Raw genomic sequence first — 72,089 nt, forward strand, 5'->3', positions numbered from 1 at the left:
AGAAAAAACTAGGGTTCTGAAAAACTGTAAAGTGCAGAATGAGGTCCGAGAGAAGAGAAGAGCCCGAAGGACTGATTCTTTTCCCTATTATATCTAATTCTAATTAATATAAAATATATTTTCTAAAACTAAATAATATCTTTTCCTATTTGTAAATAAAATAAAGTTTAATCAAAATTGAATGAAATCTTCGTGGCTTTCCTTTGATGGATGTGGGGACCATGTCTTTATGCTTGGTTGGCACCTAACTTGAAGATGCTGAAGTTGGACTTGAGCTTGGCCGAATAGAATGAGTGCTGATGGTTGTACCTGGTGCCTAACTTGGTGAAACCCAAGTTAGACACTACCTTGGCAGTGAGCTCTTGAAAGTTTCCTCTTGTCTGGGCGCTTAACTTTGGAAAAGCCAAGTTAGGCACCACCTATGCAGCGTACACTCAAAGTAAATCCTTCTTCTAGTGCCTAACTTGGGAATAGCCAAGTTAGGGGCTAGTATGACCAAGTTTTGGAGAAGAAGTGTGTACTATTAAACATCGTTGGAAAGTTCTGAAAGTTAGCTTTCCAATGCCACTAAAAGCACGTCAATTGGATCTCTATAGCTCAAATTATTCCTGTTGGAGTGTAGAGAGGTCAGGGTTGACAGCATCATTCAATTTCTTCTCTTCTTTTACAAAAACTCCATCAAATCCATCCAAATGCTACCTGAAATAAACAGAAATGCACACGACTCAAAGTAGCATTTATAACGTTTAAAAGATATTTAAATCTTGATTAAACTTAACAATTCAAATACAAATTCACTAGAAAAAGATAGAAAAGATGCTCACGCATCATAGCCATAGACTAAAAATGTTGTAGTGCATATTTGCATTCAACCTTCCTTTATTGCATGATCAATTGTGATGTCCTTCCTTAAAATATAGTTCGAGCCTAAACGCTCGATTTATATTTTGAAATTTTAAAAAGCTTTTTTCTAACTTTAAATTTAGCTGCAAAATATTTTAGAATTACTATAACAACAATAACTATTTTTACTTCAAACTATTCTTTAAATCAATTAAATACATAAATCAAACGATGTTATTGTGTCAGATCATATTTATATTGAGATCGTTTACACATAAAATTTTTTTATCATCTCATGTAGAGTCATTTTAGATTTTTCTTTACTTTTTGTCATTTGTTTATCTTTATCTGATCCATCATTTTAATCGATACTGTACTTATTTTCTTCCCACATACCCAAACTACGTAAGACGAGATTCTCTAATTTTTTTTAATAATAGGCATTACTCCAACTTTCTCTTTTATATTCTCCATTCTTTATTTTGTCAATACGTGTTTAGCTAATCATCTATCTTAGCTAAGCATCCACATCTCTATCACATTATATTTATGCTTATGCTAATTTTTTACTACTCAACACTTTGCTCCATATAAAATAGTTGGTTTAATGGTGGTACAATAAAATTTATTCTTAAATTTTAAAATTATTTTTTTATCATATATAAAATAAAGCACTAGGATTGTACATGGTTAAGGTTAACCAAAAAACCAAATCGGATTTTAATTAACTAGAAATTTGGTGTAATTAGCAAACCAAATTGGTTTTAAATGAAAAAAAAATAATTATAAAAATAATAAACCAATTTTAAACTGATTCTAAATATAAAAACAATTAAAAAAATCGATTTCAATGAAAAACGTGTTTTCATTTGAAAATCGATTTTATAAAAAAATCAATATTTAATTTATAAATTGATTTTTAAACTTCTAAAAAATCTAGTCTTTTTTCCATATTATAAAATCAATTTAAATCTATAAAACAATTATATTTAAAAAACTAATTTTAAAACTCCAAAAAATAAAACTGTTTTTGGTTTGCCTAACCGATTTACATATCAATTTTTACTAATTTGGTCAATCGTTTTTTTTTAAATTGGTTATCATTTATAAACCATTTCAAAAAAACCAGTTATTTATAATTTGGTTAAAATTTTTTAATCAGTTAATGAATTTATGTTTTTTTTAAAACACCTTTAGGGGGTGTGCATGACCCGACCCGGTTCGAAAATCTGGTCCGACCTCGATCATTTTAGAGACTAATTTGGTGTGATTTTACCGGGTTTAGGACCGGATCAAAAAATTGATCTGTCATTATTTCAGGTCAGGGTCCGGGTCATAGCTCGGGTCACCCGAACTCGTCCCGGTCATCATACACAATTAATATTTTGTGTTATTAGTGATGGATGATGGTTATTCTTATGTGAAATTTAAGTATTGTAAACTTTAATATTTTGCGTTATTAGTCGTTATAAGACTAGGTTAATGTTTCATGTTTTAAATGTATAAGACTTTAGACTAATGCATAATATTGTGTTATTTGTATTAATTTAAATATTTGGTGTTATTAAACAATATTAGTATTGATTGTGGTTATGCTTTAATTTTAGAGAAGGGTTGGTTCTTATTATATTTTTTCGAATGAATTTTACCATGTGAAATAATGGTTGGAGTTTTGAAAATTTGGATATTTTTACATGCTAGTTTACAAGAAAGTAATGTTAACGGCCCGGTTTTCACCCGATTTTTATCCGGTATAATCGTGGCCAAAAAGTGTGTAGGTTTCATCGGGTTTAGAGCTGGGTTCGAGTCTAACAAATAAGCCCGGTATATATTTTAGGTCGGGTCTGAGTCACATCAAACCCGATTTCACCCGACCCATGAAGACCCCTAAACACCTTTACTAATTACTCCGTACTCTATTCTTTGGCCAGTTTACTTGAATTCTCTATTATCTTGTGGAAGATACTTAAATCTCTTAACTTGTGGTAGTCTCTAATTTTCACTTTATGTTAGTGCTTCTCCTTCTGGTATCGAACTTATATTCCATATATTTTGTCTTACAATGGCTTATGTGAAACATGCAAAACAATTCTAAATCCAAGGTCAACCGTTATTTGCAACAAAATAACTTCAAATTCCACAAGATTCACACCTAATTTGAGCCTTCAGTTTATCCTTTGCATCAATTCTAGACAAATCAAATTCAGCCTCATAGTATTCTTCAATCAAATTCATTTCTAATCGCAAATGTTGTTTCGATCTCACTGCTAAGCGCCAGCATTGTCACCTGTGTTGATACTAGCACCAAATTGAACCAGTACAAAACAGAGATCAGAGATTTTGTGTTGAAAGATACGTTAAAATTTGGATTTGAGGATGAGGAAACGGAGAAGAAGAAAGAGTTGTATGGAGTGTGAATTTGTGTGTGTAAAAATAAGAACGGACTTGAATTGCATGTGTGATGGAAAGAAAGAAGAGATTTTTGTTTGCACAGGACGGGAGTATTGGATAGAAAGGTAAGTTGTTTTATGCGGAATATGAACTTAAAACTACTTTTTTAGTTGTGATGTTGAAATAACAATTCCCTTGTACAAAATGTGTAGAAGCACATACATATAATAGTCTCGTATGACTCAAATATTTGCCAATTTGGACAAAGAAGCTGTGACACAAAGTTTCAAAGTTTAATTTTGAATATACAGATAATGGATCACAAATGACAAATATATATGTCCAATCCACTTCAACAAGATTACAAGACCAGTACATGCAACAGCAACATTACAATACGTAGAAAAGGCCCCGTCGTAGAAAAGGCATTAGTAGAAGTCTTCAGTTTTAAAACTAACATTTTACAACACCACATGAAAACACAAAGTAGAAAGTAAAGTGACAGAGCCAAGGATGAGTTGCCTGACCGATGAAGCTCGATCGATCTTGCGTGGTCCAGTTCCACCTCTCACCAGACCACTGGAGCTCGGCCCATGTTTGCAGGGCCTGCCAGGAACAGCTGCGCTTCCGGCTGCCTGCTAACACTGTTGCTTGACAAGGACGTCCGATCCGAGCAGGTTGTGATTGAAGATGCATTGCCAGCTGTTCTCAAGAGATGACTTTCAACCTTGGATGCATCCTTGCTGGGGTCTGAGCTAGAATGCGCGCCAGTGGCAACATCAGCATTAGATTGTTCAAACTGCTTGGTGCTCAGGAATCGTCCCCCGGAACCCCTGACCCTATTCAAAGCATGGCGATGGCGAGACTCGTGTAGATATGGCTGAAAAGAAAGAGAATCAATATATTTTGCAGAATTCTTTCATTTCGTGCATACAAGATTACTGAACAAAAGCAAAGCTACCATCACCATGTTATAGAGCATACCTTACGATTTTTTATTAGTTTGTTCTGAGCCTCAAGCTTTGCTCGCGACTGACGCCTTCTCAGTATACCGTGGTATTGTTTTGCATTGACATAAACGGGGCCTTCCTCGGCAAGATCAAGTGGTAAAGCAACTCTAGTGGATTGCAATCCTAGCATCTGGGGCAACATTTGGGGTTGATTCTATAATATTTTAAGCAAACAGTGAAATCATATTAAAACATGATACTGGACAAAAAAAAGTAATGGGAATTACAATCACCAAAATCCGAAATCCCAAGTGCACTTACAATACCCTGTGGTCCATAAGCAACAAATGAACCGGCGAAAAGGGGATCTTCGTAAGGATAGGAACTATGAGCCTATAATTGAAAGACCAAAAACTACTTAGCTTCTAAAAGGGTAAAGCGTGACAAATCGAAAAGGGTAAGTTTCACATACCATCGAGTAATCGCATTCAATTTGTGCACAATCGAATGCTGTATCCGGATAATTGAGCGAGAGAAACGGTTTCATCTAATCTTCAACATCAAAGCCACTAGTCAAAATTCGTAAGTTGACTTGAGAAAATGGTTTCAATGTTAATACACAAAGATAAGTTCACCCCAGTCAATATACACAGTTGTTCACAAAATAAATCCATTAACAGACCTCAAATACAATAACAAATAGAATCAGCTTAGATGCTTTAAAATTAGAAAGAAAGTTATGGAAAAGAATTATCTAGATGAATCTACTCCCACTTCCTAAACAAGAGAATCTACTACTCCCATAATTGTACGGCTTGACTGCGACGTAGTGAAATAGTGAAAGAACAAAAAGAATAACAAAAGCAATGTTTTATCTCACTAGACAATAACAAAAGATAAAGTCTTATCTTGTCATAGACCATCTCAGAATGCATCTATCACAAATATAGCATGCCGTCAGCAGTGAAAAAGGGAACAAAGAATGCATGCAATTTTAGCTAAGTTTTAAGTTCACGTGATTAAATTTTCTCAGTCCTCAAATCCTTATATGTACCTCTTATTTGTCTAGTCCTTTCAGTTTTGCATTTTATTAGTCACTTAATTTACTACTAATCGCAAATGATTGTCCTTTCAGTGATCCTAAACAATAACAAAATGCATTGAGATTTTGCCAAGTAGCGTTAAATCAATTGGCTAATTAAGATTGGGAATAGAAATGATGGGAAATAACTATTATAATGACAAACTATTAATAATATGTATTCTACATAATCTTTTCACCTTGCATTAAAAAGAGGAATATTTTAATGGAAATTTTCAAATTACTCATTCATGTACGGCTCATCATTATAGCCTCCATTCTCCAAATATTCACCTTGGAAAGACCATCTTAAAATCAACACCCAATGAGAAATTACCAAAAAACAAAAATCTTCCAAAGAGTAAATTATTCATTATTGTAAATACGACAACAATCACCGAATGGAAGAATTTGCGAATCCTTTCATTTGTCTTTCATTAGATTGATTATCTGGCATGTTCTTATGATTTTTCACTTTGTTCTTATGCCATTTGTTTTCTTGTTGTATTTCTTTATGACCATAGAAGTCATCATCTTGGAGTTTCTAGACAAATATGGCACTTGGAAATTGGGATTATATTATATTGTAAAAGATAAGAGAAGAGATTGCTTTGATGTTTTGGTTTATTTTTTGAGTGACATTTTTTGGTATTGACTATGCTTTTTTATTTATCATATATACTCTTTCCTTATTACTTTATTTCGACGATCAAAGAATATAAAGATTAAAGAAGAAAAAAAGAATAAAGAAACCTCCCAAAATATGCAAACCTTTTTTCCCTGCCCAAAACACAGAAGGAGAAAGAACATAGGAAAGAGATATGACACAGCAATTTAAAATTAAGAGAAAAAAAGAAAAAGAAAAAGCTTTTACTACCTCAGAAGCAATTCTTCCAAATCTTAAGTGAGTAATGACCTAAACAGCAAGACATAGTTGACCTCAAACTCCACATGCAAATGGGAAACATGTTAAAGCACCTAGACCATACTAACACTTGGATCCCACATACATAAAATCAAATCACAAAACAAGGCAAAGGCAAAGGCAAAGGAAAGAAACGCATCCAAAAATAGAGGAAAACGAAAAGAAGGCACACCGATAAAAGAACAAAAAAGCAAATAATAAATAAATAAATAAATAAAGAATAAAGGCAGCTCATAGAGGGGAATGAAAAATAAAAGAAAAGGATGAGTATGTAGTGGAGAGACAAAGAGGATAAGTGAAGTGAAGTAAAGTGAAGGGAAGTACCGTTTGGGAAGTGGGAAAGTAGGAATGAAGAAGGAGAAAGTGCAAGTACAATGACTACTGTTGTTGGGTTCAAGTTGGGCATGTCTCCTCTCCTGAAACCCCTCTTTCTCTCTCTCACTCACCCACCCTTCAAGTGTACTGTCATTCTCTCCCCTGTTTCTCACTCTCTAGAGTCTAGAATGCTCTCTTCTCTCTCTCTTCCTAATTGACTGTTGGGGACGGATATTTTGGCATAAATGCAAATTTTCAAATAATAATACTTACATATTCGTCTCAGGGTTTGTTCTGTTGTTCTTTTTTACTCTCTTCTTTTTACTTCTATTATTCCATAAGCTTTAAAATCCAATCGGTTATTGAATGAGTACCATTAAAAATTTAGTAATTCAAAATTTCTATCAAAATTCAACTATCAATAAATTAAAATAATAAAATATATATTTATATATAAAAAAAATATTTTTTTAAAAAAATTATTATTTTAAATTGATTATATAAAACTCTAATAATTATTATTAATAAATTAATTATAAGTAAAGAGGATTAGAAAATTAGAAATTTATAATTTGGAGAATTATTAGTGAAAAAAACGCGTACGGATGTTAAAATCGACTATACCGTTTTAAGTTTGTCTGATATTGCAAGTGAAGAAAATTGAAATTATAAAAATGATAAGGAAAAATATTTAAAACGAAAGCTCAAATACTTATTTTAAAAGTTTTGGCTCAAAATTAGGTCAAATGGCTAAAACGGTTAAACTAGACCCATGTTATAGGCCCAAGCTCACACATATATAAGCTTATGACTTAGCCATTTCAACACACAATACCAAATTTATTCACATACATTCAGCCTTGGAAGGAAGAGAAGAGACAAGGAGAGAAACTCTTATTTCACTATTCATCATCTTCTTCCATCTTCCAAAATTTTTGCTCTGAAACTCCGATTGACGAGTCATTTGCAGCCATGGGTTCGTCTCGGATCCCTCTTCAATTATGTTTAAGTATTGTGGTAAGTAACCTTAAAATCCTCATCTAGTTTCCTATGTTCTTCATTTTTGTATTTTGTTCGGGTATATAGTGTTGAGATATTGTGATTTTAGTTCTTTAGGGGTACTTTAATATGGATTCCAAGTGAGTTCCATCCCAATTTCAAGTGGGTTAAGGTAAAGAAGCCTAATCCCTTCATTATCCATATTCTTAAGTAAAATCCTAGTTTGAAATGTGAATTTAATTAGTGTAATTTGTAAAAACCTCGGATAATTAGTAACTAATTAACTAATAAATTAATTTAAATTTAAAAAAATTAAAAAATTAAATTTTATAATTTAATAAAATAAAAATAATTAAAATATGAATTTTGATACTAATTTTAAAGGTTTTGGCCAAAGTTGGGCCAAACGGGCCGAATCGAATAAATCGAGCCCATAATGGGCCCAAGACCCAACCCAACCCCCATATATGAAGAGCATCAGCTCTTCTCCTTCCTCAAAACAATAAAACACATTGCTGATTGCATGAGGAGAAGGAAGAAAATTCCATAACCCTAACCTCTCTTTCAAATCCATATAACTTCCAATCCGGAGCTACGATCACCGCACCATTTGCGGCCACGCGTCTACTGCGTCGAGCTCTACAAATCCTACTAACTAATATGGTAAGAAATCTTGATCTCACTCTTAGCCTCTTCTTCTCCTAATTTTCAAAAATTTGCGCCATTGAATATTGAAATTGTCATGTCTTAATGTTTAGGATCAAACTAGTTTGAGAAAATTAGTGAGTTTTGCTCAATTGATGCATAAGTAAGGTAAGAACTCTCAAACCTTAGTGAATTCCTTGATTATATGTGGATGGATATTGAGTTTGTGTGTATAAATGTAATGATGTGAATTAAGTAATATATATGTGAGTTAGAGCATATTTGAGGAATTTGGAAGCTTGATTGTGCTTTGCGTGCTGGAATCTTAGTGCTGGAGGCTGAGACTTTGCTAAATTGAGGTGTCTTTGGCATAGGGAGGAATCAGCCAAGGTATGATTTTGGTTTCTCATAGATAATATATAATGTCACGTGAAAACGTAGGCTAGTTGACCGTAGGATAAGTTGAACTATATGCATATGTGGAGGCTTAGTGATTTCTGTAACACCCTACCACACAGAATCTTATGCTTAAGTCATAAAATAGAGGTGGTTAGGTATTACGACCTCTAAAAACAATATATATATATATATATATATATATATATATAAGTTTTACAAAAAGATGTTAAAAACCTTGCATCAAAATAAATTTTTGCCAGATGGCAAGCCATCTTAACCATTTTTGATTTTGATATTGAGCACATCAATGGTAACTCAAATTCTCTCCCTGACTTTCTCACACGTGAATATTTGTAGGGAGACAAGCAAGGAAAAGATGCCTAAAAAGGCAACATTAGCCTCTGTCAGAGGTAGAGGCGTTCGCCTAGCCCTACCAGGGCCAAGCAAAAAATCAGGGTCAAGCACCCCAACTAGGTCATCTACCCAACAACCTTCTAAAAATCCAGCCCAACAATCCATTGAACTAGTAATCAATCAAGCCAAATAGACTAAGGCAGACTACGCCTTCCAAATCGAAACCCTCTTGGCCTTACAAGACCAAGGTCTCACTAAAATTAACAAAAAATCTTGGGCTGACATTTGCAGTGAGTCAGATGAAGAAATTGACTTAAGTCAGCTGATATCCCAAGGAGCCAACCAAAAAATAGTCGCACAGAAACCAAGAGAAAATGCCATAGTCCTAACACCACAAACATCCACAATCACTACCAAACACAAAAAACCCAAGCCAATTACATATCCACAAACAAATACTCAAATATTATCCAAATGGAGCCTGAATTTTTGGATAACTCGCCAAACAAAGTCATCCCAAAAATCTTTCCTACTGGATTCCATTTCAAGCCATTTACACCCAATAAAACTCGCCAATTTTATGAATTCATTTTAATAGATAACGACTCATATATAATATAGTTGAAAAAGTTTTATATCTAGGAGCCTTTGAAGAAATAGGTAAAGCAAAGTCGTGAAACCGAAAAGTGCAACGCTCGTGAATAACGTTTACTTGCATTCGAAGAAAAGATTAAGTGCAATTAAATACATATATAGTATCAGAGTAGAGGATCAAGGATACAAAGTAGTCAAGCTCCAAGCTCAGCTTGCGAAGCTAAGGCTGGTCAGAGAATATTTACATACACACATACATATAATCCCATATCTAAAGTTCTCAAAATAAACCCTAGTTCTCCAACAAAAACCTCTATGAGACACCAAGGTATAATATATAAAAGGAGAAGTCTAAGCATTTATATATACATAACAAAATATAAAAGCCCAAACTCCCATCTTCGCTGCAATAGAACTTCAGACGCCTAGCAAGGCGCATCTTGACCTGCATTTGAAAACCACAAAATTTGCATGGGTGAGAACCGGAGGTTCTCAGCATGGTAACAGTACCCACATATCTAACATATAATGTCTTGGGAAAGCCGAAGGCAATCCTAGAACTTCCGACAAACAAACATGTACGATCATAAAATAAGGTAAGGTATCTAAAGAGTTCTAACTTATCTCAATTCTAACTTAACCCTTAAAATCATTGGCTTTCCTCCAATCTTTCGAAATTATGATAGAACCACATAGACAAAAAAAATAGACAAAAGCAAACACAAGTAAAAGGCAGGTACAGCAAGAAAATCATATACCAAGTAAGTATAGTAATTTCACAAAGACAATCCCAAATAATACAAACTCAAACAAAACAAACAGATGCATATGATGCATGCCTTTCCTACTGACCATGAGCTCACGTGTTGGTTATCTTGCCAGAACCCGACACACTCGGTAGCTAACCCATATATCATCTCCCTATGCCTCCACACTCTTAGGATATAGTGCCTGTCGCATTTCTTGGGACAAAGTGCTCCCACACTCTTGGGATATAGCGCCCAACATGCCACGCTCTTGGGATATAGTGCCCGTCACACTCATGGGATATAGTTCCCGACACACCTTGCAACAGAGAAAAACTTACATATTCTCATCATGAAAGAAGTATCAATCATCACATTCATTCACCTTCATGCATGATCATTTCACAACCATTCATCATTGCTATGGCATCACATATACTTCATGTATTCACATTTTCCATATATAAGTCATCACTTTTTGGTGCACGAAATTGTGATCTCTAATAATGGCATTCAACTTGATATGCGCATCTACTAACTCAGCACTTTCTTCACAACTTCGCACAACTAACCAGCAAGTGCACTGGGTCGTCCAAGTAATAAACCTTATGTGAGTAAGGGTCGATCCCACGGAGATTGTTGGCATGAAGCAAGCTATGGTCATCTTGTAAATCTTAGTTAGGCGGATAATAAATGGTTATGGAGTTTTCGAATAATAATAATAATAAATAAACAGAAAATAAAGATAGAAATACTTATGTAAATCATTAGTGGGAATTTCAGATAGGCGTATGAAGATGCTGTGCTCCTTCTGAATCTCTGTTTTCCTACTGCCTTCATCCAATCCTTCTTACTCCTTTCCATGGCAAGCTGTATATAGGGCATCACCGTTGTCAATGGCTACATCACATCCTCTCAGTGAAAATGGTCCAAATGCTCTGTCACAGCACGGCTAATCATCTGTCGGTTCTCGATCATGTCGGAATAGAATCTATTGATTCTTTTGCGTTTGTCAGCATGCCCAACAATCGCGAGTTTTAAGCTCATCACAGTCATTCAATCCCTGAATCCTACTCGGAATACCACAGAGAAGGTTTAGACTTTTCGGATTCTCATGAATGCCACCATCAATTCTAGCTTATACCATGAAGATTCTGATTAAGAAATCCAAGAGATATGCGTTCGGTCTAAGGTAGAACGGAAGTGGTTGTCAGTCACGCGTTCATAGGTGAGAATGATGATGAGTGTCATGGATCATCACATTCGTCATGGTGAAGTGCAACGAATATCTTAGAACAGGAATAAACTGAATTGAATAGAAAATAGTAGTAATTGCATTGAAACTCGAGGTACAGCAAAGCTCCACACCCTTAATCTATGGTGTGCAGAAACTCCACCATTGAAAATACATAAGTGATGAAGTTCCAGGCATGGCCGAATGGCCAGCCCCCATGAATGATCAAAAGACCGAATGGTCAAGAGACTATACTGTCAAAGACACCTAGTACAATAATAAAAAGTTCTATTTATACTAAACTAGCTACTAGGGTTTACAGAAATAAGTAATTGATGCAGAAATCCACTTCCGGGGCCCACTTTGTGTGTGCTTGGGCTGAGCTTGAGCTTTACACGTGCAGAGGCTTCTTTTGGAGTTGAACGCCAAGTTGTAACGTATTTTTGGCGTTAAACTCTGGTTCGTGATGTGTTCCTGGTGTTTGACTCCAGAATGCAACATGGAACTGGCGTTGAGCGCCAGTTTACGTCATCTAATCTTGAATAAAGTATGGACTATTATATATTACTGGAAAGCTCTGGATGTCTAATTTCCAACGCCGTTGAGAGCGCGCCATTTGGAGTTCTGTAGCTCCAGAAAATCTATTTCGAGTGCAGGGAGGTCAGAATCCAACAGCATAAGCACTCCTTTGACAGCCTTTTATCAGAGTTTTGCTCAGGTCCCTCAATTTCAGCCAGAAAATACCTGAAATCATAGAAAAACACACAAACTCACAGTAAAGTCTAGAAATGTGAATTTAGCATAAAAACTAATGAAAACATCCCTAAAAGTAGCTAGATCCTACTAAAAACTACCTAAAAATAATGCCAAAAAGCGTATAAATTATCCGCTCATCACAACACCAAACTTAAATTGTTGCTTGTCCCCAAGCAACTGAAAATCAAATAGGATAAAAAGAAGAGAACATACTATAAATCCCAAAATATCAATGAATATTAGTTCTAATTAGATGAGCGGGACTTGTAGCTTTTTGCTTCTGAATAGTTTTGGCATCTCACTTCATCCCTTGAAGTTTAGAATGATTGGTATCTCTAGGAACTTAGAATTTCAGATAGTGTTATTGATTCTCCTAGTTAAGTTTGTTGATTCTTGAACACAGCTACTTTTATGAGTCTTGGTCGTGGCCCTAAGCACTTTGTTTTCCAGTATTACCACCGGATACATAAATACCACAGACATATGACTGGGTGAACCTTTTCAAATTGTGACTCAGCTTTGCTAAAGTCCCCAGTTAGAGGTGTCCAGAGCTCTTAAGCACACTCTTTTTGCTTTGGATCATGACTTTAACCACTCAGTCTCAAGCTTTTCACTTGGACCTGCATGCCATAAGCACATGGTTAGGGATAGCTTGATTTAGCCGCTTAGGCCTAGATTTTATTTCTTTGGACCCTCCTATCCATTGATGCTCAAAGCCTTGGATCCTTTTTACCCTTGCCTTTTGGTTTTAAGGGCTATTGGCTCTTTCTACTTGCTTTTTCTTTTTCTTTCTATTTTTTTTCGCCAATTTTTTCTTTTTTTTTCGCAAGCTTTTTCTATTCACTGCTTTTTCTTGCTTCAAGAATCAATTTCATGATTTTTCAGATTATCAATAACATTTCTCTTTGTTCATCATTCTTTCAAGAGCCAACAATTTTAACATTCATAAACAATCAAGATAAAAAAAAATATGCACTGTTCAAGCATTCATTCAGAAAACAAAAAGTATTGTCACCACATCAATATAATTAAACTAAATTCAAGGATAAATTCGAAACTCATGTACTTCTTGTTCTTTTTGTATTAAAACATTTTTTCATTTAAGAGAGGTGAAGGATTTATAGAATTATTCATAGCCTTAAGACATAGTTACTAAATACTAATGATCATGTAGGAAAGACACAAATATAGATAAACATTAAGCATAAAAACCGAAAAACAGAGAAATAAGAACAAGGAATGAGTCCACCTCAGTGATGGTGGCGCTTTTTTCTTGAAGAACCAATGATGTCCTTGAACTCTTCTATGTCTCTTCCTTGCCTTTGTTGCTCCTCCCTCACTGCTCTTTGATCTTCTCTAATTTCATGGAGAATGATGGAGTGCTCTTGATGTTCCACCCTTAATTGATCCATATTGTAACTCAAGTCTTCTAGAAAAGTGTTGAGTTGTTCCCAATAATTGTTGAGAGGAAAGTGCATCCCTTGAGGCATCTCCGAGATTTCTTGGTGATGAGCTTCCTCATGCATCTCTTGGGATCCATGAGTGGGCTCTCTTGTTGACTCCATCCTCTTCTTAGTGATGGGCTTATCCTCCTCAATGGAGATGTCTCCTTCTATGATAACTCCAGCTGAGTAACATAGATGGCAAATAAGATGAGGAAAAGCTAGCCTTGCCATGGTGGAAGGCTTTTTGGCTATTTTGTAGAATTCAAGGGAGATGACTTCATGAACTTCTACTTCCTCTCCATTCATGATGCTATGAATCATGATGGCCCGATCCACAGTAACTTTGGATCGGTTGCTAGTAGGGATGATGGAGCGTTGGATGAACTCCAACCATCCTCTAGCTACAGGCTTGAGGTCCAGTCTTCTTAATTGAACCGGCTTGCCTTTGGAGTCTCTTTTCCATTGAGCTCCTTCCACACATATGTCCATAAAGACTTGGTCCAACCTTTGATCAAAGTTGACCCTTCTAGTGTAGGGGCGTGCATCTCCTTGCATCATGGGCAAGTTGAACACCAACCTCACATTTTCCGGACTAAAATCTAAGCATTTTCCCCGAACCATTGTAAGATAGTTCTTTGGATTCGGGTTCACACTTTGATCATGGTTCCTAGTGATCCATGCATTGGCATAGAACTCTTGAACCATTAAGATTCTGACTTGTTGAATGGGGTTGGTCAGAACTTCCCAACCTCTTCTTTGGATCTCATGTCGGATCTCCGAATACTCATTTTTCTTGAGTTTAAAAGGGACCTCGGGGATCACCTTCTTCTTGGCCACAACTTCATAGAAGTGGTCTTGATGGGCTTTGGAGATGAATCTCTCCATCTCCCATGACTCGGAGGTGGAAGCTTTTGTCTTCCCTTTCCCTTTTCTAGAGGTTTCTCCGGCCTTAGGTGCCATCAATGGTTATGGAAAAGCAAAAAAGCTATGCTTTTACCACACCAAACTTAGAATATTGCTCGCCCTCGAGCAAGAGAAGAAATAATAGACGAAGAAGAAGAAGATATGGAGGAGAGGGAGAGAAGTTAGTGTTTCGGCCAAGGAGGAGAAGAGAGGGTTGTGTTGTGTGAAAGTGAAGAAGAATGGAGGGGTTTATATAGTGGAGGGAGAGGGGTTAAGGTTCGGCCATATTGGGTGGGTTGGGTGGAAAAAGGGATTTTGAATTTTAAAGGTAAGTGGGGTTTATGGGGAAGAGTGGATGGATGTGAGTGGTGAAGAGGTGATGGGGAAGAGAAATTGAGGTGATTGGTGAAGGGTTTTGGAGAAGAGTATTATTGGATTGTGTGAAGAGGAGAGAAGGTGAGTTGAGGTAGGTGGGGATCTTGTGGGGTCCACAGATCCTGATATGATCCTGTGGGATCCACAGATCCTGAGGTGTCAAGGATTATCATTCCTGCACCAATGAGGCGTGTAAAATGCCCTCTGCATGTGATCCTGGCGTTCAACGCCAGATTGATGCTTGTTTCTGGCGTTGAACGCTAGCTTCATGCTTGTTTTGGATGTTCAACGCCCATTTGCAGTATGTTTCTGGCGTTGAACGCCAGTTCCATGCTTGTTTCTGGCATTCAGTGCCAGCTTTTCTCAAGGTGTATTCCTGGCATTTAAACGCCAGGATGTTGCTTGTTTCTGGCGTTCAACGCCAGATCCATGCTTTGTTCTGGCATTGAACGCCAGTCAGATGCTCCTTACTGGCGTTTAAACGCCAGTAAGACCTTCCTCCAGGGTGTGCTTTTTCTTCTGCTGTTTTTTATTCTGTTTTTAATTTTATTTTTTATTTTGTGACTCCACATGATCATGAACCTAATAAAACATAAAAGAACAATAAAAGAAAAATAAAATTAGATGAATAATTGGGTTGCCTCCCAATAAGCGCTTCTTTAATGTCAATAGCTTGACAGTGGGCTCTCATAGAGCCTCACAGGTGATCAGGTCAATGTTGTAGACTCCTGATGAGCGGATAATTTATACGCTTTTTGGCATCGTTTTTACATAGTTTTTAATAAGTTTAAGCTACTTTTAGGGATGTTTTCATTAGTTTTTATGCTAAATTCACATTTCTGGACTTTACTATGAGTTTGTGTGTTTTTCTGTGATTTCAGGTAGATTCTGACTGAAATTGAGGGATTTGAGCAAAACTCTGAAAAAGGCTGACAAAAGGACTGCTGATGCTGTTGGATTCTGACCTCCCTGCACTCGAAATGGATTTTCTGGAGCTACAGAACTCTAAATGGCGCGCTCTCAACGGCGTTGGAAAGTAGACATCTAGGGCTTTCCAGCAATATATAATAGTCCATACTTTATTCGAAGAATAACGACGCAAACTGGCGTTGAACGCCAAGTACACGCTCCTTTCTGGAGTTAAACGCCAGAAAAACGTCATAATCCGGAGTTGAACGCCCAAAGCACATCACAACTCGAAATTCAACTCCAAGAGAAGCCTCAGCTCGTGGATAGATCAAGCTCAGCCCAAGCATACACCAAGTGGGCCCCGGAAGTGGATTTATGCATCAATTACTTACTCATGTAAACCCTAGTAGCTAGTCTAGTATATAGGACCTCTTACTATTGTATTAGACATCCTGGATGGTATTTTCTATCCTGTGATCACGTTTAGGGGGCTGGCCATTCGGCCATGCCTGAACCTTTTGCTTATGTATTTTCAACGGTGGAGTTTCTGCACACCATAGATTAAGGGTGTGGAGCTCTGCTGTACCTCAAAGATTAATGAAGTTCTATTTTCTTTTATTCAATTCTCTATCTTATTCTTATTCCAAGATATTCATTCGTACTCAAGAACATGATGAATGATGATGAGTTAGATAACCCTCATTATTATTCTCACTGATGAGCGCACGTGACTGACAACCACTTACGTTCTACATGCAACAAAGCTTGAATGTGTATCTCTTAGATTCCCCAACAGAATCTTCGTGGTATAAGCTAGATAGATGGCGGCATTCATCTGGATCCGGAAAGTCCAACCTTGTCTGTGGTGTTCCGAGTAGGGTCCTGGGAATCCGGAAAGTCTCACCTTGTCTGTGGTATTCCGAGTAGGATTCCGTTCATGAATGACTGTGACGTGCTTCAAACTTTAACCTGCTGGGCGTTAGTGACAAACGCAAAAGAGGGATTCTATTCCAGTAGGAGCGGGAACCAACCGGTGATTGGCCGTACTGTGACAGAGTGCGTGCATTAGCTTTCACTGCGAGGATGGGATGTAGCTATCAACCATGGGTGATGCCTCCAGACTGGTTAGCTGTGCGAGTGACAGCCGTACAGGTTATTTCCCCGAGAGGAATGAAAGTAGCCACAGCTGATAGTGAACCCCTATACAAAGCTTGCCATGGAGAGGAGTAAGAAGGATTGAGTAGAAGCAATGGGATAGCAGGCGTCCGAGAGCTCTACAGCATCTCCATTCCGCTTATCTGAAATTCCTACCAATGAATCTGCATAAGTATCTCTATCCCTTTTATTATTCCTTTTTATTAGAACAATCCAATTATCACTATTACAAATGTTCAATCCGCCTAACTGAGATTTGCAAGGTGACCATAGCTTGCTTCATACCAACAATCTCTGTGGATTCGACCCTTACTCACGTAAGGTTATTACTTGGACGACCCAGTACACTTGCTGGTTAGTTGAACGGAGTTGTGAATTCCACCAGAGCCATAATTAGAACATTGATCACAAATGATACAAGAATTTGAATCACAATTTCGTCCACCAAGTTTTTGGCGCCGTTGCCGGGGATTGTTCGAGTATGGACAACTGACGGTTCATCTTGTTGCTCAGATTAGGTAATTTTCTTTTCAAAAATCTTTTTCAAAATTTTTCTTTTAAATTTTCGTTTTTCTTCACATTATTTTCGAAAATATTAAATAAAAATCCAAAAAAAAATTAGAAAATCATAAAAATCAAAATATTTTGTGTTTCTTGTTTGAGTCTTGAGTCAATTTTTAAGTTTGGTGTCAATTGCATGCTTTAAAAATTTTTCTTGCATTTTTTCGAAAATTTCATGCATTCATAGTGTTCTTCATGATCTTCAAGGTGTTCTTGACAAGTCTTCTTGTTTGATCTTGATGATTTCTTGTTTTGTGTCTTTTCTTGTTTTTCATGTGCATTTTTGCATTCATATTTTTCATGCATTAAAAATTTCTAAGTTTGGTGTCTTGCATGTTTTCTTTGCATCAAAAATTTTTTCCAAATTATGTTCTTAATGTTCATCATGATCTTCAAAGTGTTCTTGGTGTTCATCTTGACATTCATAGCATTCTTGCATGCATCCATTGTTTTGATCTAAAAATTTCATGCATTGAGTATTTTTGTTGTTTTTCTCTCTCATAATTAAAAATTCAAAAATCAAAAAAATATCTTTTCCTTATTTCTCTCCAAAATTTCGAAATTTTGGGTTGACTTGGTCAAAAATTTTCAAAATTAGTTGTTTCTTACAAGTCAAGTCAAAATTTCAATTTTAGAAATCTTATCTTTTCAAAATCTTTTTCAAAAATTATATCTTTCTCATTTTTTTTATTTATTTTCGAAAATTTCAAAAAATCTTTTTCAAATTATTTTCAAAATCTTTTTCTTATCTTTATATATAATTTTCGAAAATTAGCTAACAATTAATGTGATTGGTTCAAAAATTTGAAGTTTGTTACTTTCTTGTTAAGAAAGGTTCAATCTTTAAAGTTCTAGAATCTTATCTTGTAGTTTCTTGTTAGTTAAGTCATCTTAAAAATCAAATCTTTTTCAAAATATCTTTTCTTAAAAATCTTTTTATCTTTTATCTTATCTTTTTCAAAAAAAAAAATTTTTATCTTTTTCAAAATTTGATTTCAAAATATCTTATCTAACTTCTTATCTTCTTATCTTCTTATCTTTTTAAATTTTGATTTCAAATCTTTTTCAATCAACTAACTAACTTTTTGTTTGTTTCTTATCTTTTTCAAAACCACCTAACTACTTTTCTCTTTCCTATTTTCGAAAATATTTCTTCCCTTTTTCAAAAATTCTTTTTAATTAATTAATTGTTTTAAATTTTAATTTTAATTTTATTTTATCTCTAATTTTCGAAAATCACTAACTCCTTTTCAAAAATTGTCTTCGAATTCTCTCTTCTCTTTTCTTCCTCTAGTTAATTATTTAATTACTAACACTTCTCTTCACCCCTCTTCATCCAAATCCGAATCCATTCTTCATTCTTCTACCCCTTTCTTTTTCTACTAACATAAAGGAATCTCTATACTGTGACATAGAGGATTCCTTCTTTCTTTTTTGTGTTCCCTTTTCTTTCATATGAGCAGGAACAGGGACAAAGGCACTCTTGTTGAAGTTGATCCAGAACCTGAAAGGACTCTGAAGAGAAAATTAAAAGAAGCTAAATTACAACAATCCAGAAGCAACCTTTTAGAAAATTTCGAACAAGAGGGAGAGATGGCCGAAAATAATAATGATAATGCAAGGAGAATGCTTGGTGATTTCACAAAGCCAACATCCAAGTTTGATGGAAGAAGCATCTCCATTCCTGCCATTGGAGCCAATAACTTTGAGCTTAAGCCTCAAATAGTTGCATTAATGCAACAAAACTGCAAGTTTTATGGACTTCCATCTGAAGATCCTTATCAGTTTTTAACTGAGTTCTTGCAGATCTGTGACACTGTAAAGACAAATGGAGTTAATCCTGAAGTCTACAGACTCTTGCTTTTTCCTTTTGCTGTAAGAGACAGAGCTAGAGTATGGTTGGATTCACAACCCAAGGATAGCCTGGACTCATGGGATAAGCTTGTCACTGCATTCTTAGACAAGTTCTTTCCTCCTCAAAAGCTGAGCAAGCTGAGAGTGGATGTTCAAACCTTCAAACAAAAAGATGGTGAATCCCTCTATGAAGCTTGGGAAAGATACAAGCAGCTGACCAAGAGATGTCCATCTGACATGTTTTCAGAATGGACCATATTAGATATATTCTATTATGGTCTCTCTGAATTTTCGAAAATGTCACTGGATCATTCTGCAGGTGGATCTATTCACCTGAAGAAAACGCCTGAAGAGGCTCAAGAACTCATTGACATGGTTGCAAACAACCAGTTCATGTACACCTCTGAGAGGAATTCCGTGAACAATGGGGTACCTCAGAAGAAAGGAGTTCTTGAAATTGATGCTCTGAATGCCATATTGGCTCAGAACAAAGTGTTGACTCAACAGGTCAACATGATCTCTCAGAATCTGAATGGACTGCAACATGCATCCAATAGTACTAGAGAGGTAGCTTCTGAAGAAGCTTATGATCCTGAAAACCCTGCCATGGCAGAAGTTAATTACTTAGGTGAACCCTATGGAAACACCTATAATTCATCATGGAGAAATCATCCGAATTTCTCCTGGAAGGATCAACAAAAACCCCATCAAGGTTTTAACAATGGTGGACGTGCAAGGCTGAATAATAGTAAGCCATATCCATCATCTTCTCAGCAACAGACAGAGAACTCTGAACAAAACAATTCTAATTTAGCCAACATAGTCTCTGATCTGTCAAAGGCCACTTTCAGTTTCATGAATGAAACCAGATCTTCCATTAGAAATCTGGAAGCACAAGTGGGCCAGCTGAGTAAGAAAGTTATTGAAACTCCTCCCAGTATTCTCCCAAGCAATACAGAAGAGAATCCAAAAGGAGAGTGCAAGGCCATTGATTTAATCAGAGTGACCGAATGCACTAGGGAGGAGGAGGACGAAAATCCTAAGGAGAAAGACCTCCTGGGACGCCCTTCAAGCATGAAGGAGTTTCCTATTAAGGATCCAGAGGAATCTGAGGCTCATCTAGAGACCATAGAGATCCCATTAAATCTCCTTCTGCCATTCATGAGCTCTGAAGAATATTCATCCTCTGAAGAGGATGAAGATGTGATTGGAGAGCAAGCTGCTCTATATCTAGGAGCTATCATGAAGCTGAATGCCAAGCTGTTTGGTAATGAGACTTGGGAAAATAAACCTCCCTTGCTCATTAGTGAACTAGATACTTGGATTCAGAAAACCCTACCTCAAAAGAAACAAGATCCTGGCAAGTTCTTAATACCTTGTACCATTGGCACCATGAGCTTTGAAAAAACTCTATGTGATCTGGGGTCAGGGATAAATCTTATGCCACTCTCTGTAATGGAGAAGATGGGGATCATTGAGGTACAACCTGCTTTTACAACTGGCAGATAAGTCAGTAAGGCAAGCATATGGATTAGTAGAGGACGTGCTAGTAAAGGTTGAAGGCCTTTACATCCCTACTGATTTCATAATCCTAGATACTAGGAAGGAAGATGATGAATGCATCATCCTAGGAAGACCTTTCCTAGCCACAGCAGGAGCTGTGATAGATGTCAACAGAGGTGAATTAGTCCTTCAATTGAATGGAGACTACCTTGTGTTTTAAGCACATGGCCATCCCTCTATGACAAAAGAGAGTAAGCATGAAGAGCTTCTCTCAGTTCAGAGTCAAGAAGAGCCTCCACAGTCAAACTCTAAGTTTGGTGTTGTGAGGCCACAACCAAACTCTAAGTTTGGTGTTCAAACTCCATATCCAAACTCTAAGTTTGGTGTTGGGAATACCACACTTAAATTGACCTGATCACCTTGTGGTTCCATGAGAACCACTGTCAAGCTATTGACATTAAAGAAGCGCTTGTTGGGAGGCAACCCAATTTTATTTATCTAATTTTATTTTATTTTGTTTCTTTGTTATTTTTGTGTTTAATTAGGTACATGATCATGAGGAGTCACGAAAAAATAAAAAAAATTAAAAACAGAGTCAAAAACAGAAGAAAAAAATTTTTCACCCTGGGGACGCACGGGCTGGCGTTCAACGCCCAGAAGGTGCATATGGCCGGCGTTCAACGCCAGAACAGAGCACCATTCTGGCGTTGAACGCCCAAAACAAGCAACAACCTGGCGTTTAACGCCAGGATGCGCACACAGAGGACAATCTGGCGCTGAACGCCAGAAACAAGCATGAAACTGGCGTTCAACGCCAGAAACATGCATAACATGGGCGTTTAACGCCCAGAACGTGCATCAAGGGGCGTTTGAACGCCAGAATGATGCATCAAGGCATGTTACATGCCTATATGGTGAAAGAATGATATTTGTTTTCACCTCAGGATCTGTGGACCCCACAGGATCCCCACCTACCACATTTCTTTTAATCCTAATCACATTCTTCTAATCCAAATCTCATTCTCAATGTCACACTTCCCAAAAACCTTCACCTATCACCTCAATTCCTCTTCCCAATTTACCCATTCACCATTCACATCAACCTCCTCTTCCCCATACACCCCACCTACCCCCAATACTTTCAAATTCAATTTCCCACCCTTTCCCACCCAACATGGCCGAACCTATACCCTCCCCCCTCCCTATAAATACCATTCTTTTCTTTTACATTTTCACACAACACAAACCCACATTCTCCCACATAACCGAACCCTCTCTTCTCCCTCTCTCCATATTTTCTTCTTCTTCTTCTACTCTTCTTTTCTTTTTGCTTGGGGACAAGCAAATTTTAAGTTTGGTGTGGTAAAAAGCCTAAGCTTTTTATTTTTCATTCACCATAAATGGCACCCAAGGCCGGAGTTTCCTCAAGAAAAGGAAAAGGGAAGGCAAAAGCTTCCACTTCCGAGTCATGGGAGAAGGAGAGATTCATCTCCAAGAGCCACCAAGACCACTTCTATGATGTTGTGGCAAAGAAGAAAGTGATCCATGAGGTCCCTTTCAAACTCAAGAAGAATGAGTATCCGGAAATCCGACTTGAAATTCAAAGAAGAGGTTGGGAAGTCATAGCCAACCCCATACAACAAGTTGGAATTTTAATGGTTCAAGAGTTCTATGCCAATGCATGGATCACTAGAAACCATAACCAAGGTATGAACCCAAGTCCGAAAAACTATATCACCATGGTTAGGGGGAAATACTTGGATTTTAGTCCGGAAAATGTGAGGTTGGCATTTCATTTGCCTATAATGCAAGGTGATGAACACCCCTACACTAGAAGGGTCAACTTTAACCAAAGGTTGGACCAAGTCCTTATGGACATATGTGTGGAAGGCGCCCAATGGAGAGTAGACTCCAAAGGCAAGCCAGTCCAACTAAGAAGACTGGACCTCAAGCCTGTAGCTAGAGGATGGTTGGAGTTCATTCAAAGATCCATCATCCCTACAAGCAACCGATCTGAAGTTACTGTGGATCGGGCCATCATGGTTCATAGCATCATGATTGGTGAAGAAGTAGAGGTTCATGAAGTCATAGCCAACGAACCCTACAAAATAGCTGACAAAGCCTTCATACATGGCACGGCTAGCATTCCCTCACCTCATATGCCATCTATGTTATTCAGTTGGAGTTATCATAGATGGAGATGTCTCCATTGAAGAAGACAAGCCCATCACCAAGAAAAGGATGGAGCAAACAAGGGAAGTTCCTCACGGCCCTCAAGAAGAACATGAGGAAGTGCATCATCGACAAATGCCTCATGGAATGCACTTTCCTCCCAACAACTATTGGGAGCAACTTAGCACCTCCTTGGAAGATTTGAGCCATAATGTGGAACAACTAAGGGTGGAACACCATGAACACGCCCTCACTCTTCAAGAAATAAGAGAAGATCAAAGAGCAATGAGGGAGGAGCAACAAAGGCAAGGAAGGGACATAGAAGAGCTGAAGAACATCATTGGTCCTTCAAGAAGAAGACGCCACTAAGGTGGATTCATTCCTTGTTCTTTATCTCTTTCTGCTTTCGGTTTTTAATACTATGTTTATCTATGTTTTTGTGTCTCTATTTCATGATCATTAGTGTGTAACCATGCCTTAAAGCTATGAATAAAATCCATTAGTCCTTCACCTCTCTTAAAAGAAAAATGTTTTAATTCAAAAGAACAAGAAGTACATAATTTTCGAAATTATTATTGAATTTAGTTTAATTATATTGATGTGGTGACAATACTCTTTGTTTTCTGAATGAATGCTTGAACAGTGCATATGTCTTTGGATCTTGTTGTTTATGAATGTTAAAATTGTTGGCTCTTGAAAGAATGATGAACAAAGAGAAATGTTATTGAGGATCTGAAAAATCATGAAATTGATTCTTGAAGCAAGAAAAAGCAGTGAAAAAGAAAGCTTGCGAAAAAAAAATGGCGAAAAAAAAAAAAGGAGCAGTAGAAAAAGCCAATAGCCCTTAAAACCAAAAGGCAAGGGTAAAAAGGATCCAAGGCTTTGAGCATCAATGGATAGGAGGGCCCAAGGAAATTAAATCCAGGCCTAAGCGGCTAAACCAAGCTGTCCCTAACCATGTGCTTGTGTCATGAAGGTCCAAGTGAAAAGCTTGAGACTGAGTGGTTAAAGTCGTGATCCAAGGCAAAAGAGTGTGCTTAAGAGCTCTGGACACCACTAACTGGGGACTTTAGCAAAGCTGAGTCACAATCTGAAAGGGTTCACCCAGTTATGTGTCTGTGGCATTTATGTATCCGGTGGTAATACTGGAAAACAAAGTGCTTAGGGCCACGGCCAAGACTCAAAAGTAGCTGTGTTCAAGAATCAACATGCTTAACTAGGAAAGTCAATAACACTATCTGAAATTCTAAGTTCCTAAAGATGCCAATCACTCTGAACTTCAAAAGAAAAAGTGAGATGCCAAAACTGTTCAGAAGCAAAAAGCTACAAGTCCCGCTCATGTAATTAAATTAATATTCATTGATATTTTGGACTTTATAGTATATTCTCTTCTTTTTTATCCTATTTGATTTTCAGTTGCTTGGGGACAAGCAACAATTTAAGTTTGGTGTTGTGATGAGCGGATAATTTATACGCTTTTTGGCATCGTTTTTACATAGTTTTTAATAAGTTTAAGCTACTTTTAGGGATGTTTTCATTAGTTTTTATGCTAAATTCACATTTCTAGACTTTACTATGAGTTTGTGTGTTTTTCTGTGATTTCAGGTAGATTCTGACTGAAATTGAGGGATTTGAGCAAAACTCTGAAAAAGGCTGACAAAAGGACTGCTGATGCTGTTGGATTCTGACCTCTCTGCACTCGAAATGGATTTTCTGGAGCTACAGAACTCTAAATGGCGCGCTCTCAACGGCGTTGGAAAGTAGACATCTAGGGCTTTCCAGCAATATATAATAGTCCATACTTTATTCGAAGAATAACGACGCAAACTGGCGTTGAACGCCAAGTACACGCTCCTTTCTGGAGTTAAACGCCAGAAAAACGTCATAATCCGGAGTTGAACGCCCAAAGCACATCACAACTCGAAATTCAACTCCAAGAGAAGCCTCAGCTCGTGGATAGATCAAGCTCAGCCCAAGCATACACCAAGTGGGCCCCGGAAGTGGATTTATGCATCAATTACTTACTCATGTAAACCCTAGTAGCTAGTCTAGTATATATAGGACCTCTTACTATTGTATTAGACATCCTGGATGGTATTTTCTATCCTGTGATCACGTTTAGGGGGCTGGCCATTCGGCCATGCCTGAACCTTTTGCTTATGTATTTTCAACGGTGGAGTTTCTGCACACCATAGATTAAGGGTGTGGAGCTCTGCTGTACCTCAAAGATTAATGAAGTTCTATTTTCTTTTATTCAATTCTCTATCTTATTCTTATTCCAAGATATTCATTCGTACTCAAGAACATGATGAATGATGATGAGTTAGATAACCCTCATTATTATTCTCACTGATGAGCGCACGTGACTGACAACCACTTACGTTCTACATGCAACAAAGCTTGAATGTGTATCTCTTAGATTCCCCAACAGAATCTTCGTGGTATAAGCTAGATAGATGGCGGCATTCATCTGGATCCGGAAAGTCCAACCTTGTCGGTGGTGTTCTGAGTAGGGTCTTGGGAATCCGGAAAGTCTCACCTTGTCTGTGGTATTCCGAGTAGGATTCCGTTCATGAATGACTGTGACGTGCTTCAAACTTTAACCTGCTGGGCGTTAGTGACAAACGCAAAAGAGGGATTCTATTCCAGTAGGAGCGGGAACCAACCGGTGATTGGCCGTACTGTGACAGAGTGCGTGCATTAGCTTTCACTGCGAGGATGGGATGTAGCTATCAACCATGGGTGATGCCTCCAGACTGGTTAGCTGTGCGAGTGACAGCCGTACAGGTTATTTCCCTGAGAGGAATGAAAGTAGCCACAGCTGATAGTGAACCCCTATACAAAGCTTGCCATGGAGAGGAGTAAGAAGGATTGAGTAGAAGCAATGGGATAGCAGGCGTCCGAGAGCTCTACAGCATCTCCATTCCGCTTATCTGAAATTCCTACCAATGAATCTGCATAAGTATCTCTATCCCTTTTATTATTCCTTTTTATTAGAACAATCCAATTATCACTATTACAAATGTTCAATCCGCCTAACTGAGATTTGCAAGGTGACCATAGCTTGCTTCATACCAACAATCTCTGTGGATTCGACCCTTACTCACGTAAGGTTATTACTTGGACGACCCAGTACACTTGCTGGTTAGTTGAACGGAGTTGTGAATTCCACCAGAGCCATAATTAGAACATTGATCACAAATGATACAAGAATTTGAATCACAATTTCGTCCACCAACTCCCAACACCAAACTTAGAATTTGGATGTGGGGATTCAACACCAAACTTAAAATTTGGCTGTGGCCTCCGAAAACCAAACTTAGAGTTTGATTGTGGGGGCTCTGTTTGACTCTGTACTGAGAGAAGCTTTTTATGCTTCCTCTCCATGGTTGCAGAGGAACACCCTTGGGTTTAAACACAAGGTAGTCCCCATTCAATTGAAGGACTAATTCTCCTCTGTCAACATCAATCACAGCTCCTGCTGTGGTTAGGAAAGGTCTTCCAAGGATGATGCATTCATCCTCCTCCTTCCTAGTGTCTAAGATTATGAAATCAGCAGGGATGTAAAGGCCTTCAACCTTCACTAACACGTTCTCTACTAATCCATAAGCTTGTCTTATTGACTTGTCTGCCATCTGTAGTGAGAATATGGCAGGTTGTACCTCAATGATCCCTAGCTTCTCCATTACATAGAGTGGCATAAGATTTATGCTTGACCCCAGGTCACACAGAGCCTTTTCAAAGGTCATGGTGCCTATGGTACAGTGTATTAAGAATTTACCAGGAACTTGTCTCTTTTGAGGTAAGGTTTACTGAATCCATGTATCTAGTTCATTAATGAGCAAGGGAGGTTCACCTTCCCAAGTCTCATTACCAAACAATTTGGCATTCATCTTCATGATGGCTCCTAGATATTGAGCAACTTGCTCTCCAGTTACATCTTCATCCTCTTCAAAGGAAGAATAGTTTTCAGAGCTCATGAATGGCAGAAGGAGGTTTAATGGAATCTCTATGGTCTCTATGTGAGCCTCATATTTCTTTAGGTCCTCAATAGAGAACTCCTTCTTACTTGAGAGACGTCCCATGAGGTCTTCCTCATTGGGATTCACATCCTCTCCTTCCTCTCTAGGGTCGGCCATGTTGATTATGTCAATGGCCTTGCACTCTCTTTTTGGATTCTCTTCAGTATTGCTTGGGAGAGTACTAGGAGGAGTTTCAGTGATTTTCTTACTCAGCTGGCCCACTTGTGCCTCCAGATTTCTAATGGAGGACCTTGTTTCACTCATGAAACTTAAAGTGGTCTTAGACAGATCAGAGACTAAGTTTGCTAAGTTAGAGGTACTCTGCTCAGAATTCTCTGTCTGTTGCTGAGAAGATGATAGATAAGGCTTGCTATTGCTGAGCCTATTTCTTTCACCATTATTAAAGCCTTGTTGAGGCTTTTGTTGATTCTTCCATGAGAAATTTGGATGATTTCTCCATGATAAATTATAGGTGTTTCCATAAGGTTCACCCATGTAATTTACCTCTGCTATTACAGGGTTCTCAGGATCATAAGCTTCTTCTTCAGAAGATGCCTCTTTAGTACTGTTGGATGCATTTTGCCATCCATTCAGACTTTGAGAAATCATGTTGACTTGCTGAGTCAATATTTTGTTCTGAGCCAATATGGCATTCAGAGCATCAATTTCAAGAACTCTCTTCCTTTGAGTCGTTCCGTTATTCACAGAATTTCTCTCAGAAGTGTACATGAACTGGTTATTTACAACCATGTCAATAAGTTATTGAGCTTCTGCAGGCATTTTCTTTAGGTGAATGGATCCACCTGCAGAATGGTCCAGTGACATCTTAGAGAATTCAGAAAGGCCATAATAGAATATATCCAAAATGGTCCATTCAGAAAGCATGTCAGAAGGACACCTTTTGGTCATCTGCTTGTATCTTTCCCAAGCTTCATAGAGGGATTCACCATCTTTTTGTTTGAAGGTCTGAATATCCACTCTAAGTTTGCTAAGCTTTTGAGGAGGAAAGAACTTAGCCAAGAAGGCCGCGACCAGCTTATCCCATGAGTCCAGGCTATCTTTAGGTTGTGAATCCAACCATATTCTAGCTCTGTCTCTTACAGCAAAGGGGAAAAGCATGAGCCTGTAGACTTTAGGATCTACTCCATTAGTCTTAACAGTCTCACAGATCTGCAAGAACTCAGTTAAAAACTGGTAGGGATCTTCTGATGGAAGTCCATGGAACTTGCAGTTCTGTTGCAGAAGAGCAACTAGTTGAGGTTTCAGATCAAAGTTATTTGCTCTAATAGCAGGATTGAGATGCTTCTTCCATCAAACTTGGAAGTAGGTGTAGTATAATCACCAAGCATCCTCCTTGCATTATTATTTTCGGCTGCCATCTCCTCTTCTTTTTCGAAAATTTCTGTAAGGTTGTCTTTGGATTGTTGTAAATTAGCTTCTCTTAATTTCCTCTTCAGAGTCTTTTCAAGTTCAGGATCTGCCTCAACAAGAATATTCTTGTCATTGCTCCTGCTCATATGAAAAAGAAGGGAAAAGAAAATAATAATAGGGATCCTCTTTACCACAGTAGAGAGATTCTTTTATGTTAGTAGAAGAAGAAAAGAATAGAAGAAGGAAAAAGTAAGAATCCAAACACAAGGGTGAAGATAGGTTCAGATTCTTGAGATGAAGAGAAGTGTTAGCAAATAAATAAATAAATAAAAGAAGATGAGAGGGAGAGAATTCGAAAATAAATTTTGAAAAAGAGTTAGTGATTTTCGAAAATTAAAGAAAGAATTAAAATTAAGATTAAAATTTAAAACAATTAGTTAATTAGAAGAATTTTGAAAAAGAGGGAGGTAATTTTCGAAAATTAGAGAGAGGAAAGTAGTTAGGTAGTTTTGAAAAAGATAAGATATAGTTAAAACAAACAAAAAGTCAACTAGTTAGTTGAAAAATATTTGAAATTTAATTTTTGTAAAGATAAGAAGTTGGAAGATATTTTGAAATCAAATTTTTGAAAAAGATAAAATTTTGAAAAAGATATGATAGAAAAGATATGATTAAAAAGATATGGTTGAAAAAGATTTAATTTTTAAAATTAAAATTAATTACTTGACTAACAAAAAACTAAAAGATATGATTCTAGAATTTAAAGATTGAACCTTTCTTAACAAGAAAGTAACAAACTTCAAATTTTTTATTAATCACATTAATTGTTAGTAAAGTTTTTGAAAATCATGAAATAAAGATAAGAAAAAGATTTTAAAATTCAAATTAAAAATTTTCGAAAAATAGTAAGAAAAATGAAAAAGATTTGATTTTTGAAAAAGTTTTGAAAAGATAAGATTTTTAAAATTGAAAATTTGACTTGACTTATAAGAAATAGCTAAGTTTTAAAAATTTTTGACTAAGTCAACTCAAATTTTCGAAATTTATGAGAGAAAAAGAGGAAAAGATATTTTTTATTTTTGAATTTTGAATGATGAGAGGGAAAAACATAAAAATGACCCAAAACATGAAAATTTTTGGATCAAAACCAATGATGCATGCAAGAACACTATGAATGTCAAGATGAACACCAAGAACACTTTGAAGATCATGATGAACATCAAGAACATATTTTTGAAAAATTTTTTATGCAAAGAAAAACATGCAAGACACCAAACTTAGACATCTTTAATGCTTAGACACTATGAATGCAAAAATGCACATGAAAAACAACAAAAGACACAAAACAAGAAAACATCAAGATCAAACAAGAAGACTTACCAAGAATAACTTGAAGATCATGAAGAACACCATGCATGAATTTTCGAAAAATGCATAAATTTTTAAAACATGCAATTGACACCAAACTTAAAAATTGACACTAGACTCAAACAAGAAACACAAAATATTTTTTATTTTTATGATTTTATTACCTTTTTGTATATATTTTTCGAAATTTTATAGGAAAAAGAAAATAAGAAATTCAAAATTTTTAATAAGATTTCCAGGAATCTTTCAATGTTAGCCTAAAGCTCCAATCCAAGGGTTGGACATGGCTTACTAGCTAGCCAGCTTTAGGATATAAATCAGGCATGCAACAGCTGATACTTCATCCAACTCTATATACATGCCTTTTATGTTGACAAGTGGAAGTCTTAATCCAAAAGAATTTGAATATGGCTTTACAGCCAGCCAGGCTTCAACATGTTACTATGAAACTCTAGAATTCATTCTTAAAAATTTAGAATAATTTTCGAAAACAAAAGGAAAAATTTTTTGAAAGATTTTTGAAAAATTTTTGAAAATAAAACAAAAAGAAAATTACCTAATCTGAACAACAAGATGAACCGTCAGTTGCCCAAACTCGAACAATCCCCGACAACGGCGCCAAAAACTTGGTGCACGAAATTGTGATCTCTAATAATGGCATTCAACTTGATATGCGCATCTACTAACTCAGCACTTTCTTCACAACTTCGCACAACTAACCAGCAAGTGCACTGGGTCGTCCAAGTAATAAACCTTACGTGAGTAAGGGTCGATCCCACGGAGATTGTTGGCATAAAGCAAGCTATGGTCATCTTGTAAATCTCAGTTAGGCGGATAATAAATGGTTATGGAGTTTTCAAATAATAATAATAAATAAACAGAAAAAAAAGATAGAAATACTTATGTAAATCATCGGTGGGAATTTCAGATAGGCGTATGAAGATGCTGTGCTCCTTCTGAATCCCTGCTTTCCTACTGCCTTCATCCAATCCTTCTTACTCCTTTCCATGGCAAGCTGTATGTAGGGCATCACCGTTGTCAATGGCTACATCACATCCTCTCAGTGAAAATGGTCCAAATGCTCTGTCACAGCATGGCTAATCATCTGTCGGTTCTCGATCATGTCAGAATAGAATCCATTGATTCTTTTGCGTTTGTCATCACGCCCAACAATCGCGAGTTTTAAGCTCGTCACAGTCATTCAATCCCTGAATCCTACTTGGAATACCACAAACAAGGTTTAGACTTTCCAGATTCTCATGAATGCCGCCATCAATTCTAGCTTATACCACGAAGATTCTGATTAAGGAATCCAAGAGATATGCGTTCGGTGTAAGGTAGAACGGAAGTGGTTGTCAGTCACGCGTTCATAGGTGAGAATGATGATGAGTGTCACAGATCATTACATTCGTCATGGTAAAGTGCAACGAATATCTTAGAACAGGAATAAACTGAATTGAATAGAAAATAGTAGTAATTGCATTAAAACTCGAGGTATAGCAGAGCTCCACACCCTTAATCTATGGTGTGCAGAAACTCCACCGTTGAAAATACATAAGTGATAAGGTTTCAGGCATGGCCGAATGGCCAGCCCCCATGTATGATCAAAAGACCGAATGGTCAAGAGACTATACTGTCAAAAACACCTAGTACAATAGTAAAAAGTTATATTTATACTAAACTAATTACTAGGGTTTACATAAATAAGTAATTGATGCAGAAATCCACTTTCGGGGCCCACTTGGTGTGTGCTTGGGCTGAGCTTGAGCTTTACACGTGCAGAGGCTTCTTTTGGAGTTGAACACCTAGTTGTAACATGTTTTTGGCGTTCAACTCTGGTTCGTGACGTGTTTCTGGCGTTTGACTCTAGAATGCAATATAGAACTGGCGTTGAGCGCCAGTTTACGTCATCTAATCTTGAATAAAGTATGAACTATTATATATTTCTGGAAAGCTCTGGATGTCTACTTTCTAACGCCATTAAGAGCGCACCATTTGGAGTTCTGTAGCTGCAGAAAATCCATTTCAAGTGCAGGGAGGTCAGAATCTAACAGCATAAGCAGTCCTTTGACAGCCTTTTATCAGAGTTTTGGTCAGGTCCCTCAATTTTAGCCAGAAAATACCTGAAATCACAGAAAAACACACAAACTCATAGTAAAGTCCAGAAATGTGAATTTAGCATAAAAACTAATGAAAACATCCCTAAAAGTAGCTAGATCCTACTAAAAATTACCTAAAAACAATGCCAAAAAGCGTATAAATTATCCGCTCATCACTTTTCAATCTTACTTCACCCCCAAGATACCTTCTCTTCCCCAGTTTCATGTCATTACTAGGCCTACTATTAAGATCTAGGGTTAAAAGATTGAAAATAAAGGTTCAGAGGTTTAAAATCATGTTTAAAATACAAAAATCCCATTGGCTGAAAATGGGGGTCACGCCCATGCGTACGCGTGGGCCACGCACACGCATGGGAGTGCATTACTAAAATGTCACAGGTATGCACGGGCCATGCTCGCTAATGAGCGGATATTTTATACACTTTTTAATGATATTTTCTTAGTATTTTTAGTATATTTTGTTAAGTTTTATTATGTTTTAGTAGGTTTTAATGCAAAATTTACTTTTTGGATACTACTTTGAGCTTTTGTGTTTTTCCTATGATTTTAGGTGAATTTTGGGTGAATTTGGCAAGTTTTGGCAAAGTCTAATTCAGAGGTAAGGAAAGCATAGCAAATGTTGTCAGATTCTGGCCTTCATACACTCAAATGAGCATTTCTAGAGCTACAGAGATCAAAATGATGCATTCTTAACGGCATTGGAAAGCTAACTTCTAGAGCTTTCCAGAAATATATAACAGTTTATACTATTTCTTGGATTGGATAGCCCAAAACGGGTGTTGAACTCCCAAACTACCCCCTAGTGGGCGTTCAACGCCCCAAGAGGACCAAGGCCAACGTTGAACGCCCAAACCTGGCGTTCAACGCCACAAGGGGAGCAAGGAAGTAGCATATTCACTCCCTAGTGGGCGTCTAACTCCCACTCATTCAAGTTAAAAGCCAAGCTCAGCCCAAACACTCACCAAATGGGCCCAGAAGTGGATTTTCGTACCTTTAGCTTAGTTTATTTCATTTTTGTAGTTATTAATATCTTTTTAGGTTTAGTATTAGTATATATAGGTGAAGATCACCCATGTTTAAGATCTTTAGCCCCTCAGAACATTTCACACGTTATTCTCTATACAGTATGAGCAACTAAACCTCCTAGGTTAAGGTTAGGAGCTTTGTTGATTCCTATGGATTAATGCAATTACTTTTCTACTTCAATCTATGTTTGATTCTATTCTATGATCTATTGTTGTCCTTCGTCCTTATGAATATCGATTCTACATGAGTTTCTTACGAGTTCTGACCCGGATAGTTTTGAGTTATAGCTTGAGAATGCATCACGAGTTCCAACAAGTTATCTGGGCTAATTGGGGTATGTGACATAAAACCTCGTTAGTCAGGGGTAATTGAGGTTCATGTGGCTCTAAGGGCTAGAATCACAGAGCGTCATTCTATGATCCAGAAGATCCGACCTTGTTTGTGGTGTTTTGAGTAGGATCATCAAGAGATTGAATTGCGTGCACTTTACCCTCTCCCAGATTGATTTAGCCTATTTGGGTGTTTGGTTTGGACTTGAGGAGATTAATAACCACAACCAATGGATTAATCACTTATAGCCTTGCCATTGAAGGAATCATTCATCATTGGAGTAGTTAGTATGACGTGTTGATCCAGAAGAATAAGCATCTCCGAAGCCTTAACTGATCTTTCACTACTGTTCTACATTTTGTTATTATTGTTTTTTTATGCGCCTACAACAGACAACAACTATCTTTCTATTTGTCTAACTAAGATCTGTAGGATAACCACTGCTTGCTCAATCCGGCAATCCTCGTGGGATTCGACCCTCACTCACCTAAGGTATTACTTGGAAGACCCAATGTACTTGCCAGTTTAGTTGTGCGAGTAACAAATTTGCAGACCAAGTTTTTGGCACCATTGCCGGGGATTGTTCGAGATTGACAAACTACCAGTTGTCGTACTCCTTAGATCAGGTACTTTTACTGCTTTTCTTTTAATTGTGCTGCTCTTCAGAAATCTCCTTTTCAAAAACTTAGTGTGAGTGATAAACCACTATTTTATGCTTTATCTTGTGCTCAATTGAGTGGTTTTTATCTACTCTTTACCCACTTATTCATACTATTTGCATGGTTTTATATTTCCTTCCTGATTATGTGCTTTGATTGAAAACATGCTTCTTTGGACTTATATTTGCTTATTATTAATCCTCTCTTATCACCATTAGATGCCTTGATATGTGTGTTAAGTGATTTCAGAGATTACAGGGCAAGAATGGCTTGGAGGATGGAAAGGAAGCATGCAAAAGTGGAAGGAATACAAGAAGTTGGAGAAATTGCTAAGCTGTCCAGCCTGACCTCTTTGCACTCAAACGGCTATAACTTTAGCTACAGAGGTCCAAACGACGCGGTTTCAGTTGCATTGGAAAGCTAACGTCTGGGGCTTCGATTTGATATATAATTTACTATAGTTGCCCCGACGCCAAGTGACACGAACGCGTGGGTCACGCGGACGCGTAACCTGGCCAACACCCAATCCGCGCGGTCGCGTGGACGACGCGGCCGCGTCACTTTTCCGCGACCTGTACGGACCAGAAAGCGCTGGAAGTGATTTCTGGGCTGTTTCTGACACAGTTTTTGGCCCAGAGAACATAGATTAGAGGCTATAAAGTGAGGGAATGCATCCATTCATAAAGATGCCTCTCATAATTTACTTTTCATGTTTTAGATGTAGTTCTGGAGAGAGAGGTTCTCTCCTCTCTCTCTCTCTTAGGATTTAGGACTTCTCTTTCTAGAGTGACTCTCGATCCAGGTTCAATACTCCTTTTTCTATTTAAATCTCTCTTTTATATTTTGATTATTCTGAAGCTTTTATTATGTTTGATTGATGTTGCCCAATTGGCTGTTGATGACATTTTTATTTAATGATATTTGAGGTATTTCAGTTTACTATTGCTCTCTTTGATTTATGTTATTGATGCTTCCCATCTGAGGATATTTTCACTCTAGCAATTTTACTTTTTCCCCTTTTGGTTCTGATTAAGAATTTAGTAACTCAACAGTTATTAAACTCAACGTAATTAATAATCGTTATCTTGCTAATTGAGCTGAACCTGAATAATCCCAACCTTTTTTTAGGAAATAATTAGGATTCAAAGGTCAATTTAATTAGTCCCTTGACTTTCCTTTGCCCTGGTAAAGGTTGACCAAGTGGAGTTTAGATTCAACTTATATTATAGTTGAGAGAGATAACTAAGTTAGACCTCTAAATTCCCTTATCTTGCCAAAAGTTGTTTTACAGTTATTTATTTATTTTTAATTGCCATTTACTTTACTTGTCATTTAAATCACTTGCTTCTCACCTTCTAAACCCCGAATTCACAACCTTTATAGCCAATAATAAGAACATACTTCTTTGCAGTTCCTTGAGAAGACGACCCGATGTTTGAATACTCGGTTAATAATTTTTAAAGGGGTTTGTTACTTGTGACACCCAAAACGTTTGTATGAAAGGACTTTTGAAGGTTTAAAAACTATACTTGCAACGAGGATTTATCCGCAAATTTCTAGACCACGCAAAAGTCCTCTCATCAAAATGGCGCCGTTGCCGGGAAACTGCTAACGTGTGCCTTATTATTGGTTATTGTAAATATTTTTCTTTTGCTTGTTTATTTATTTTCGTTTTTCCTTTTTATCTTTATTTGCTACTATGAACTCTCACCCCTCTCGCTTTGAGTTTGGTTCTAATATTGTTAAAGGAAATAGAAGTTACAGCAAGAATGTGCATCAAGGTCAGACCAATCATGGATGGATGGAACCAAGAGGATGTAATCAACCCTTTTGGCAGCAACACCCTCCGAGATATCCTGGACAAAGACCATTCTACCGCGCATACCCAGCTGAAAGACATGGTGGACAACCTTGTAACTACCAACAAGCCCCACCCCGTGCATACGAACCGTCTTTTCAACATAACCTCGAACCACCACACTCACAAGCTTCTCTTCACCATTCGCCATCATATGATCCTTCCTTACCCCAATACCAATCCTATCGTTCCCAATCATCACCACTTCCCTATGTATCGTGTCTAAGTCCAGCAAACCGCGAAGCAGAGGATCGCCTAAAAGAAACAATAACTAAATTTCAAACAACCATTCAACAACTGGAGCACGCACTAATCCAATGGGCCACTAAACGCTCAAATATACAAGGATCAACCACAGCTCCATGTGGACAACCCGATGAAGAGCGTAGCACGAAAGAAATACTAGAGATTCCAGTGGACAAGGCAGAGAATGAATTTGTACTAGAACAATTAGAAGAGGCTGTCTTTGTTCAAGAAGAAGAGTTGGTTGAAGATCTAGGCGATGCTGAACTTCCTTGGGAATCCAGAATTGAGGAAAACTCCGTCCAGGATGCTATAATTGATGCTAAGGAAGATACTGTACAATCTCCAAGGCAAGTCGTTTACGAAGAATCAGACGGAGTAATCCAAGAAGCAATTTTTCTTGATGATGATGATCACGAGTCCTGTTCTCTCAGTGATGAACTTGCATCTACAAGTGAATTTCTTGAGACAGAAGAATCTTCCCCAAGTGAATACGAAAATGATGCAGAGGTAGATTTCTCTCAACCTCCAATCTATGACTCGAGTGATGAGGAAGACACAGAAGAATTTGACTCGGACACAGATACAATTGAGGACTCTTGCAAGGATGTGGAGGAATTCACAGAAGAGCATAAGGGAGTAAAACTTACAGAACCACCAGAAACACCTATCCCAAGGCCACTACCACCTAATACAAGCTTCAAGTGGGTACAATCCTTAACTTATGACTTTACTTATTCACTTGAATATGGTTTACTTGAAACAGATGGCCAGCTTAGAGCTCTCTGCAGGTTTAAGAGTAAGAGGGAAATGGCTCGTACTCAGAGCTGGTGCACAAGGTTCAATAAAATTCCACACTTCACCTCGAAGTACACAGATTGGTATCGTGCTCAATTGCATGGATCACGGAGAACGTTTGGTTACCATGGTGAGATTCTACTCTTTAAACTGCCCGGATAGAAACAAGTAGATCAAGACGGAGGCGGATTTAAAAGCAAGGCTTGGAATCCTGGACTTTATTCTGACATTTATCACCCCGGGAACCTAAAAATCTGTTTGAAGCTGCTCAGAAGCTTCACATGCCTAGTTTGGGAACCCGGAGGCTATTGGCATTCCAAGCACTTGTGGAGATTTTTGGACGAATTTAAACATAAGCCACCCTAATCGGAGCTCCTCCAATGTCCAACTTAAGGACTCTAACTAAAAGTGCTAGGTGGGAGACAACCCACCATGGTATGGTCGTTTCTTTTTCAGTTTATTTCATCATTATTTATTTTTATTTTTATTTCCTTTTCATTTTACTTTAGTAAACCTGGAATCATGCATAGCACTCATATTAATCACTGCATTCTGCATTGTTCATGCATTTAAAAAAAAAATCGCTACGCGACGCGATTGCATCAGCGACGCGTCCGCGTCGCTTGGAGAGAAAGGAAAATTAAAAGTGAATAGAGAGTCACGCTGGAGCGTGGCTGGAGGCGTGCTAATAGCACATATCGACCCACGCGACCGCGTCGCTGACGCGTCCGCGTCGAATGGGAAGTATGGCCTCCCACGCGACCGCGTGCCCCACGTGGCCGCGTGCCCTGGGTTTTCGACGTAAAAGGGTGCACAATGAAATATTGTGCAAGGGTGGTGCTGGAGACACAATCCTTATCACTCGACCGCGTGCCCCACGCGGCCGCGTCATCCATCTTCTGAAGCACACTCACGCGATCGCGTCACCCCAATTTTGACAAATAAATTAATTTGAACAGAGAGTTGTGCTGGCGCGAGGCTGCACTCGCGCCAGCAGCGCAACACGGGTCACGCGACCGCGTGACTGACGCGATCGCGTTGTCTTACCTGACGCGCACCCACGCGAACGCGTGCCTTCCGCGGCCGCGTCGCATGCCCCGCCCAGCTCACCCTAAAATTGCCACATATCTTATCTTTCTCTCCTCCAAATCCTAATTTTTCTTCTCCTTTCTTATTTACTTCCTCTTCCCTTATTTCCCTTCTCATTCTTCTTTTTCTTTTTATTTTATTTTTATTTATTTGCATATTTCATTCATTACATTTTAATTTTGTGCACATTTTTATTTTTCCATTGGTGTTAAAAATTTTTCTTATTCAACTGTTGCTTCTTTTCTTTAATTTATTTTGGTAACTTGTATTACACTGTGGAATGATATTAATTGTATGACAATGCCAATCTTTTATGATACTTCCACTACCCACACTCCTCCCCTATGTTACAAATTTTGTACCACTGGCATGCCATGGCTTCTATTATTTTCTCACGTACATGTTGAAGCTTCCATGTAAATGAGACCATTATCGTTTGGCATTACCCAACCCATATTTCATTTATTTTCTATCTTTATTACTGGGTTACTTTTTCTTCCCTTTTTCTTTCAGGATGGCCACCCGAAAAGGAATCGAAAGATGTTTACATGGGGAGACAGACAAGTCCATATGCAAAATCTTGAAGAAAGGCATCAGTTGGAACAACCCGTCCACCTGCACATCTCAGCATGCACCGAGGACGGTGCAATCTTTAAGTGTGGGGAGGTCGATACCGATCTCCATGGGTTAGTTACTTCTTGACTCAACACCAATATTTTATTTTATTTGTTTGTTCATTATTGCATTTGCATGTTTAATTACATATTTGTTTGATTTTATGCATTTAGCTACTACTTGGTTAAAATAATAAATTTCTTTTAAGACCCTATTTTTGAAAAATTTCACTAATTTAAATTGAAAATTTTTATTAAAAATTTGTTTGAAGTTGTAATTGAAACATAGTTTTTGAGCCAAAGAACACACAACCTGTGAGATTTGAGCTTATTTACATGGTTACATTATTTAACCATAAACATTTTATTCTTGTGTGTTTACTTCTCTATGATTGCAATCTTAGCTTTGTTTCATTCTATATATCCAATATTTAGTGTATTTAAATACTTGCATATGATTGAGGCCATTGTTAATTCTAGCTCACTTATCCAAAAATTAGCATACCTTTTACATCACCCTTGTTAGCCCCCTTGAGCTTTTAATCCCCTCTTGTTCTATAAACCACAATACTAGCCTTAAGCAGAAAAACAAAATAAAAATTCCAAGTTGAATCCTTGGTTAGCTTAAGATAGAAAATCATGAATATAGTTAAATGTGGGAAACCTTGTGGGAACATGAGTGATAGAAACAAAGGGTTAGGAAGATTAAAAAGAAATAAAAATAAATTTGGAAAGCATGCTCATAAGAAAATCAAAGTGATTCAATTACCATATGCATCCAAAAAAAAAAAAAATCAGCATCTGAATAAAAGGGGATACAAAAAGAAATTCCCCAATGAAAACAATGCACATGGGATAAAAATAAAAAGTGAAACATGAGCATGTAATACAAAAGTGGGAAAAATTATGGGTTGCTAGGTATGATTTTAAAGTTATATAGAGTGTATGTATGCTAGGTGAGATCTTAGACTAATCAAGGATTCACTTTATAAAGCTCACTTAGCCATATATATACCCTTACCCTTACCTTAGCCTCATTACAACCTTGAAAAGACCTCATGATGTTTGCATTGATGCATTAAATATTGTTGATTGGTTAGATGAAGAACAAAGTGTTAGAAAGCATGACTAGGGAAGAGTAGAGTGATTGACCCTAGACACTTGAGAGATTAGAAGTGCATATACATTTCCTGTGAGGGTTCAATGCTTGATTCTATGTTCCCTGCTTTCATGAGCTATCTTCTTACAAGTTTACTTATCTTTTATTGTGTAATTTGAATTAGTGGAATTTGGTTTATATTTATTCTTGGAGAATTTATTTACTTTTAAACCAAGTAGGTAGAAACATTTTGCATGTAGTTGCATTCATATACATAGGTTGCATTTCATAACATTTCACCTTTCCTCTTCATCTTTATAGCTTCTTTTGAGCTTAGCATGAGGACATGCTAATGTTTAAGTGTGGGGAGGTTGATAAACCACTATTTTATGGTTTATCTTGTGCTTAATTGAGTGGTTTTTATCTACTCTTTACCCACTTATTCATACTATTTGCATGGTTTTATATTTCCTTCCTGATTATGTGCTTTGATTGAAAACATGCTTCTTTGGACTTATATTTGCTTATTATTAATCCTCTCTTATCACCATTAGATGCCTTGATATGTGTGTTAAGTGATTTCAGAGATTACAGGGCAAGAATGGCTTGGAGGATGGAAAGGAAGCATGCAAAAGTGGAAGGAATACAAGAAGTTGGAGAAATTGCTAAGCTGTCCAGCCTGACCTCTTCGCACTCAAACGGCTATAACTTTAGCTACAGAGGTCCAAATGACGCGGTTCCAGTTGCGTTGGAAAGCTAACGTCTGGGACTTCGATTTGATATATAATTTGCCATAGTTGCCTCGACGCCAGGTGATGCAAACGCGTGGGTCACGCGGACGCGTGACCTGGCCAACACCCAATCCGCGCGGTCGCGTGGACGACGCGGCCGCGTCACTTTTCCGTGACCGGTACGGACCAGAAAGCGCTGGAAGTGATTTCTGGGTTTTTTCTGACACAGTTTTCGGCCCAGAGAACACAGATTAGAGGCTATAAAGTGGGAGAATGCATCCATTCATAAAGATGCCTCTCATAATTTACTTTTCATGTTTTAGATGTAGTTTTGGAGAGAGAGGTTCTCTCCTCTCTCTCTCTCTTAGGATTTAGGACTTCTCTTTCTAGAGTGACTCCTGATCCAGGTTCAATATTCCTTTTTCTATTTAAATCTCTCTTTTATATTTTGATTATTCTGAAGCTTTTATTATGTTTGATTGATATTGCCCAATTGACTGTTGATGACATTTTTATTTAATGATATTTGAGGTATTTCAGTTTACTATTGCTCTATTTGATTTATGTTATTGATGCTTCCCATCTGAGGATATTTTCACTCTAGCAATTTTACTTTTTCCCCTTTTGGTTCTGATTAAGAATTTAGTAACTCAACAGTTATTAAACTCAACGTAATTAATAATCGTTATCTTGCTAATTGAGCTGAACCTGAATAATCCCAACCTTTTTTTGGAAAATAATTAGGATTCAAAGGTCAATTTAATTAGTCCCTTGACTTTCCTTTGCCCTGGTAAAGGTTGACCAATGGAGTTTAGATTCAACTTTTATTATAGTTGAGAGAGATAACTAAGTTAGACTTCTAAATTCCCTTATCTTGCCAAAAGTTATTTTACAGTTATTTATTTATTTTTAATTGCCATTTACTTTACTTGTCATTTAAATCACTTGCTTCTCACCTTCTAAACCCCGAATTCACAACCTTTATAGCCAATAATAAGAACATACTTCTTTGCAGTTCCTTGAGAAGACGACCCGAGGTTTGAATACTCGGTTAACAATTTTTAAAGGGGTTTGTTACTTGTGACACCCAAAACGTTTGTATGAAAGGACTTTTGAAGGTTTAGAAACTATACTTGCAACGAGGATTTATCCGCAAATTTCTAGACCACGCAAAAGTCCTCTCATCAGTGAGTCATCTATTTTTTTTGTTTGAGTCTTGCGCCAAATTTTAAGTTTGGTGTCCTTTTGATTTTCGTTGATTTTTCTTGTTTTAAATTTTTCAAAATCTGTTCTTAGTTCTTTCTTATTGTTCGAATTATTCTTGCTATTTCTCTCTGCTTAATTTCAAAATCTCTACGTTTGGTGTCTTTTAGTGTTTTTCTCTCTCTATTTTCGAAAATTGTGTTTAGTTTCAAAAATTTTAAGTTTGGTGTCCAATCGGTTATTTCCCTTTTAAATTGAATTGAACTTTTGATATTAGATATTGAAATTGTACAAGTGAAAGCGCAAAATTGATATAGAAGCACAATAAACAATAACCAATGCAATAATAAATAGAAAACTCCTTATTCATGATGAAATATAATGAAAAAGTCACATGGTAAAGGTACTTGTTGCAAAAAGTGACAAGTTTGATAACAATCAAGTCAAGTCACTCAAACAAATGCAAGACATTAACAAGAAACAAGTACCGGTCATGTGATTAATTTGGTATGAAAATCATGATGAACAAGTAATCTAATTCAGTTCACTAAAGTAAAAGTGCACAATTCACGATTAAGATGCCAAACAAGGATATAGTCTAATGCATATGGTAGCTACAACATATGAATCAAACTCACAATTCATTTAGGCAATCAAATTAAGATGCAATGCTCGGTGCACATATTCATCAAATTTCAAACAAGAAGCAACCCAATCAACATCAATCAAACACTCACAATTTATTCAATTAACAACAATTAAACTAAAACTAATATAATGACTAAAATGAAAATGAGCTGCAATTAAAAGTAACTAGAATAAGTAGAAAGCATGGTAAAAGTAAGAGAAAAGAGGGGTGGAGGGGGTGGATGTAAAACCCGGTCAAATCGTAATTAATTAAATAATAAATTAAATAGGAGCAAATATAGTTATAAAATTTAGCAATCGAAATTTGATAATTTAAATATGATATTTGGACTCAGTGAATTTTTCTGAGTTGGAAAACACAGTTTTCTGAATAAAAATGCGCATTGGAAATTTAACCGAAAGTACTGGTTGCGATCTGTCTGGTATTGTGGCTGAGAAAATTAATTAGAAGTGAATAATTTTAAGAAATAAGAATTTATAATTTGGGAAGATAGAAGCATTTAAAATACGATTTAAAACTCTAATCTTAAAGGTTTTGGCCCAAAATTGGGCCAACAGGTTCACAACATATATAAATATTAGTTATGAGCATTTCAGCTCATTAACCCTAAAAAAAAGGGTGTGGGGGCGTAGCTATGGAGAAGAGAGGAAGAAGAGAGAAAATCCTAACTCCATCAAACTTCAAATCACCATAACTTTTGATCCGGAACTCCAATTGACGAGCCATTTGCGACCACGCATCTCTCTTCTCATCCTCTTCGATTCTATCAAAATATTGTGGTGAGTATTTTGTTCTTCTCTGCCCAGTTTCGATTTTTCCCTCTAAAAACATGATTAGTTATGGGTGTTGAGTAATTTTATGATTTTGGTTGTCTAGGAGTGCTCTAGTATAAGCCATGGGTGATATTCATCACAAACTTCAGTGGGTTAAAGTAAGAAACCCTCCAACCCTTGTGATTTATCATTTTTATGAACCCTAAGTTAATGTATATATGTGATATTGGTTATGTTAGTGTATTTGGTAATTTTGGTGCACAATGGGAAGGTTCAATTTGCTTGTGGAACTTTGGTGTGGATGTTTAAGTTTGAATTATGTAAATGATTAGTACCAATATGTATAGTTGATATGTAATATAAATTAAAGATTGGGTTGAGAATTGTGGGAATTTGTATATTTAGTGTGTTGAGAATTTGATGAATTGGATAATGAATATTAGTTTGTGGAATATGTGACGAACGGATCTTTGCGTGGTCTAGAATTTCACAAATAAAAGCTCGTTGAAACTATAGCTTCTAAACCAACAAGAATTCTTTCATACAAAAGATTGTTTGTCACAAGTAACAAACCCCTAATAAAATTGATAACCGAAGTATTTAAACCTCGGGTCGTCTCTCAATGAATTGCAGGAAAGTGTTATTGTTATTGGTTATGAAAAAGGTATCTTTTGGGGTTTTGGATTAAAGAACAAGAAAAGTAAATTGCAAAAGAAGTAAACTAATAACTAGAAAAGCTCTTGGCTAGGAGAAAATTAATCGGAAGTTCTATCCTTGTTGGATTTCCCAAGATCAATAGTAATATGTTATTGTTTCCACTTAGTTAACCCTCAACGAATGAAGGAAAGTCAAGTAGTTAAGCCAACTTTTATTCACAAGTCCTAATCCTCTCCCTTGGGAAGGACTAGCATTAGTACCTAGAGAGCAGGCCAACAACTTCCAATTACCAATTAAACTCTTGAGTCTTTCCAACTCAAGGATCTCATATTAATCAACTCCAAAACCAAGTTGGTAGCCTACTCCATTGACATGGATGTCATTTTTGTATTCATGTAAAGAGAGTAGGAAGAAGACATGATAATAAAACTTGATTGAAAATAATCAAGAAATAATGAAATAAAATAGAAAAGTATCTTTGCATTAATTAATCCCGAAACCAGAAATATTCATATGTAATCCGTGAATAAGACAAATGTAAATCAAAAGAGTAAGGGAATAAGGAAAAAAACTAGAATAATAAAGACTCTACGGAGGTAGTAACTCTCTTCAATTACCCAATCCAAAACGTAGAACTAGGAATCCTAAATCCTAGAGAGAGGAGAGAGCCTCCCTCTCTAGAAACTACATCTAAAACCTAAAATTATGTGAATGATAAGTTGTATGTGATGAATGAATGATTCCCCCACTCTGTAACCTCTAATTTGTATTTTCTGGGACAAAAACTGGGTCAAAAATAGCCCAGAAATCGCCTCCAGGGATTTCTGATATGTCCAGCACGTGGCTCTATCACGCGTACGCATCGCTTGTCTGCCGCACTATCCATGCGTACGCGTCATTCACGCATACACATCACCCAACAGCTAGGCAACTATGGAAAATTATATATCGTTGCGAATCCCCAGATGTTAGCTTTCTAACGCAACTGAAACCGCCTCATTTGGACCTTTGTAGCTCAAGTTATGATAGATTGAGTGCGAAGAGGTCAGGGTTGACAGCTTTGCAGTTCCTTCAGCTTTTTGTATTCCTTCCACTTTTGCATACTTCCTTTCCATCTTCTAAGCCATTCTTGCCTTATAAAACCTGAAAACACTTAACACACATATCACAATATCGAATGGTAATAAGAGAGGATTAAAAATAGTGAATTAAAGGCCAAAGAAGCATGTTTCAATTATAGCACAAAATTAGGAAGGAAAGTGTAAAACATACGGATTCTATGAATAAGTGTGAGATTAGTGGATAAAATCCACTTAATTAAGCACAAGATGTACCTCAAAATAGTGGTGCATAAAATCTCCCCACACTTAAACATTAGCATGTCCTCATGCTAAGCTCAAGAGAAACTATAAAGAGTGAAGGCAAAATGGTAGGATGTATGAAATGTAACCTATTCGTATGAATGCAGCTAAATGCAAAATGCTTTTACCTACTTAGTGAAAAGTAAATAAACCTTTCAAGAACAAATATGAACTGGATTTTACTAATTCAAATCATAAAAATAAAGTATAAATAGACTTGCAAGAAGAAGATAGCTCTTGAAAGTCGGGAACAAAGAATCAAGCATCGAACCCTCACCAGAATTGTATACACTCTAATCGCTTAGGTGTTTAAGGTTCAATTTTCTAAATTCTCTACTAAGCTTGCTTTCTAAGACTTGCTCTTCATCTAACAATCAACAAAGATTTAATGCACAGATACACATATCAAGAGGTCTTTTAAGGGTTGTAATGGGGTCAAGGTCAAGGTAGGATTGTATTTGGTCAAGTGGACTAAAATCTGAATTCTTAATTAACCGAAACTTCCCACCTAACTTGAGACAATCCATGTAATCACAATAAGAAATCTAACTACCCATTGACTATGTTTTTCACATATTCATGCATCCGAAATTGAGTACAACTCATATGCATTGCTATCACCATTTACTTTGGGGTATTTTGTCCCCTTTTATTATTTGCTCTTTTTCTTTTTTTTTTCTTTTTTTTTTCTTGTATATTTTTTTCTTTTCTTTGTTTTTCCCAATGCATATGATTAAGGTATTGAATGCATAAACATGTCTTCAACATTTTCACATTTTCACAAAAAGTCTAACATACTCAATTTCCAAACCAAACGTTATCAAACCCACTTTCCCCACACTTAATTCATGAGCACTCTCACTAGTCTAAGCTAACCAAGGATTCAAATTAAGAACATTATTATTTTCCGCTTAGAGTTAGTGATGAGCTAAAGTAAACAACAAATAGGATAAAATAGGCTCAAATTGGTTTGCAAAGGATAATGAAAGGGTAAGGCCATATGGGTATGTAAGCTAAGTGAAACAAGACCTCAATCATGTAAGTATATACATACATTAAACCATGGAAATATAGAATCAAGCAAGATATAGATCACAATTTTAGAGAGAACAACACACACCAAACAGAATATTGGTTGATAAAATGCAACCAATCAAATAGGCTCAAAATCTCACTGGTTTTGTGTGTTCGAGCTCTGAACTATGTTCCAAAATAAAATTTCTTCAAATAAGTTTAACAAAAGATTTTAATTCAAATTAGTGAAATTCTATAAAAAGTTTCTTGAAAAAGAAAACAATTACTTCAACAAAGTAGTGGTAGAATATGCATAAAAATAAACAAATATGCAGTCAAACATGCAAATGCAACAACTAACTACAGAGAAGAGTAAGAATTGGTATTGAAAAGGAAGTAACTAACCCATGGAAGTCGATATCGACCTCCCCACACTTAAAGATTACACCGTTCTCGGTGCATGCAGAGATGTAGAAGTGGACGGGTGGTTCCAACTAATGTTTTTTTCTCCAAAGATTGTGCGACAGACTTGTTTATTGCTCCAGTTAGAAACTTTTCTTTTTTCCTCTTGGTGGCCATCTTGGAAGAAGAGAAAAAGGAAGAAGAGTAACCCACAAACAAAGATAAAAAAACAAATAGAATATAGGTGGGTTGATGCCAAATAATAAGGATCTCAACTACATGGTAGCTACAACATGCAAGTGAGAAAACAGTAGAAGCAAATGGCATATGAATAGTGCAAAAAATGCAATAATAGGGGAGAGAGTGTGGGTAATGAAAGACAATATAAGTTCAAATCAATGCAAAAGGAATACAAGTGTCATAAAAGAGTAGCATTGACCTATAAATAATATTACCCAACAATGGAAACAAGTCACGAAGCACCAAAACAAAGCAAGAGAAATGCAACAGTGGAATAAGAATATTTAACACCAATAGAAAAATAATAAACATAGAAAAAAATAAAAACATGCAAACAGTTAAAATGCAATGAATGAAAGTATGTAAATGAAATAAAGAAAAGAAAATGAGAAGGAAATGGGAGGAGATGAAAGTTGGTAAGGAGGAGGGAAGAATAAGAAAGGAGAGAGAAAAGTAGAAGAATGGGATCTGCGAAGCGATGCATAAGCGTCACCCACGCGTACGCGTGGGTGTGTAAGAGAAGAGGCGACGCGTAAGCATCGGTCACGCGTACGCGTGACCACTGGTTGTGCTAAATGCACAATACCAGCACCAAGGCAGCACAACTCTCGGCCAAATCACCCATTGACGCCGATTTTCCATCCACGCGTACGCGTCGCTGACGCTTACGCATGGGTTGACTAAAATACGGGTGACGCGCACGCGTCGCCCACGCGTACGCGTGGGTTGATTCGTGCGTAAGGCACCTTTCCTGCACAGCTCCCGCGTAACCTTGTGTAAGGTTTAGCATCGCATGTGATGCGTGCGTGTGATTCACGCACACGCGTGGAACGCGCTTTTCTCTCTTCTTCTTTTTTTTTCAAATCTAGCAAAGTAAAAGTAAATATGCATAAATGAGAATTAACACTAATATGAATGAAATGAAACTAATAAAAAAATGGAAGATTGTACCATGGTGGGTTGTCTCCCAACTAGCACTTTTAGTTATTGTCCTTAAGTTGGACATTTGGTAAGCTCCTTGTCATGGTGGCTTGTGCTTGAACTCATCCAGAAATCCCCACCAATGTTTGCAATTCCAATAGCCTCCGGGATCCCAAACTAGGCACAGAAAGCCTTCAAGCAAGTTAAATCAAGTGACAAGGCCCCAAGTTTGTTGATTGGTAGAATGAATTCCAGGGTTCCAAATTTTGCTTTTGCACCCGTCTTCGGGTTGATCATCATTGTTCCAACCAGGTGGCAAGCAATTCAAATTCTTAATAAAGTAGCCAAACGACTTCTTAGACCTATTCAATTGAGCTTTACACCAACCTTTGCATTTCAACTTGGAGCATACAACCATATTGAACCTTGCATGACAACTCCAACCACTAACCATCTTTCTCTGACTCTTAACGCGACAAAGAGCTCTAAGTTGACCATGTGTCTTAAGTAAACCATATTCAAGTGGAATGAGAGAGCTTAGGGATATGAATTTTACCCACTTGAATGTTGTGAAGGATGATGGCGGCTTAGGGGGAGGGGTCTCCAATAACTTTGGCAAGGAGATTTCAAACTTCACTCCCGTGTGTTCTTTCTTGACAACTTCCACCTCTTTGCAAGCTTCTTCAATGTCAACTTCTTCCTCTTGGTAGCTTTCTTCCAATTCAATCTCTTCTTCATTGCTCACCAAGGGCATGGGAGGTTGTGTTTCTTCTTCTTTAATCTCCATCTTTTGATCAACCTCTTCAAAGTTTTCAACCATGATAGGCCTTAGAGGTTGTACACCCTCCTCAACATCAACATCAAACACCTTGGAAGGAGGCTCTATGACTGGACTTTCCCATGGAGGTTCCACATCTCCCAACTCTTCAACCATTTCCTTTTCTTTGATAATTTCGGCTTTCTCCACTTGCTCTAATACAAAATCAAACTCCTCCTTGATGTCTTCCTTTACTAATTCTTCAACCACTCCTTCGCCTTCAAAAGTCTCTACTACCTCCACCTTTTGGGCCTTCTCTTGCTTCTTTTGAATTATAGATGCATGAATCTGATCCATTAAGTCCCCTAGACGATCCCTTCTCTCTTGTTCCATGTCAATAGCATTATTGGGATCATGTTGCTCTTGGATTGATGGATATGGATGTTCTTCCATAGCAGGTGGTGGTGTACAAGAGCTTGAGGGTTAAGTATTTGAGGTAGAGAATTGATCCATGTGGGATATAAGAGCTTGGATAGTAGAGGTTACACCAGTAAAAGCAAAAGTAATTGTGGTTTGAAGCTCTATTTGCTTTTGGCGCATAACATTAAGGATGTTGTCATCCAGTGGAGGTTGGGGTGGATGAGAGGGTTCATTATTTTGGAGAAAGGGTGGTTCTTCTTGGTAAGGGTATGGAGATGGTGAATATTGAGGTGGTGGTTCTGGGTATGGTTCATAAGGTTCATAGGGTTCATATGGTGGTTGGTTATGTGGATATGGGCCGAGGTCACATGGAGGTGAATGGTTGTAAGGGGCTTGTGAGTAGGGTGGTTCAAAGCAATGTTGAGGAGGGGGTTCGTAGGCATATGGTGGGGCTCGTTGGTAACTACAAGGGGGTCCACCATATCCATCATCTTGGTATGCATCTCGGAGTGGCTCTTGACCATAGTAATTTAGCGGAGGTTGGTTGTCACGAATTGTCTTGGGATGCATCGTAGGATGGTCGTTGCCCATGGCACCTTGGAGGATGTTGTTGCCGGAAGGGTTGATCAAATCCTTGTGGCTCCTCCCATCTTTGATTCTCCCATCCTTGATGCATATTCTCATTGTAATCTCTTCTTCCTGTAACATAATTGTAACCAAACTCATTGCCATAGGGGTGAGAGTTCATGGTAGCTAAAGAAAATAAAAAAAAACATGTAAAAATAAGCAACTAAGTCCTAAACTAATAAAAATTGGCAAACAAGCAAAAAGCAAATATTTACAATAACCAATAATAAGGCACACATTTGCATTTCTCCGGCAACAGCGCCATTTTGACGAACGGATTTTTGCGTGGTTTATAATTTCACAAATAAAAGCTCGTTGAAAGTATAACTTCTAAACCAACAAGAATCCTTTCATACAAAAGATTGTTTGTCACAAGTAACAAACCCCTAATAAAATTGATAACCAAAATATTTAAACCTCGGATCGTCTCTCAAGAAATTGTAGGGAAGTGTTCTTGTTATTGGTTATGAAAAAGGTATCTTTTGGGGTTTTGGATTAAGGAACAAGAAAAGCAAATTGCAAAAGAAGTAAACTAATAACTAGAAAAGCTCTTGGCTAGGAGAAAATTAATTGGAAGTTCTATCCTTGTTGGATTTCCCAAGATCAATAGTAATAGGTTGTTGTTTCCACTTAGTTAACCCTCAACGAATGAAGGAAAGTCAAGTAGTTAAGCCAACTTCTATTCACAAATCCTAATCCTCTCCCTTGGGAAAGACCAGCGTTAGTAACTAGAGAGCAGGCCAACAACTTCTAATTACCAATTAAACTCTTGAGTCTTTCCAACTCAAAGGTCTCCTATTAATCAACTCCAAAACCAAGTTGGTAGCCTACTCCATTGACATGAATTCCATTTTTGCATTCATGTAAAGGGAGTAGGAAGAAAACATGATAATAAAACTCAATTGAAAATAATCAAGAAATAATGAAATTAAATGAAAAAGTATCTTTGCATTAATTAATCCCGAAATCAGAAATACTCATATGTAATCCGTGAATAAGACAAATGTAAATCAAAAGAGTAAGGGAATAAGGAAACAAACTAGAATAATAAAGACTCTACGGAGGTAGTAACTCTCTTCAATTATTCAATCCAAAACGTAGAACAAGGAATCCTAAATCCTCGAGAGAGGAGAGAACCTCCCTCTCTAGAAACTACATCTAAAACCTAAAATTATGTGAATGATAAGTTGTATGTGATGAATGAATGATTCCCCACTCTGCAGCCTCTAATATGTGTTTTCTGGGCAAAAAACTAGGTCAAAAACAGCCCAGAAATCGCTCCTAGCGATTTCTGATACGTCCAGCACGTGGCTCTGTCACGCGTACGTGTCGCTTGTCTGCCGTACTATCCATGCGTACGCGTCATTCACGCGTATGCATCACCCAGCAGCCAGGAAACTATGGCAAATTATATATCATTGCGAATCCCCGGATGTTAGGTTTCCAACGCAACTAAAACCGCCTCATTTGGACCTCTGTAGCTCAAGTTATGATCGATTGAGTGCGAAGAGGTCAGGGTTGACAACTTTGCAGTTCCTTCAGCTTCTTGTATTCCTTCCACTTATGCATGCTTCCTTTCCATCCTCTAAGCCATTCCTGCCCTATAAAACCTGAAAACACTTAACACACATATCACGGCATCGAATGGAAATAAGAGAGGATTAAAAATAGGGAATTAAAGGCCAAAGAAACATGTTTTCAATCATAGCACAAAATCAGGAAGGAAAGTGTAAAACATGCAGATTATGTGAATAAGTGTGAGATTAGTGGATAAAATCCACTCAATTAAGTACAAGATGTACCACGAAATAGTGGTGCATCAATATGCATTTAAATTGTGAATTTGGGCTGGAGGCCGTGAATCTTGGGCCGGAGACCGGAAAGAGGTAAGGAAGGTAAGTGATGTGTGTATCGTGTGATGTCATATGAGATTGAATGGATTTGTAATTATTGTTATTTGGTTACAATAGATGGTATAGATGATGTGGTTGTTGGTTTTGAGGGAGGAATTGATGTGTTTGTTGATAATGCATGTGAGTTGTATATGATGACATGGATTTATATATATTGGGGGTTGATGGCATTGGTATTGTTGGAACGTGAGATGTGGAATGTAATATATGATATGGTATTGTTCATGTCCTGGGTCGAGCTGTATGAACCAGGCTGATTGACGACAAGTCGACTGACCTCTTCAGGTCAGGATTACCCAACTTCTTCTCAAAGAGCTCGGCCAAACCGCCAGAGAAGCCCAAAGAAGACCCAAACAAAAGGAACCAAGCCCAAATCTAAAGGCAGCTAAAGCCTAGAAAGATAAAGGCGGTTCCTCTTAAAGATAAGATGACTTCACTCAAATATAAGATAAGATAACTATCTTATCTCCAAAAAGGTCACTCCACACTATTATAAATACACTGAAGCACCCAGGTATAACTCATACTCCGATTCTACTAAAAACCTGCCTAAAGCACATGCTAACTTAAGCATCGGAGTCTCTTGCAGGTACTACCACCCTCCGGTAACAAAGGATCAGCAGTTCCACCAACTCTAAATAGGTTAGACACAGCAACACTGATCACCACTGCAGATCTCATCCGAGATCGACCTACAGTTTCAGGTAACCCTCGAAACAGGTATTTTGTTTGAAATTGAGTTATTTGATTGAGATTGGTCAAAATGGTGGATTGGTGGATTGTGAAATTAATGAGAGTGTTGAAATTATGAGTTGAGGAGGCTTGAGGTTGATTTTGGAAAGTTTTGGTTGGTTTTGAAAAGGTTTGAAGTTGGTTTGTGTTGAAAATCTAGTTTTGTTGGTTTTTATGAAAGTTATGATTTTGGTCTACTTTGACGGAGCATAACTTGGTCTTCAGATCCCCAATTTGTATCAAACTTATTTAGAAATAAAATTGGATACGAGATGTTTATGCCGTTCGAAGAACGAGTGGAAAATGATATGAAACGAAAAAGTTATGCTCATCGGAAGTTTGGGGTTTGAAAAGGTAATCCTGCAGCTTTTTAAACTTAGTAAAATTTTTGGTAAAACGTACTCCGACGCACACGCATCACTCACGATTTTTACTCTTTCACGCGTACGCCTAGCCAACGCGTACGCGTTGCTGTATTGATGTAGGTGCGTGGTATAAATTCCAGAGAGTTGTGATGGTAGCGTGCCGGTTTTGTGCGAGGAGCACAAAACGCATCCACGTGTACGTGTGGCTGATGCGCACGCGTCACCCTACCTCTCTGCTTCCCGTGCGTGCGCATGGGCGATGCTTACGCGTCACCCGCTTTTCTCCGCTTCCCATGCGTGTGTGTGGGCGACGCGTACGCGTGACCCCGTTCTCAGCAAAAATTGATTTTTGAGTTTTTAAAGTCAAATTTCGGACTTCTAAGCCTCCATTTTCATCCTTTAAGTCCTAATTTTTTATAGTATGCCTAGTAACAAAAAGAAGCTAGGACATGTGGTGACTTGTGGATGAAGTAAAGTGAGAATCAATGATGAATGATGAGTAATGATGATTGTATGAGTTGCTAAGGATGATGGTGGAAGTATTGTGTATAGTATGGGCCGGATGGCTGTGATAAGAATTGAATTATGGCTGAGTATGTATATGTATATGATTAATGATTAAATGTGGTAAATGAATAATGATGGAAAATGTTGATTGTGATGTGTGACCCCGGCTAGTAGGCAGTGGCGTTGTCCACTTGATCTGGGTTTGAGATGGGGGATGAGGATTATGATAAATGAGTTTAATTATAGTGTTTTGAATAAATGTATGTTTGAGATGCCTGGGTAGTAGTAAGGGTTATGGTTTGTCCTACTTGCTCCAGGTCAGAGATTGTGACGCCTGGGTTGTAGCGGCAGTAGTGGTGATTACACTCGCTCCGGGTATATGATTAAGAAGTGTAGAGATGTTGAGAATGTATGGAAAATGAATTAATGAATTAATTATTATGATGGAATTGGAATAATAATAATAATAATAATGAACTTGAATTTGATTGTGATATGCCTCCGGGTAAGACGCTGTGGTGTCATCCACTTGCTCTGGGTAAGAGGCAAGGACACCAGGTATGAATTGTGAATGAATTGATGTATGAAGATGAATTGTAATGATAATGAAAATGTGTTTCTGAATGTGACTCCAGGTAAGATGCAGCGGCATTATCCACTTGCTCTGGATAAGAGTCAATACGCCGGGTAAGATGCAGTGGTGTTATCCACTTGCTTCGGAAGAGTTCGAAGATTCGGGTAAGATGCAAGGGCTGTGTTCTGTCGCCGCTCGCTCCAGGCCAAGAACTATAACACCGCCTGGGTAAGAGGCAGTGGTGAGGTTGTCCCCTGCTCTGGGTACACGGGTAAGATGCAAGGGTTGCGGCGTTGTCCGTCCACGGTTATCTACCAAGACTTGACGGGTTGGCTTTATAACCGACAGATGAGACTTATCAGCCATAGGGCAGGCATACATCATTTGCATATATTTGACTTGTTTGGGTTTGTCTATTTGTTTTGGATTGCTAAATTATACAAATATGCTATGTTACCTGATTATGTGCTACTTGTTCTACTTGTACCTTATTGTGTATTACTTATTTGTATTGCTTGTGTTTATACAACTGAAAGATCCCTCATGCTGGTGTCGGTTGACGCTGAGGGCTGTTCTTATTGAAATGGAATAATGATATGATTAATTTAAAATAGTGATTATTGAATGAGATAATTTGAGTTCCATGGGTAGATGCAGTGAAGTGATTTCACTCACTACAGGTGAGGATATAAAGTATTGATATATAATTGCTGAGACAAAATAATTGGTGATGGTTTGGCTTATAATTCTGATTGCGAATTGTTGGAGAGTTTGGAAAGCATGAGGAATATGAATTAGATTTAGCATTCCCTTATTTCAGTTGCTTATTTATGGATTAGCGAGAACATAGGATTAATATTTGGTGAAAGGAAGTTTAGGATGCTTAGTGGGTTTTTATTACAATGCATTGTATTTATTTGGCACTTTTACCGTACTGGGATCCCATGGGTCAGGGGTTCTCATTCCGTATATATCTCTTGTTTCTCAGATGTAGGTCCAGGTGATCAGAAGTAGGTTGTGGTTCATCTGAGGGATGGCGAAGATTTTTATATTTTTTGCCTTATATTTTGCTTAGAATCTCTCCACCTTTATTTTGAAAAGCTTACATTATGTATTGAACTCTTTTGAAATTTCCTATAGAGGCTCTTGATGAGCGGATAATTTGTACGCTTTTTGGCATTGTTTTTAGTATGTTTTTAGTATGTTTTAGTTAGTTTTTAGTATATTTTTATTAGTTTTTAGTTAAAATTCGCTTTTCTGGACTTTACTATGAGTTTGTGTGTTTTTCTGTGATTTCAGGTATTTTCTGGCTGAAATTGAGGGATCTGAGCAAAAATCTGATTCAGAGACTAAAAGGACTGCAGATGCTGTTAGATTCTGACCTCCCTGCACTCAAAGTGGATTTTCTGGAGTTACAGAAGCCCAATTGGCACGCTCTCAATGGCGTTGGAAAGTAGACATTCTGGACTTTCCAGCAATATATGATAGTCTATACTTTGCCCAAGATTTGATGGCCCAAACTGGCGTTCAAAGTCACCAACAGAATTCCCAGCGTTAAACGCCGGAACTGGCACCAAAGTGGGAGTTAAACGCCCAAACTGGCACAAAAGCTGGCGTTTAACTCCAAGAAGAGTCTTTACACAAAAATGCTTCAATGCTCAGCCCAAGCACACACCAAGTGGGCCCGGAAGTGGATTTTTATGTCTTTTACTCATCTTTGTAATTCTTAAGCTACTAGTTTCCTATAAGTAGGACCTTTTACTATTGTATTTTCATCTTGGTAGCTATCTTCGAGTAGTTTTATGCTATCTTAGATCATTAGGAGGCTGGCCATTCGGCCATGCCTAGACCTTGTTCTTATGTATTTTCAACGGTGGAGTTTCTACACACCATAGATTAAGGTGTGGAGCTCTGCTGTACCTCGAGTATTAATGCAATTACTATTGTTCTTCTATTCAATTCAGCTTGTTCTTATTCCAAGATATTCATTCGCACTCAAGAACTTGATGAATGTGATGATTATGTGACGCTCATCATCATTCTCACTTATGAACGCGTGACTGACAACCACCTCCGTTCTACAAGCAAACAGGGCTCTAATGTTTATCTCTTGGGTTCTTTAACCGGAATCTTCGTGGTATAAGCTAGAATTGATGGCGGCATTCAAAAGAATTCGGAAGGTCTAAACCTTGTCTGTGGTATTCTGAGTAGGATTCAATGATTGAATGACTGTGACGAGCTTCAAACTCGCGATTGTGGGGCGTTAGTGACAGACGCAAAAGAATCACTGGATTCTATTCCGACATGATCGAGAACCGACAGCTGAATAGTCGTGCCGTGACAGGGTGCGTTGAACATTTTCACTGAGAGGATGGGAGGTAGCCACTGACAATGGTGAAACTCTACATACAGCTTGCCATGGAAAGGAGTAAGAAGGATTGGATGAAGACAGTAGGAAAGCAGAGAGACGGAAGGGACAAAGCATCTCCATTCGCTTATCTGAAGTTCTCACTAATGAATTGCATAAGTATCTCTATCTTTATCTTTATGTTTTATTCATATATCATCCATAACCATTTGAGTCTGCCTGACTAAGATTTACAAGGTGACCATAGCTTGCTTCATACCAACAATCTCCGTGGGATCGACCCTTACTCGCGTAAGGTTTATTACTTGGACGACCCAGTGCACTTGCTGGTTAGTTGTGCGAAGTTGTGTTTATGCCATGGTATTGAACACCAAGTTTTTGGATTCATTACCGGGGATTATTTGAGTTGTGAAAAGTAGTGATCACAATTTCGTGCACCAAGTTTTTGGCGCCGTTGCCGGTGATTGTTTCGGTTTGGACAACTGACGGTTCATCTTGTTGCCTAGATTAGGTATTTTTCAGAGTTCTTAAGAATGAATTCTAGTGTTTCAAGGTGATGTTTTTATCATCACCAAGGCTAATTGATTATCATCAATTTAGCTCTTGAATGCAATATCCTGCTGAAGCTTGGCTAGCCATGTCTAATTCCTTTAGACTAAAGCTTTAGACTAACATTGCATGATTCCTGGAATTCTCATTAAGAATTTTGATATCTTTATTTTGTTTTCCACTTAATTTTTGAAAAATCCAAAAAAATAGTACAAAATCATAAAAACCAAAAATATGTTATGTTTCTTATTGAGACACTAGTCTCATCTTAAGTTTGGTGTCAATTGCATGTTTCTGTCCTTCTTGCATTTTTCGAATTCATGCATGTGTCTTCATTAATCTTCAAGTTATTCTTGATGATTTTCTTGCTCTGATCTTTAAATTCTCTTGACTTGAGTGTTTTGTTGTTTTTCATATGCATTCTCATCTTGTTAGTGTCAGTAGTATACAAACTGCTAAGTTTGGTGTCTTGCATGCATTGTTATTTGATTTTAGTTGCATTTTGATTATTCCTCATTATTAAAAAAAATCCAAAAAATTTTTAATTTGTGTCTTTTCAAGTCAATAATACAGAGAATTGAAGATTCAGAACATACAGCAGAGAAATTATACAGAAAAAGCTAGGCGTTCAAAATACCCAGTGAAGAAGGCAGACTGGCGTTTAAACGCCAGCCAGGATGCCTGGCTGGGCGTTTAACGCCCAAAAGGGTAGTGCCTTGGGCGTTAAACGCCAGAATGTGCACCATTCTGGGCGTTTAACACCAGGATGGCACAAGAGGGAAGATTCTGTTTTTAATTCAAATTTTTTTCAAGTTTTCAAAATCTTTTCAAAATCAAATCTTTTTCAAATCAAATCTTTTCAATCAAATCTTTTTCAAAATCAATTTCTTTCCATTTTCAAAAATACTTGCTATCAATTAATGATTTGATTCAACATTTCAAGTATGTTGCCTTTTCTGTTGAGAAAGGTTTAATGTTTGAATCATATCTTTTCTTGTTAGCCAAGTCATTAATTTTTTAAAATCAAATCTTTTTTGTTTTTCAAATCATATCCTTTCAATCATATCTTTTTAAAACCATAACTTTTCAATCATATCTTTTTAATCACATCTTTTTCAAAATAGTTTTCAATCATATCTTTTTGATTTCTAATTTCAAAATCTTTTTCAAAAATCACTTGATTTCTTTTCCACTCTTAGTTTTCGAAAATCAATTACTATTTTTTTCAAAGTGTTTTTAAAATCTTTTACTTAATTTTCGAAAATTTCTTCCCCTCTTCTCACATCCTTCTATTTATGGACTAACACTATACTCTGACATAGAGGATTCCACATTTTCTTGTTCTCTTCTCTTTCATATGAGCAGGAACAAAGACAAAGGCATTCTTGTTGAAGCTGACCCTGAACCTGAAAGGACCTTGAAGCGAAAGCTAAGAGAAGCTAAAGCACAACTCTCTGTAGAGGACCTAACAGAAATCTTCAAAGAAGAAGAACCCATGGCAGCCGAAAACAACAACAATGCAAGGAAGGTGCTGGGTGACTTTACTGCACCTACTCCCGACTTCTATGGGAGAAGCATCTCTATCCCTGCCATTGGAGCAAACAACTTTGAGCTTAAGCCTCAATTAGTTTCTCTAATGCAACAGAATTGCAAGTTCCATGGACTTCCATTGGAAGATCCTCATCAGTTTTTAGCTGAATTCTTGCAAATCTGTGACACTGTCAAGACTAATGGGGTTGACCCTGAGGTCTACAGACTTATGCTATTCCTTTTTGCTGTAAGAGACAGAGCTAGGATATGGTTGGACTTACAACCTAAAGAAAGCCTGAACTCTTGGAAAAAGCTAGTCAATGCCTTCTTGGCAAAGTTCTTTCCACCTCAAAAATTGAGTAAGCTTAGAGTGGAAGTCCAAACCTTCAGACAGAAGGAAGGTGAATCCCTCTATGAAGCCTGGGAAAGATACAAACAATTGATCAGAAAGTGTCCTTCTGACATGCTTTCTGAATGGAGCATCATAGGTATTTTCTATGATGGTCTGTCTGAACTGTCCGAAATGTCTTTGGATAGCTCTGCTGGAGGATCTCTTCATCTAAAGAAGATGCCTACAGAAGCTCAAGAACTAATTGAAATGGCTGTAAATAACCAATTCATGTATACTTCTGAAAGGAATCCTGTGAACAATGGGACAAATCAGAAGAAAGGAGTTCTTGAGATTGATACTCTGAATGCCATACTGGTTCAGAATAAAATATTCACTCAGCAAGTCAATTTGATTTCTCAAAGTCTGTCTAGAATGCAAAATGCACCAGGTAGTACTAAGGATGCTTCATCTGAAGAAGAAGCTTATGATCCTGAGAACCCTTCAATGGAAGAGGTGAATTACATGGGAGAACCCTATGGAAACACCTATAATTCTTCATGGAGAAATCATCCAAATTTGTCATGGAAGGATCAACAGAGACCTCAACAAGGTTTCAACAACAATAATGGTGGAAGAAATAGGTTTAGCAATGGCAAGCCTTTTCCATCATCTTCTCAGCAACAGACAGAGAATTCTAAGCAGAACCACTCTAACTTAGCAACCATAGTCTCTGATCTAATCAAAACCACTCAAAGTTTCATGACTGAAACAAGGTCTTCCATTAGAAACTTGGAGGCACAAGTGGGTCAGCTGAGCAAGAAAATTACTGAACTCCCCCTTAGTACTCTTCCAAGCAATACAGAAGAAAATCCAAAAGGAAAGTGCAAGGCCATCAACATGGCCGAACTTGGAGAGGAGGAAGAGGCAGTGAACGCCACTGAGGAAGACCTCAATGGACGTCCACTGGCCTCCAATGAGTTCCCCAATGAGGAGCTCTGGGAATCTGAAGCTCACACTGAGACCATAGAGATTCCATTAGATTTACTTCTGCCATTCATGAGCTCTGACGAGTATTCTTCTTCTGAAGAGGATGAATATGTCACTGAAGAGCAAGTTGCCAAGTACCTTGGAGCAATCATGAAGCTAAATGACAAGTTATTTGGTAATGAGACATGGGAGGATGAACCCCCTTTGCTCACCAAAGAACTGGATGACTTGTCTAGGCAGAGATTACCTCAAAAGAGACAAGATCCTGGGAAGTTTTCAATACCTTGTACCATAGGCACCATGACCTTTAAGTAGGCTCTGTGTGACTTAGGGTCAAGTGTAACCTCATGCCTCTCTCTGTAATGGAGAAGCTAGGGATCTTTGAGGTGCAAGCTGCAAGAATCTCACTAGAGATGGCAGACAACTCAAGGAAACAAGCTTATGGACTTGTAGAGAATGTTCTGGTAAAAGTTGAAGACCATTACATTCCTGCTGATTTCATAGTCCTAGAGACTGGGAAGTGCATGGATGAATCCATCATCCTTGGCAGACCCTTCCTAGCCACAGCAAAGGCTGTGATTGATGTGGACAGAGGAGAATTGATCATTCAAGTGAATGAAGAATCCTTTGTGTTTAAGGCTCAAGGATATCCCTCTGTCACCATGGAGAGGAAGCATGAAAAGCTTCTCTCAAAACAGAGTCAAACAGAGCCCCCACAGTCAAACCCTAAGTTTGGTGTTGGGAGGCCACAACCAAATTCTAAGTTTGGTGTTGAACCCCCACATTCAAACTCTAAGTTTGGTGTTGGGAGGTTCCAACATTGCTCTGAGTATCTGTGAGGCTCCATGAGAGCCCTCTGTCAAGCTACTAACATTAAAGAAGCGCTTGTTGGGAGGCAACCCAATGTTATATTTAATCTATTTTCCTTTGTTATTTTATGTTTTCTGTAGGTTGATGATCATGAGAAGTCACAAAATTAATTGAAAAAGCAAAAACAGAATGAAAAACAGAAAGAAAAACAGCACACCCTGGAGGAGAATTTGCTGCTGTTTAAACGCCAGTGAAGCTAGCAAATGGGCGTTTAACACCCAGTCTGGCACCATTCTGGGCGTTTAACACCAGAAAGGGGCACCAGACTGGCGTTAAACGCCAGGAAAGGGCAAGAAGCTGGCATTAAACGCTAGAAATGGGCACCAGCCCGGCGTTTAATGCCAGAATTGGCAAAGGGTGCATTTTTGCACGCCATTTGGTGCAGGGATGAATTTTCCTTGACACCTCAGGATCTGTGGACCCCATAGGATCCCCACCTACCCCACCACTCTCTCTCTTCTTCACCCATTCAATCACATCAACACCTCTTCCCCAAAAAAAACCCTTCACCTATATAAACCCATCTTCACTCCCTCATTTTCACACACCCTAAACACTACTTCTCCCCCTTTGGCCGAACCACAAAGCCATCTCCATCTCCTCTATTTCTTCTTCTTCTACTCTCTTCTTTCTTCTTTTGCTCGAGGACGAGCAAACCTTTTAAGTTTGGTGTGGTAAAAGCATTGCTTTTTGTTTTTCCATAACCCTTTATGGCATCCAAGGCCGGAAAAACCTCTAGAAAGAGGAAAGGGAAGGCAAAAGCTTCCACCTCCGAGTCATGGGAGATGGAGAGATTCATCTCAAGGGTGCATCAAGACCACTTCTATGAAGTTGTGGCCTGGAAGAAGGTGATCCCCGAGGTCCCTTTCAAACTCAAGAAGAGTGAATATCCGAAGATCCGACATGAGATTCGAAGAAGAGGTTGGGAAGTTCTTACCAACCCCATTCAACAAGTCGGAATCTTAATGGTTCAAGAGTTCTATGCCAATGCATGGATCACCAAGAACCATGATCAAAGTGTGAACCCGGACCCAAAGAATTGGCTTACAATGGTTCGGGGGAAATACTTAGATTTTAGTCCGGAAAATGTGAGGTTGGCATTCAACTTGCCCATGATACAAGGAGATGAACACCCTTACACTAGAAGGGTCAACTTTGATCAAAGGTTGGACCAAGTCCTCACAGACATTTGTGAAGAGGGCGCCCAATGGAAGAGAGATTCAAGAGGAAAGCCGGTTCAATTGAGAAGGCATGACCTCAAGCCCATGGCTAGGGGATGGTTGGAGTTTATCCAACGCTCAATCATTCCCACTAGCAACCAGTCTGAAGTTACTATAGACCGGGCCATCATGATCCATAGTATCATGATTGGAGAAGAAGTAGAAGTTCATGAGGTTATAGCCCAAGAACTCTATAAGGTGGCGGACAAGTCCTCTACCTTGGCAAGGTTAGCCTTTCCTCATCTCATTTGTCACCTCTGTTATTCAGTTGGAGTGGACATAGAAGGAGACATCCTCATTGATGAGGACAAGCCCATCACTAAGAAAAGGATGGAGCAAATAAGAGATCCCACTCATCATGAAATCCCTGAGATGCCTCAAGGGATGCACTTTTCTCCACAAAACTATTGGGAGCAAATCAACACCTCCCTAGGAGAATTAAGTTCCAACATGGGACAACTAAGGGTGGAGCACCAAGAATATTCCATTCTCCTCCATGAAATTAGAGAAGATCAAAGAATCATGAGAGAGGAGCAACAAAGGCAAGGAAGAGAAATTGAGGAGCTAAAGCACTCCATAAGATCTTCAAGAGGAAGAACAAGCTGCCATCACTAAGGTGGACCCGTTCTTTAATCTCCTTGTTCTTTATTTTTCTATTTTTCGAATTTTCATGCTTATGTTTATCCATGTTTGTGTCTTATGATCATTAGTGTCTTAGTGTCTATGCCTTAAAGTTATGAATGTCCTATGAATCCATCACATTTCTTAAAAAAAAAAGTTCTTAATTGAAAAAGAAGAATTGCATGAATTTCAGATTTTATAACAGATTAATTATTTTGATGTGGTGGCAATACTTTTGTTTTCTGAATGTATGCTTAAACAGTGCATATGTCTTTTGAATTTGTTGTTCATGAATGTTAAAATTGTTAGCTCTTGAAAGAATGATGAAAAAGGAGACATGTTACTGAGAATTTGAAAAATCATAAAAATGATTCTTGAAGCAAGAAAAAGCAGTGAATACAAAAAAAAGAGAAGAAGCGAAAAAAAAAGAGAGAAAAAAAAAACGAAAAAAAAGGAGAAAGAGAAAAAGAAAGAAAAAGAAAGAAATAAAGTTGTGATCCAAGGCAAAAAGAGTGTGCTTAAGAACCCTGGACACCTCTAATTGGGGACTCTAGCAAAGCTGAGTCACAATCTGAAAAGGTTCACCCAATTATGTGTCTGTGGCATGTATGTATCCGGTGGTAATACTGGAAGACAGAGTGCTTTGGGCCACGGCCAAGACTCATAAAGTAGCTGTGTTCAAGAATCATCATACTTAACTAGGAGAATCAATAACACTATCTGGATTCTGAGTTCCTAAAGAAGCCAATCATTCTGAATTTCAAAGGATAGAGTGAGATGCCAAAACTGTTCAGAGGCAAAAAGCTAAAAGCCCCGCTCATCTAATTAATACTGATATTCATGGATGTTTTTGGAATTCATTGCATATTCTCTTCTCTTTAACTTATTTGGTTTTCAGTTGCTTGGGGACAAGCAACAATTTAAGTTTGGTGTTGTGATGAGCAGATAATTTGTACGCTTTTTGGCATTGTTTTTAGTATGTTTTTAGTATGTTTTAGTTAGTTATTAGTATATTTTTATTAGTTTTTAGTTAAAATTCACTTTTCTAGACTTTACTATGAGTTTGTATGTTTTTCTGTGATTTCAGGAATTTTCTGGCTGAAATTGAGGGATCTGAGCAAAAATCTGATTCAGAGACTAAAAGGACTGCAGATGCTGTTGGATTCTGACCTCCCTACACTCAAAGTAGATTTTCTGGAGCTACAGAAGCCCAATTGGCGCGCTCTCAACGGCGTTGGAAAGTAAACATCCTGGGCTTTCCAGCAATATATGATAGTTTATACTTTGCCCAAGATTTAATGGCCCAAACCGGCGTTCAAAGTCACCAACAGAATTCCCAACGTTAAACGCCAGAACTGGCACCAAAGTGGGAGTTAAACGCCCAAACTGGCACAAAAGCTGGCGTTTAACTCCAAGAAGAGTCTCTACACGAAAATGCTTCAATGCTCAGGCCAAGCACACACCAAGTGGGCCCGGAAGTGGATTTTTATGTCTTTTACTCATCTTTGTAATTCTTAAGCTACTAGTTCCCTATAAGTAGGACCTTTTACTATTGTATTTTCATCTTGGTAGCTATCTTTGAGTAGTTTTATGCTATCTTAGATCATTGGGAGGCTGGCCATTCGGCCATGCCTAGACCTTGTTCTTATGTATTTTCAACGGTGGAGTTTCTACACACCATAGATTAAGGTGTGGAGCTCTGCTGTACCTCGAGTATTAATGCAATTACTATTGTTCTTCTATTCAATTCAGCTTGTTCTTATTCCAAGATATTCATTCGCACTCAAGAACTTGATGAATGTGATGATTATGTGACGCTCATCATCATTCTCACTTATGAACGCGTGACTGACAACCACCTCCGTTCTACAAGCAAACAGGGCTCTAATGTTTATCTCTTGGGTTCTTTAACCGGAATCTTCGTGGTATAAGCTAGAATTGATGGCGGCATTCAAGAGAATCCGGAAGGTCTAAACCTTATCTGTGGTATTCTGAGTAGGATTCAATGATTGAATGACTGTGACGAGTTTCAAACTCGCGATTGTGGGGCGTTAGTGACAGACGCAAAAGAATCACTGGATTCTATTCCAACATGATCGAGAACCGACAGCTGAATAGCCGTGCCGTGACAGGGTGCGTTGAACATTTTCACTGAGAGGATGGGAGGTAGCCACTGACAACGGTGAAACCCTACATACAGCTTGCCATGGAAAGGAGTAAGAAGGATTGGATGAAGACAGTAGGAAAGCAGAGAGATGGAAGGGACAAAGCATCTCCATTCGCTTATCTGAAGTTCTCACCAATGAATTGCATAAGTATCTCTATCTTTATCTTTATGTTTTATTCATATATCATCCATAACCATTTGAGTCTGCCTGACTAAGATTTACAAGGTGACCATAGCTTGCTTCATACCAACAATCTCCGTGGGATCGACCCTTACTCGCGTAAGGTTTATTACTTGGACGACCCAGTGCACTTGCTGGTTAGTTGTGCGAAGTTGTGTTTATGCCATGGTATTGAACACCAAGTTTTTGGATTCATTACCGGGGATTATTTGAGTTGTGAAAAGTAGTGATCACAATTTCGTGCACCAGCTCTTATGTTTCTTTTGGGAGAGATTAGAAGATACTGTTGTTAACTACTTTCATACTGTACCCTAGCCACCCTAAACTTCGCGGTTCGCGACTAGTGGCTATTTACTTATGTTATATATCTATATATTGTCCATCTCTTACTCTCCTTAATGCCTTTTTCTGTATATCTCTTTCAACTTCACGCTCTATCTTTACGTTGTCGATACGTGAGTGATACGACTTCTCGATTTTATTTTTGCTCTTTTCAGGCTTTTCGATTAATACTCCTTTCAATTTTACTTATAATTATGTATTAAAAATCCACCTTGAGAGTTGTACCACCTTATTATTATTGACTTATGACTCGAGCATAAGGATTTGAATATTAGGGTATTACAGTGGAACTGCATTAGGGCTTAGTTGGAAGATCAATCAAAATTTTTTCCCAAAACATCACTTGTGCGTACGCACATATATGTGTGCGTACACACAAAAGGTGAAACAAAGGAAGTGAGTGGATGCACAAAGGTATGCGAACGCTTTGAGCAGAGAAGAGATTAAGAAGTGGGCGTGCGCACAAGGATGTGCGCACGCACAAGGGTGTGTGCACGCACAAAAGACTCTCTTTTTTTAAAGAATCATGTGTGCACACGCGCACAGGTCCGTGCGCAGGCACAAAAACAAAAAATGTCAGGGGTTCATACGCACAGGGTGTGCCAGCGCTCCCAACAGAGGAAGTGCAGGTGAGTGTGCGTACGGACAAGGTGGTGCGTACGCATACAATGTGCAAAAAGAAGGTTACGTGCGTACGCACAAGGGCATGCACACGCACAAAGCACAAAACAAAGGGAGATGCGCGCACACAAGGAGTGTGAGCGCTCCCAACAGAGGGCATACATGCTGGTGTGCATGTGCACAGGTGGGTGCGCACGCGCAAGACATGAATTTTAGTAATTGTGTGCATACGCACAGTGCCCTGTTTTTCCAAAAAAAGTTTCTTCAAATTCAAAGGCACTAAGCCTTAGCTCGACAAAAGCTCAACTCCAAAACATTCAAAAACCCATAAATTCATAATCCATACAGAAATCAACCTACTAAACTCAAAATTAAACGAATCCTAAGTTAACTAAGATAAACAAAGATGTAATTAAGCCAAATTATAAACAAAAAGAGAGGAGTTAGAACAAGGTTACCATAGTGGGGTGTCTCCCACCTAGCATTTCTATTTAGAGTCCTTAAGTTGGAATTTATTGAGAAGCTCTCATCAAGGAGACTTGTGTTTCAAACCTCTTTGAAATTCCACCCAAGCTTGTATTCTCCAAGGCTTTTGAGATTCCAAAGCTTGTGCACCCAGATCTTGTTGTGAGTTCCTTTCATTCCATCTAGGTAACAAGCATTTGAAATTCCCAATTCCTATAACACAATAGCAACAAAACTCATAATGTAATGGGTGAGAATTCACAGGATAAAAGGAAAATAAAAACCAAAGGTAATAAGAACAAATAGAATGAACTCTTAAAACTAGTAAAAGCAAGCAATCAATCAAAAACAAACTATTCACATATTAACAATAGCCAACAATATAACACCATTGCAACTCCCCGGCAACGGCGCCAAAAATTTGAAAGAGCAAAACCGTCTACTTAGAATTTTCTTCTCAGTTAGAGGAAATACCTTCGTTGCAAGTATAGTTCCAAACCGACAAGTAATGCTCAAATCAAATTTTAATTCAAAGATGTCACAATTCAAAACAAATATAAACTGGGAGTTTTAAATCCTGAGTCATCTTCCCTAGGAGTTGTAATGAAATACTCTATTATTGGCTATGGGGAAAAATGGGGGTTTAATGGCATGAGACAAGGAATGTAAATAGGCAAGGAATGAAACAAGCATGCAAGAAATTAAATGGAAAGCAAGAAAAAGTAATTAAAATGGAAATTAAATGGCAAAAAGAGCTCTTGGCAAGAATTGGGGAATTAAGGATTCCTATCCTAGTTATGGACCACAAACATGGTAATTGTGTAGAATTAATCCCAATTAGTCTATCCTAACATCGAGAATAAGTCAAAAGGGCATAGTTGATCCCAATCCACAAGTCCTAGTCAACTCTATTAATGGAAGGCTTAGAGTTAGTGAAAACCAAATCAACCAACAATCCTCACACAATGTAAAATGGACATCCACCACTCAAGTTCACCAAATGACGCAATTTCCCAACCAAGAGTGTGAAAAACTAGTTGAAAATCTAACTAAGCATTTTATCAAACACTTGGAAGGTATAAAAGAGAAACATGGTAAAATAACAAGAGATAATAAAATCTACAACTACCATATGGATGAAAACAATAATAACAACTAAATTAAATAATAAGAAACATAAAACATGAATTACATTAATTGAAATTAAAAGTAACAAAGTGTCATAAGCATAAAAGAACAAAATAAAGGAAATAACAAATAGAAGTAAATAACAAGAGTGTTAGAACAATAAATGGCAAGAAAAACTAAAGGAAAACAAGAGTTAAATCTAAATCTAAGAGAGATCTAACCTAATCTACCCTAATTCTAGAGAGAAGGGAGAGCTTCTCTCTCTAGAATATGACCTAAAGCATGTTTCTAATTTAGCCCTAATTACTCTCCACTTGACATGGAATGATGCCCTTTTGATATAGCACTCAATCAGCTTCAGAAAGTCTCAAAACTGGGCTCTTGAGGCTTAGAAATTGCCCCCAGCATTTTCCTTTATGTGAGTCACGTGCGCTGATTCATGCGTACGGATAGATGTGTGTACGCACAGATGTGTGTGTACGCACACGTGCTGAATTTTCCTCTTGTGCATATGCATAGGATGTTGTGCGTACGCACCCATGGCTGTGTGCTTCTTGTGTGTACGCATAATAGGTTGTGCATACGCACACTCCAGTGTGTGCTTCTCCCTTGTTTTCTTTATGTTTTCTCTCAATTGCATGCTTTTCTTCCACTTTCATCAAGCCATTCTAACCTATTATATCTGAGATCACTCATAAAAAATGATCAAGGCTTTGAACGTGATGAAAATGGGACAAAATTAGTTGAATTAAGCACAAAATATCATTTTTTACAAATAAGCTCAATTTAGGGAGAGAACACAAAAGTATGCTATTTGGATGAATAAATGTGGGTTTATATAATGAAATCCACTCAAATCAATCCAAATTTTTTTGTCAAATATGGATTCATCAACCCTGTAACTAGAACCTCTCGCCAAAAACAATTATCATTTCATTTTCTGACAAACCAAACATGTTTTAAACAATTTAAACGATATTTCGGCAGAACTTCTCCCTAATTTAGAGACATCCATCAAATAAATATAACAATTTTCACGGAAAAAACAGCTACAGGCATAAATTATAACATACACACATTCAATAAAATATCAAATCCTAACCGTTCTAGTGCGCAACCCCTTATAACTCCACAATTTTCCAGCAAACAAGAGTTTTGAAAAGGTGCCACTTTCCGTCCTAAAACTCTATCCTAGGAAAAGTATGTCCAACATAAAATTTAAACAATTCATTATATTCAGAGATAGAAAACCTCCATGGAATATTACTGCATAGACAACGGAAGAAGGAAACTACAATTGAGCTTAAAGAAAATAGCATCATCCTAATTCGAAAATCCTTTTTGACATAATAGGTACAACTCATTATTCTAATTAATTAAAACCTAATTCGTTTAATTCAACCAAACTAACAAGAGGCATGACAAAAATGTGTGACATAAGTTTAATGCAATTAAATGAATCTTAATCACTAAACTCAACTAAAATCTTCTGACAACTCAAACACTCTTAATCTCACCTTACTTAATCTACCCTAACATTATTTAATTTTTGCTTATATTAAATTAATACAACAACTCCGAATAACAAACTTCACTAAACAAATTTAATCACTGATTTAACAAAAAACCTAACAAAATATTAAACTCACAAAATAATTTTAAAAAATATAATAACCATACTTACAAATCAATCTGATGATAGTGGCTGTAGTGTTTCTTTAATGTGGTGGTGACAGAGGCGGCAGTGACGGTGACGTTAACACCAACCGAGGCAGAGGATGCGACGGGGACAACAGCAGTAACATAATCACGTGGAGATGCGGTGACAGCGGGTGCTCCAAGTACGGTGGCAAATTTAGCCCCAATTTTATCATCGAATTTACCGTCAGATTAAATCACCAAAATGACGCGTTTCATTAAACTGTGATACCGTCAGAATTTTTTGTCATTAAATCCAACGGTAGTATTGGCGCGCATGACTTCTGTTTTTATGCCAATAATTGCCATCGGATTTAGTACAGAAAATCTATTCCGACGATAACTTTTTATGATGATGAATTTCTTCTCTTTTTTGTTGAAAAATCCGACGCTAAATCCACCAGTACAGGTCAATGCTAATTCCGACGATAAGTCAATGGTACTCAACGTTTTTTTTTGTAGTGACTAAAACCCGATTAATAGACTAATAACAAAAACTTATGTATCCTAAATGTAACCAACGTTTACAAGAAGAATCAAAATGCATAAAATTCGACAAATTGAGACTTACAAAGTATTGCTATATATATTCTAGCCACATTTCATAACTAATGCAATAATCGTACTCCTTTTGTTTAATGTCTAAATAAGTATTTGTTTTACTTTTTGGTTTTACTAAAAATTTAATTTTCAAATACATTAAGATGGTCTAAATATATAATTCTTTTAACAAATCTAAACCGTAAAAAAACCTAATTTTAAAAACAAAAAAGTATCTTAACAAAAATATAGTTTCTGAGTATATAAATCCTATTAAAGTTTTAAATTAATCTTTTCAGACCACTTAAAAATATCAGAGTAAACTCTTTCTCCCCCTAAATCCTCACAAGTGGCTCCAGCAGCTACTCTTATAATATCTTCAATTAATGCAAAATTGCCTAATATATCAACATGGGCACCACTTTGAGTACCACGACCTTCTAGAAGATTCGCTGGAGGAGAGTGATCATACTCTCTTATATATGTACGAATCCCAGAAGGGTTAAAACGGGTTTTTCCCCTCCACCCCTTAGCGAACATGAAGCCAGAGCTCAAAACAGGAACAGTTTCATCACCGTCAGTAGAGTAAACCCCACCTTGTAAACAAGAATCATCTTTTCCACCGTCTGCTGATGTATCAATTTTAAATGGAATGTTACATTCAGAATCTGAATTTACTTTGTAGACATAGGCTCTTTCTGTAGGGATTCCAACACCATACATTGAGTAGATTTCCATATCTGTGGCATTTGGTAATCTACAACACAAGTAAATCAAAAAAATATATTCAAAAAAATATATTATATTTTTTTTAAATATTTGGACACAGTTTAGAAATCATAGTAGCCATAAGTTATTTTGTTGTTTACATTTATTAATTATTATTGAAATAAATATATAATATTAAATATAATAAATATATAATTATAAATATTACACACATAAAATTATAGATATTAAATTAAATAAAATAATTTTGGATTATTATCTTCTTAATATTACTCCATTTTAATAACATGCCTCATTATGATATGAGATTGCGGTTGTTAAGGTTTAGTAAATGCATTCAAATTGAATGACACGACATGGAATTAATTACTTTGTTTCATTTATTATTTGCGAATGATATATTTATTCAAAATGCGTGTTTTATTTTTAGATAGTAGTCGAGATTTTTGATAATTTTTTTCTTCTATGAAACAAGTTTATTTGTTCCGATCATATGTTATTAATTAAAAAAAATTCTACATAATACTTCGCAAGTTATAATGATTTGAAGAAGTTAACAAAACTTTAGTTGACATATTTCATAAGCATTTTTAAGGAAAATGAATAACTAAGAAACATCTTTTTGACAAATATTTGGATTGAGACGCTCGCTTAAAAAATACATTTTTTGTCATTTTTCTATTTTAGATAAAGAACAAAAATATATTGTTGTACTGATAGTGTTTGGAATTAGCTCTTTGAGTAAATTAGATGATTGTTTTTTCTAAGAATTAATGTTAAGATATCTCCTAATACATAAAAGTATTGAGATATCAAGTATAAGAAATAAAATTTCACGTTAGGTGAAAATAAATTGTATAAAGAATTTATAATATGCAGACTCATTGACTCTCGTAACCTTATTATTTTAGGTCAAAAAATGGCATTTCACGACAAATTTTTTAATAGTGTTTCAATCTTTGATGGGTTACTCTATGGTCTGTCAAACTAAAAGATATTGTAAAAGAAAAAACAAAGAATATACTGTGTGAATGTTAAAAAATTTGGTCCCATGATAGAGCTTTCTCCTTATTCTATTATTGTAGAGATTTTTAAGGAGATAATGATATCATTTATATGTAAATTCGTAGTAAAAATGCTTCTTTTGTGTATTATGGACCAAAGAAGCCTGAATTCTAAGGACAAATTGGTAAAATTGGAATGCTTAACTCATAATAACGTAAAATACTAATTTATTTGTCTTAATCAAGAGAGTTATTCTAGTATCTTTTATTCTCTAGTATCTTCTGTTGTTGGTACAATTTACTGTAGTAATAGAGCTTTTGCTAAATATACACTAAATGATGCCATTTTGTTTTTCGATGATTAACATAAGGAATTCGAAATATAAAGATGAGACTTGATAATTGGTTAAAGGAAGGTGAAAATTTTTTCTTTCTTAACAAAATATTTGACCTATCCATTAAGCTAATTATTAAATAGTTATAACAATGTTATAAAAAGAGAGAAAAATTTTATAAAAAATAATGTTATCATTATATTATAAAATATATTAAAAAAGAGTAATATTGAAAGTAGAACAACATAATAAGTTTTTTCTCTTTTTTCTTCTAATATTGAAAAGAAAAAAAAATGATGGTCTCTATCCACTTTTTATACTATTCAGCTTTTTTCCTCTAATTTTTCTCCTCCATCAAACAATGAAACATAATCATTTTTCTTCTAATTTCCTTTCCTCTCTTTTCTTTCTTTCCCATTTCCTCTTAAACAAATATAACCTTAATGAGTCTCTTTGTATTTTCTTTAATTTTAATTCAAATTTTTATAATAATTTTAAACTCTTAGTAAATAAATATAAATTAATTACTAATTATAAAAAACAAAACGTAAACAAAAAAGGTTAAAGAAAAAAGTCTTACGTTGTTGCCAAAGGATTTGACCAATATTTGTAATGATTGTATTTTGGATCATCTAAATCGTCAGCAATACCATGTGAAAAATGAGCATCTCCACGCTTCATCATTTTTGGAGCAACAAAATAAAGCAAATCCAAAATTGAATCAGCTGTATATGCTTTGTATTTTGCAATAGCTTCGACATTCTCAATACCCATTTCATGATACTCAGTCCATACATCACAAATAGATGCGTTTACATGCTTCTTATCTTTAAGAGCACCCTGTCAATTAT

At 37.2% G+C, this 72,089-nt stretch overlaps 2 protein-coding genes and 2 non-coding genes across 6 annotated transcripts in view; 1 reads left to right on the top strand and 3 right to left on the bottom strand.

Moving 5' to 3' along the window:
* Nucleotides 1-3,352: 3,352 nt before the first annotated feature.
* Nucleotides 3,353-6,738, bottom strand: LOC130969501 (nuclear transcription factor Y subunit A-7-like). 3 transcript variants are annotated; one of them, XM_057895251.1, is made up of 5 exons: nucleotides 6,515-6,737; nucleotides 4,657-4,753; nucleotides 4,506-4,577; nucleotides 4,219-4,398; nucleotides 3,353-4,114 (listed from the first exon to the last, which is right to left on the bottom strand). In XM_057895251.1, exons 2-5 carry the CDS (start codon nucleotides 4,729-4,731, stop codon nucleotides 3,803-3,805), a joined length of 639 nt encoding a protein of 212 aa, XP_057751234.1. In that variant the 5' UTR covers nucleotides 4,732-4,753; nucleotides 6,515-6,737; the 3' UTR covers nucleotides 3,353-3,802. The 3 variants fall into 3 exon arrangements, with proteins under 3 accessions (XP_057751234.1, XP_057751233.1, XP_057751231.1); XM_057895250.1 differs by having other exon boundaries at nucleotides 4,657-4,731; nucleotides 6,515-6,730; XM_057895248.1 differs by having other exon boundaries at nucleotides 3,360-4,114; nucleotides 4,657-4,736; nucleotides 6,515-6,738.
* A 21,272-nt stretch (nucleotides 6,739-28,010) lies between these two features.
* LOC130972463 (small nucleolar RNA R71) lies at nucleotides 28,011-28,118 on the top strand. Its single transcript, XR_009083629.1, has one exon. It is a non-coding gene; the product is annotated as a small nucleolar RNA R71 (small nucleolar RNA).
* Nucleotides 28,119-58,360: 30,242 nt separating this feature from the next.
* On the bottom strand, nucleotides 58,361-58,468 carry LOC130971917 (small nucleolar RNA R71). Its single transcript, XR_009083118.1, has one exon. It is a non-coding gene; the product is annotated as a small nucleolar RNA R71 (small nucleolar RNA).
* A 10,975-nt stretch (nucleotides 58,469-69,443) lies between these two features.
* The window catches only part of LOC130970782 (phospholipid:diacylglycerol acyltransferase 1-like), an 8,673-nt gene continuing 6,027 nt past the window's right edge, over nucleotides 69,444-72,089 (bottom strand). The window contains exons 5-6 of the mRNA XM_057896969.1: nucleotides 71,819-72,078; nucleotides 69,444-69,927 (exon numbers count right to left, since the gene is read on the bottom strand). Of these exons, the coding sequence (XP_057752952.1) occupies nucleotides 69,444-69,927; nucleotides 71,819-72,078 (744 nt within the window). The remainder of the gene's footprint in view (nucleotides 69,928-71,818; nucleotides 72,079-72,089) is intronic.

The sequence above is a fragment of the Arachis stenosperma genome, chromosome 3, assembly GCF_014773155.1.
Source record: "Arachis stenosperma cultivar V10309 chromosome 3, arast.V10309.gnm1.PFL2, whole genome shotgun sequence".
NCBI lineage: Eukaryota > Viridiplantae > Streptophyta > Magnoliopsida > Fabales > Fabaceae > Arachis > Arachis stenosperma.

Coding starts and splice junctions, on each gene's coding strand:
- LOC130969501 (XM_057895251.1), bottom strand. CDS start 4,731: ATGAAACCGTTTCTCTCGCTCAATTATCCGGATACAGCATTCGATTGT. Junction 4,578..4,656: donor TTGAATGCGATTACTCGATG/GTATGTGAAACT, acceptor TTTCAATTATAG/GCTCATAGTTCCTATCCTTA. Junction 4,115..4,218: donor AACTAATAAAAAATCGTAAG/GTATGCTCTATA, acceptor CTTTCTTTTCAG/CCATATCTACACGAGTCTCG.